The following is a 72,089-nucleotide window of genomic DNA, read 5'->3' on the forward strand; positions in this document are numbered from 1 at the left end:
ACATAGCAAGATTTTCTTGATATTAGCATTTTTCTTTTCTCTACAGCCTATATCTGTCTTATTTCACTGATTGTTTCTTCTGAAAAATGTGATCAGTGTTTATATATAGTATCTTCTAATTGTGTTTCATGTAGGCTGTCTCTCACTGAGATATTTCCTCAGTGTGCCGAATCCTTAATATCTGTAATTACTATAGAATTAATTGCTGAAATGCACCCACAGATAGTAGTATGAATGTGCAGCTGAAAGTTGAGCCATTAAGAAAACAGTACGGAAAAAGTAATAAAGTTGAATCGATTTGCATTATTCATGCATCATTCTTAATGTTCTTAAACAGTTCCATTTATTGAGTTTAGTAAACTCAGAGCAAGGTTGATACGTTGCCTGGATATTTTAGCGATTTTCCAACTTAAAACTAACTGTTCTCTAAATCTTCCTCTGCAGCTGCTAGTTGAAGCCAGTCTAATATATGCATTGATGGGTATCAGACTAAATCATTTTTCCTGTCTGCAGCACCCAAAAAGAGTCCTGTAGTAAAAAAAGAGATTTTCTTGTTTTTTGAGTGAGGCATTTGAGTGTTAGATACTATGTATGTATTCACACTGCATCCTCCCTCCCAATTTTGAAGAGCTAATATGGTACTTTTCCTTTTCTTCATTCAATACAAATCTGAGTGATTCTGTATGCTGGACAGCAAAAAAAAAAAAAGTGTACTTTAGCCATCGTTTGCACCTTCACAGTTGTTCTGAGAAAACCTATTGTGACAATGCAGATGACAGATCATACTACAAACTGTAACTTCTGGCTTCATGAAAAAGAATTGGCCTGTAATTGGGCTCTATAATTTTATTTTACCACTGAGTATTAAAATTCCTGTTAGAATGGGCTGGGGCATGAGACTAGTTCATGCAAGTAAATGTGGGACAGCATAAAATAATTGCTCAGCTCATGTACTTTGGAGCCAATATGACTAGAAAAACCCCGGCTCTTGCCATTACCTCTGCAGCCTCTGGCAAGTTATTTACCCTCTTTGGGCAGTTTCTACAACTACATCTGTAAATGAGTAAATGTAAAGCATACGCAGGAGTACCTGGCACATAGCGAGTGTTCAGTAGATGCATCTATTATTTCTCACGGGTAATATGGAGCTTTGTTGATGACAGAGAGTGTATATTGAGAACTTTCTGAGGAAGCTTCTGGCAAGCTCTTACTTCTCAGCAGGTGCTGAACTAGAATTTACCTAGAGGTACAGTCTGGTTGCACTATACCTATGCAATTGGAGAATCCAGTTTCTTAGTTGAATGTGGTGGTTAAGATGACTCTGAAGAGGATTAGTTCCCTCTGTCTAGAGTTGCCATATGCGGCATTGGAAACACACTGAAAATCTCACTGTAACTGTAAACATGAATGATAGCATAGTACAGTGGAAAGGGCATGGATCTGACCTTCATTCTAGAAATACCATATATTAGATAATCTGGAAACTCTCACCCCACTCCTAGATGCAATGCTGGATATGCTGGCTCAAAATAACTTACTCACTCACTCAAATATTATCGAACACCTTTCCTGTGTTCCAGGCAGTGTTCTAAGTGCTGCAGAAGTAAAACAAACAGACCCACATTCCTGACCTTGTGGAGTTTACATTTTGGCAAATAGAACAAGCATAGTTCTTAAGGCATAGTTGAGTCTTAAAGACAGAAAGATATTTCCAGGGGTTAAACACAAAGAGGAAACTATAAACTAGAGTGATACTCAAGAGTTAGCACTGATCTCCCTGGGGATGTTGGAAATTTGGATATTGGCAACCAAGGTCTGTGTTTTAATACCCATGCACAGTGTCAGAACTGAGATTGAGACCTCCACGTAAGACTAGGTCTCTTAAAGTGTTTTATGTGCAGTGAAAGTCTGTACTAGGAAAATTTTTCTCCTTAGGAGAAGATGGCAAGGGATGTTGTCTCAGGCAAAGAAAAAATGTTTTGGCAGGCAGAGGAAAATGTCTTTTCTGAGAATTTGTAATCATGGGCTTGCCCTAGGTGGCCTTGGAATTTGAATTTAAACCCTTTGCATAGTCCAGAAACGTACCAGTGAAAACCAATCATACAAAAGGGCTGGCATTTGCTAGGAGATGTTCCATGTGAGAAATCCTACCAACATACCCAGATTCCAGCCAGGAGGAATAAGGACAGAGATAAGGCTGTCAAGTCCTCTGTGATGGTAGAGCTGCCATAGGCATTTTGAAACATGAGGTGGAAGCCTAAAGTTGAGAATTGTGGAACAATAAGGTAGATTTGTTATCTGAGTTCTTGACAATCCTGGAGCCACCATCAGTTCAGTTCAGTTCAGTCGCTCAGTCGTGTCCGACTCTTTGCGACCCCATGAATCGCAGCACGCCAGGCCTCCCTGTCCATCACCAACTCCCGGAGTTCACTCAGATTCACGTCCATCGAGTCCATGATGCCATCCAGCCATCTCATCCTCTGTCGTCCCCTTCTCCTCCTGCCCCCAATCCCTCCCAGCATCAGTCTTTTCCAATGAGTCAACTCTTCGCATGAGGTGGCCAAAGTACTGGAGTTTCAGCTTTAGCATTATTCCTTCCAAAGAAATCCCAGGGTTGATCTCTTTCAGAATGGACTGGTTGGATCTGCTTGCAGTCCAAGGGACTCTCAAGAGTCTTCCATACTGGCCCTTAATTTCCTACATTGAGAGAGGAATACGCTTCTATTTTGCTTATATTTTTTGTTATTTGCAGTTAATTCTAATACTACTTGATACAAATAGTGTGAATAAAACACATTTTCAACTAAACACCAACTTAGGGGTTATTTTTATTTAGAGTGGATCCATCACTCAGAGGCAAATCCATACTGACATTCTCATAAGAGTAATGATAATACTAGGATGTCAATATATTAATGAATGATGAACAAAATGAGTGTTATAGATCAACATACTTGTTTTGGTATGACCAGAAATTCTCTGCCTTCAGGACAATTTACATGGGAAGTAAAATCATAATCAGAGTACCAATGTATTAAATCACAATGAGAAATTTCACAGGAACTGGACTCTATGAAGTCTTTATGGCCAACATATTTTCTCCTTCTAGGCAGATGAATATGGAAAGTCAAATCACAATTGTGGGACCTTTAGCAAGGCACCTAAACATGAAACCTGATGAGCTTTGAATCAGGTCAACGTGAGTTACATGAAATACGTATTTAATCACATACAACTAAGATAGACTAAAGTATCTCAAGTAAAGGTAAGTCTTGCAATGGGAATAATACACTTGTTTCAACTTTCTATATTCATTATGATAATAGAGATGGAGAGTCTTGCTAATGCAATTAGAATGCAAAATTCTTTGGCTAAGGTATTTTGTCCCCTGGACAGTGTTTGGATGGGCAGTGTCAAAGGTCAATATTTGTTCATCGATTATCATATTTCCCTTTCTGTCTGATCAGCTCCACTTCTTACAGACAAATCATGCCTGTAGCTATATTAATAAACTTAATCAGGTTAAGGTCTAACTCTGCTGCTAAGTCGCTTCAGTCGTGTCCGGCTCTGTGCGACCCCATAGATGGCAGCCCACCAGGCTCCCCCATCCCTGGGATTCTCCAGGCAAGAACACTGGAGTGGGTCTCCATTTCCTTCTCCAAGGTCTAACTCTACTGGCCTATAAAAATTCAGTTTCTTGAAAATGATTTTGCTGATTATTCTTCTAATTTATTATGTGTTTTCTTATGAATTCTGAAGACAACTTTTATTGCCCTCATTTCCACGTTCTTGTGTGTATTTGTGAGGGATGAAGTCCTCATTGTAGGTTCCTGTATGAAGTATAACATATTGCTGATCACCAGTGATTATTTGGGAGGAGGCAATGACATCCCACTCCAGTACTCTTGCCTGGAGAATCCCATGGATGGAGGAGCCTGGTAGGCTACAGTCCATGGGGTCGTGAAGAGTTGGACATGACTGAGCGACTTCCCTTTCCCTTTTCACTTTCATGCATTGGAGAAGGAAATGGCAACCCACTCCAGTGTTCTTGCCTGGAGAATCGCAGGGACGGGGGAGCCTGGTGGGCTGCCATCTATGGGGTCACACAGAATTGGACACGACTGAAGTGACTTAGCAGCAGCAGCAGTGATTATTCAATTAAGATGCATTTTGGCTTAGCCTCATAAACTATGGAAAATACAGGTGGCACATACATTGTTCTTCCAATAGTGGGGAATGGATTTTCACTGAATCATCTACACATTTGTTGACAGATTTCTAGTGGCTCAGTTGCTAGGTGTGCATGGTACTTCAGCAGCTCAGACTAGTGGGGAAAGAGAAGAAGCTTGGGATGTGGCGATGTCAAGGCCTAAGATGAAGTACCCATCTGTAGACCTGCACTCTGGGAGGGGACCCAAAATCCAAAGTTATCTCATGCAATGAAATTTGGCTCCGTTGGTGGTCAGCATAATGATGATCTCTTTGGTGGAACTTGGCAATAGTACAGGAGTTAATGACACCTATAGTCAGGAGACAAGGCTCTAGTTTGAGGCATCTTTCAGGGTTGAAGCAGGTCTTCAGGCTGTAGCTGAAAGTACTGAGACAAAATTCAGTACCTAAGTGAAAAAAAGGTTGGCAATTGTTCAATAAGGAATCAGGATCCCACTTACATAAGCCTGAAGTTCATGTGGTGTCTGGAAAGTATTTCTTAGCATCTACCTGCCCACCCTCAGGAGCAGGGATAGACTAGATGAACTGAAGGTTATACTTTAAACTTATATGCCATGATCTTCCTGAGAGTTTACAGAATAGAGTTAAGGAAGGAGTTTGAGAGTCCCAACATTATTCAGCTATTTCTGATAAGATGAACTCCCTGGTATGATTGGAATTACAGGGAGAACATTGCTACTTTCTGAGAGTATCTTAAAGAAGTTTTTTTTTTTTTAGATGAAACTAATTTATAATGGAATTCAAAAAGCATAGATGAGCTTCAGATGACAGTGAGAAAAACAAATTTTTATGTAATCTGGTAACTTCTGATTAGAGATGTTCGGCTTCTATGGTGAGAGGAAATAGAGGTTTGAGTGGCCTAAAAGGTCACATATGTCTGGAGTTGGTTTAGGGAACTATTATCTCCATGGCTACAAGAGTATTCAGCAGCAGAAGGCTAATAGTAAAGAGATAGTCTGAGATTTCTTTGCTCTTCAAATTTATTTCTTGAACTGAATCTAAATTGATCAAAAGCATTTTTTAACAAAATCCTTTTTCAGGTGTTGACTTTGATTACTATTTCTCTTTATTTAAAAATCATGAGTTCAACTGTCAGTTCTGTTTTTATGTCTACTAAATCAATATTTCTAACCTCCCTCTACTGGTTTTAAATCCCCCAAATATCTCTACTGTTCACTGAACATCTCTACTTGCATATCATATGGTACCCTCAAATTTCACAGATATAAAAGTGAACTGCCTTCCTCCTTTTCCTTGCTGTATTTCCCATTTCTGACTATTATGTCAATGATTCACAGGCTCAGATTATCAGGGTCGTTTGTTTTGGACCATGTTGTGTGACATGTAGGACCTTAGTTTCCCAATCAAGTATCAAATCTGCACCTCCTGAAGTGGGAACTTGGAGTCTTAACCACTGAACTACCAGGGAAGTCCTAGACCACCAGAGTTTCTAATAGTTTTCCTTAAGTTACATAGCTGACAAATGGCAAAACTAGACCCAGAATCCAGATCTTCTGATTTCAAATCTTGAATGTTGTAGTGGATTGGACTAGATGTCAGATGATCAAATCCCTGAGTCTGACAATCAAGGCCCTTTACACTTCAGTCCTTAAGCTACCTTTCCAATATTACCTCCCACCACTTCCTCTCATGTTCTCTGTGTTTAACCATGCTATTCTCTTTTTAGTTTAACAATTTTTAAATGGAAATTTTCCATTTCCATGCCTTTGTTTGCACTATTCACATGGGATGTCTTCCCTCATACCCACAACCAATCTTGTTTGATCTTCATAGACCAGCACAAAAATAATCCTCTACCAACCATTCTCTAACTTACCTTGATTAGAAGTGCCCACTCCATCCAGTGAATGTTCATAGCAACTTATCTACACATCACTCATGGCACTTAGTATTTTTCACCTTGTATTGTTTATTCATCATTTATTGAGCACCTATCATGTGCCATTTGTAATTAAAATGTGGACACACCTCAGTGAGCAGGGTGACTAATGCCACTGGTTTTATGGGATTCATTGTCTAGTCAGGGAAGAAAGATGAGTTAAAAGAAAAACTCAGGGAAGAAAGATAAGTTAAAAAACAATGGCCACAGACTCTAGAGTCATGGAGTCATAAACAGCAGGTGGATGGATGCTAGAGGAGGTTGTCTTACCAGGACTTGGAATGGTAGGGACGATCAGGAAAGGCCTCTTTGATGACATGACCCTGTAGCTTCTTTAGGACAGACTCCTCACTTGATTAGTGTTTTCCTACAGAAACTCCAGTTGTGTGCTGTGTACTGAGGAGGCTCTCTATGGCATTGTTGTAGTTTCTTTGGGGGGGGGCTACTTCCTTATTTTAACATAGTCAGTTATACTTTCCAGTAGTCATGTATGAATATGAGAGTTGGAACATAAAGAAGGCTGAGTGTCAAAGAATTGATACTTTCAAACTGTGGAGCTAGAGAGGACTCTTGAGAGTCTCTTGGACAGCAAGGAGATCAAACCAGTCAATCCTAAAGGAAATAAACCCTCTCCAATATTTGGTCACCTGATGAGAAGAGTCAACTCATTGGAAAAGACCCTGATGCTGAGAAAGATTTGAGGGCAGGAGGAGAAGGGGACGACAAAGGATGAGATGGTTGGATGGCATTACTGATTTAAAGGACATGAGTTTGAGCAAACTCTGGGAGATAGTGAAGGACAGGGAAGTCTGGTGTGCTGCAGCTCATGGGGTCACAAAAAGATGGACATGGCTTAATGAGTAAACAACAAAGTTATACTTCATTGTTTCCCTGCTATTGGAAGTGCAGTTATGATTAAAACTTGACAATCCATGTCTAATGATAGATTGAAAAATCTGAGTTAAGGTCTTTCCTAAACAGGTTTTCCCCTTTCACATGTGTCCTACACTTAAACGGCAATGCATATGACCACATCAGTTCAGTTTCAGTTGCTCAGTCGTGTCTGATTCTTTGTGACCTCATTGACTGCAGAACTCCAGGCTTCCCTGTCCATCACCATCCCCTGTAGCTTGCTCAAACTCATGTTCATCGGGTCGGTGATGCCATCCAACCATCTCATCCTCTGTCATCCCCTTCTCCTCCTGCCCTCAATCTTTCCCAGCACCAGGATCTTTTCCAATGAGTAAGCTCTTTGCATCGTGGGGTCAAAGTATTGGAGCTTCAGCTTCAGCATCAGTCCTTCCAATGAAGAGTCAGGACTGATTTCCTTTAGGATGGACTGGTTGGATCTCCTTGCAGTCCAAGGGACTCTCAGGAGTCTTCTCCAACACCACAGTTCAAAAGCATCAATTCTTCGGCACTCAGCTTTCTTTATAGTCCAACTCTCACATCCATACATGACTACTGGAAAAATCATAGCTTTGACTAGACAGACCTTTGTTGGCAAAATAATGTTCTGCTTTTAATATGCTGTCTAGGTTGGACATAACTTTTCTTCCAAGGAACAAGAATCTTAATTTCATGGCTTCAGTCACCATATGCAGTGATTTTGGAGCCCAAGAAAATAAAACCTCTCACTGTTTCCATTATTTCCCCATCTATTTGCCATGAAGTGATGGGACTAGATGTCATGATCTTAGTTTTTTGAATGTTGAGCTTTAAGGCAGCTTTATCACTCTCCTCTTTCACTTTCATCAAGAGGCTCTTTAGTTCCTCTTCACTTTCTGCCATAAAGGTGGTGTCATCTGCGTATCTGAGGTTACTGATATTTCTCCTGGCAATCTTGATTCCATCTTGTGCTTCATCCAACCTGGCATTTTGCATGATTTACTCTGCATATAATTTAAATAAACAGAGTTACAATATACAGCCTTGTTGTACTCCTTTCCCAATTTGAATGTCTGTATATAATCAGCTCATAGATATGAGTTGATGTCACACAAGATAAAAAAACTCCATGAGGGAAGTTATTATTGCTGTTTTGTTCAGATTTGTGTCTCCAGGGTGTAGCAGAGTGCATGGCACTTATTAGCCAATCAGTACATATTTGCTTAATGAACAAATAAATTTCCTAAATAGCCAAAATTTAATATAATCTCCTACCATTTACATTGAAGAATTTGTTTTATTTCTCTGCAATGGAATAAAAAGTGATGAGTGATGGGGAAATATTTTATAAGGAGAAATGTTTTTTCATAGGGGAGAAACATTGTTTTACCATAAAAGACAAAAGACTTACAGATATACATGTGTATTTATAGGCTCCTAACAGGTCTCCCTGCTTCTACTCCTGCTGCTCTGAAGTTTATTCTCAGCACAGCAGCCAGAGTGATCCTTTTAAAAATGTAAACTAAATCATGTTGCTTTCTTCTTAAAGCTCTTGATACACTCAGGGTGAAACCAACTTCCTTACCATGACCTATATATAGAACCTTCCATAAGCCTACCCCTTCTTACCTCTCTTCCTTTTGCTCATTCTGCTACAGCCACACTGGCTTTGTTCCTGACCCTTGAAACTGCCACACTATTTTCCTTCTGAGAACCTTGGAATGCTCTTTCTTCTACATGGAATTCTCTTCCCCTGGATATTTTGCACAATCTGCTCCCTCCTCAAAGAGCCCTTGGGCTTCCCTGGTGGCACAGTGGTGAAGAATCCACCTGTCAGTGCAGGAGACATGGGTTCAATCCCTGGGTCAAGAAATCCCCTGGAAAAGGAAATGGCAACCCACTCCAGGATTCTTGCCTGGAGAATTCCATAGACAGAGGAGCCTGGCAGGCTATAGTCCATGGAGTCACAAGAGTGGGACATGACTGAGCCACTTAACAACCAACCTACAACCAAAGAGCCCTTCTCCTGCCACCCCACCTAAAGTAAACCTCATCACCTCTGCCACTATATCCTGTTCTATTTTTAATAGCAATTATCATTATCTGAAATATTTGTTTACTTTGGAGGAGTCAGTCTCCTCTACTGAAATGTAAGCTCCATCAGGGTAGAGATTTTTATTTGTTTTTCTCATTGTATTTTCAGCACTTAGAATCTGTTATAGAGTACACACTCATTAAGTATATATTGAATTAATGAGTATTTTATTATTATTTACATCAAAAGACTATAAGATTTTAGTGGCAGGATCCAATTCTATGTTCCTTTACTATTTTATTCCAAGTGTCTTGAAGGGTACTTAGGACATAGTGGATGGTGCTCAATAAGCATGTGTTGAATTGAACATAGTTTGCGAAGAGTTGACTCATTGGAAAAGACTTTGATGCTGGGAGGGATTGGGGGCAGGAGGAGAAGAGGACGACAGAGGATGAGATGGCTGGATGGCATCACTGATTCAATGGACATGAGTCTGAGTGAACTCTGGGAGTTGGTGATGGACAGGGAGGCCTGGCGTGCTACGATTCATGGGGTTGCAAAGAGTCAGACATGACTGAGTGACTGAACTGATGTCCATAGATGATAAGGATTAAATGAACTCCTGATTTTTTTTAATGTTGCTGAGTCCTTTCTGAAATGATGAACTCTCCAGAGAACCCCCAGAATTTTAAACACATTTTGTTTACAAATCTTTAATCTCTAACTAATGTGCAAAATATAATTAATTCCTTTTTGTACCCCAGCTTTGCCATGCTGTTCAATTTCTCCAACCTAAAACTAGTCATTTACCAAGCCATTTACCTTTATATGCCCATTGACACTCTCCTAATAACTGACCTCATTGCTTTTTGTTTGGACTTAACAGAAACAACATTTCTCCCTGCCTCCTGACTTTCTCATCTCCTAGCAGGAGATCCAACATACAGGATGCCAGGTTAAGCTTCTGAGAGTTCATATTTGATCTCTCCTTTTCTTCATTCAAAAAACTCTCCAACCCTGTTATTATTATAAATACCATCTCTACATTTCATGCCTTTCCTAAAGGAGACACAAGACAAATGCTCAAGTAAATGGTCTTTCATATTAGGTACACTAAGATGAGCTGAGTCTCAAGTCAAAATAAATCACAAATGTCTGCTGAATACAAAGCTCCCTGAGGACAGGGAATGTCTGTCTAGTTCCCTATTAACTGCCCAATTCCTAGCAAAGCTTTTGGCATAGTAGATACAAAATTAAAATGTGATAAATATTGAATGACCTAGAGAAGAGGAAGATAATATTCCATCTCATATGCTTCTTGAAGACAGGAATTTCCTTTTTTTTCCTTTTTTTAAAAAAAATTTATTTATTTTCATTGGAGGTTAATTACTTTACAATATTGTACTGGTTTTGCCATACATCAACATGAATCCACCACAGGTATACACGTGTTCCCCATCCTGAACTGCCCTCCCTCCTCCCAATTTCTTTAAAAATTTATGCTTGTGTTCCTCATAGCCCTACATAGTAGATACTTAATTATTTGTTAAATTTAATAGAAAACTTAGTGTCCCATAAACAATGTCATTACTTGATACTGATTATCTTTGAATTCAGTTTGTACTGGACCAGTATCATTAACCAGATGTAGATCTGAGGCAAAACTACGTATTATTATTTTACTGACAGATTTAGGGAGAATGGAGTCAAAAAAGGCCAAACTGAGGGCTTCCTGGAGTCAATTAAAATATCCCCATTAAGAAGATTTTCTGGAAAGTACTCAAAGGCCAAATAAAATTCTCAGGAAGATGATCAGCTCAAAGAAACATTAGTTTTTACTATTGATAACAAGTGAATCATTTCAATCAGTTTTTTTGTGGAGGGAGTTGGAACAACTTCATCTGGTGGCTTCTGAACCCTGTAACTTGGTTCACTGTTTTGATACAATGAAGTAAGAAAGAGAGCCTCACTGTGGAAGGGGTCAAAACTTACATGTTATTGTTGTTGTTCAGTTGCTAAGTCATGTCCGACTCTCTGCGACCCCATGAACTGCAGCACACCAGGCTTCCCTGTCCTTCACTATCTCCCGAAGTTGGCTCAAACTCATGTCCATTGAGTCGGTGATGCTATCTAACCATCTCATCCTCTGTTGTCCCCTTCTCCTGCCTTCATTCTTTACCAGCATCAGGGTTTCTCCAATGAGTCGTCTTGTCACATCAGGTGGCAAAAGTATTGGAGCTTCAGCATCAGTCCTTTCCATGAATATTCAGGGTTGATTTCCTTTAGGACTGACTGGTTTGATCTCCTTGCTATCCAAGGGACTCTCAAGAGTCTTCTCCAACACCACAGTTCCAAAGCATCAATTCTTTGGCTCTCAGCCTTCTTTATGGTCAGCTCTCCCATCTGCACATGACTACTGGAAAATTGGTGTTATTTGATGTTCTTCCTCTATTGTCTCTTGTGTCCTGTACTTTTGCATTTATTCTTCTGTAGTACCCCATGCAAGGCAGCAGACCCTCCATGGTCAGGGCCTTTCCTCATATGCTCTTTCCAAATCCCAACTCACATAGGTCCAGGTCTTAGAATTTGATGCGGAAAAGACATAAGTCAAAGGTCTTAAGTGGTTGTTTTGGATTCAAGTATGAAATACTTGCATTTTAATGGGTTTCTAAAAGCAAAGATTTTACCCAATAGAAAACCATCATCAGAGGAGTTTTAAGTGCTAAGGCAGGTTAGGACATACCAGGACACTGCTGCTGCTGCTGCTGCTGCTAAGTCGTGTCAGTCGTGTCCGACTCTGTGCGACCCCATAGATGGCAGCCCACCAGGCTCCCCCGTCCCTGGGATTTTCCAGGCAAGAACACTGGAGTGGGTTGCCATTTCCTTCTCCAATGCATGAAAGTGAAAGTGAAAGGGAAGTCGCTCAGTCATGTCTGACTCAGTGACCCCATGGACTGCAGCCTACCAGGCTCCTCCATCCATGGGATTTTCCAGGCAAGAGTATTGGAGTGGGGTGCCATTGCCTTCTCCCCAGGACACTGCAGAGTGCCCCATCTGACCCTGAGGACCAAATGCAGTTATATGAGCCAAGAGTCTCAGGAGAAGAAGTGACATGCTCACTGGTTGTTGGGTTATTTGGGGATATCTTTAAAGCACTTGGAACTCATCAAGACAAGTACTATTACTTGGAGCTAGAGGAGGTAGCTTGAAAGCAATAAAGTACAAATACCACTTTATCCAGCAGGTGGTAAACATATGGAACCTATTACCTTAAGAAATGAGGCAGGCTGAAAATAGAAAAAGGGTCAAGAAGGGCTGAGAAAAAGATTTGATGTTTAGATCCATGGTGAAAGGTATAGATTTGGTGGGTCTAGTTCTCAGCTTTGTTAGGGGGTGTCATAGTTAACATCTTAGAAAATTCCTATTTGACTGGGTGATAGAACCAAGAATGGCATTTCTTATATTCTCATCTTAATTCTTTTGGAAGCTTTAGTCCTTTGCTTTGTCTCCCCTTTACAATCTACCCTATTTTTTTTTCTCTTTGTGCCTTCCCCTTCCAAATACAGAGGCATTTCAAATAGTATCTCTTTCTCAAAATTCTGAGCACCTAGAGCTGCACTGTCTATTATGGTAGCCAATAGATACACATAGCTACTTAAATTTAAATTTTAATCAACTTAAATGGGACTAATATTTTAGTTCCTCACTTGTACTAGAAAAATTTCAAGTGCTCAATGTTCCCATGTGGCCAGTGGCTAAGCTATTATAGTTCAGATCACAGATATTGCCATTATTACAGAAACTTCCATCAGATAATATTGAACTGCATTTCCCCATTGTCCTCTCTCCCAAAGGCCCAGACACTAATAAGTTTGACAACAGAAACATTTTTTCATATGTACTATACTAGGCACTACACTCAGCTCTTTACATATATAATCTAATTGAATACCTTCAACATTCTTATGAACTGGATACCATTATCATCTTCATTTTATAGATGATGAACCCAAGTCTTAGAGAGGTTAAATAACTTGTCCAAAGCAACATAGCTAGTAACTGGTAGAGCTGGGTGTGGAAACCAAGCCTGACTTCAAAGAGCATGCTTTTAACCACTCTACTAGACTGTCTCCCATCACTTTCCCATTATTCCTTCATCTTGTAACCATCCTTCAAATGACAAGGAAGAAATGACATTGCTTGTGCAAAGACCCTGACATCCATCATGTTGTGAGCTCCACACATTCAACTTGAATATCCCCTTTCTCTTACCTACTACTCAGCTGTCTCTTCTTACTTCTCCATTTCTCCTCTCCTATCCTGAAAGATGCATATTGTAGGAAATGATGGGCATTACTGATTTGTTTTTTAAAGCAAACCACACAAACATTGCTCTAGGTCCAACTGCTTTTCCTTCAGAATCCTCTATGAGCAAAATCCTCTGTGAGAAGACAGGTAAAATAGAAGTCTTCCTGATAACAAGTAGTTTCATTGTTTGAGAAAAGAAAATATGGATATTTTGTAAGAATAAAAGAACTCTAACTTCCTTCATCCCAACTCTATGATCTACTCAGTATCCTGCATAAAACTAGAGCAAAAATGTCTATTTCACATCATCTGTCTGTCTGTATTCATCCGTATGTCTCTATTCTCAGTACATCCTCAAACATTCAATTACTGCAAAATAGCTATTTTACTCACAGATTTATCTCAAGTGTTTCCTAAACTGGTATGCTATGGGGTAGTATTATGCAAGATGTTAAATGTGTTCTATAGGGATAAAGTCTTCAGTGATCAAATGTGCTTGGGAACTATTGGATTAAAAATTCTAAGCAGATTTCTTTAAGGTGGGACTTCTCAAAGTCTTGATGTAAACTGAGTTAAGCCACTTTCTTGCTCAAAATCATTTAATCCCTACCATAGTTCACAAAGCTGTACATGAGCTGGCCCTACCTTCCTTTGAGCATCATCTGGTACCCTTCTTGCCCTTAACACTCTGCTACAGCCACATCAGCTTCTTTGCTGTTTCTTGAGCACATCAAACTTTCTTCTTGTTGTTAAGTTGCTAAGTCATGTCTGACTCTTTTGCAACCCCATGGACTGTAGCTCACCAGGCTAACACTGAGTCACCATGAACTGTAGCCTGCCAGGCTCCTCTGTCCATGGGATTCTCCAGGCAAGAATACTGGAGTGGGGTTGCCATTTTCTTCTTCAGGGGATCTTCCCAACTGAGGAATTGAACCCGGGTCTCCTGCATTGCAGGCAGATTTTTTTTTTTTTTTTTTTTTACCGACTGAGCTATGAGGGAAGCCCACTGAACAAGCAGGGAAGCCCAAACATTTTCTAGTCTCAGGGAATTTCCAGTATTCACTCTTCTCTGTTGCTAACTCTTCCCCTCTTATCCCAATGGAAGAGCCATAAATTTCAGATCAAATATCACCTCCTTGGAGAGTCCTTCCCTCGTGGTTCTGTCTACGGTAGTTCCAATACATCTTCTTGCTATGTTCAACCTCACCCCAATGTCTTATTAAAAATATTTATTATTAAAGAATCGGCCTTCCAATGCAGGAGAAGCAGATTTGGTCCCTGAGTCAGGAAGCTCCCCTGGAGAAGGGAATGGCAACCCACTTCAGTATTCTTGGTTGAAAAATCCCATGGAGAGAGGAGCCTGGTGGATTACAGTCCATGGGGTTGCAAGAGAGTGGGACCCTACTTAGTGATTAAACAACAACAGCAGCAAGGTGATCTCATTTATTTATTCATTGAGTTGAATATTTTCTGTCTCCCCAGCTGAAATGTTAGCTTCATGAGGGCAGGGACCATATCTGCTTATTCATCATTCTATATGCAGATCCTGCAAGAGTACCTGAATAAACAGTGAAGCTCAATAAACAGTTGCCAAATTGTGAGTGTGAATAATGATGGAAATTGTAAATGTTGGAAATTACTTAAATTGATTGAAATCGTAAATAATAGTCACTTATGTAAAAAACGTTATAAAAATTTCCCCAAACTAGTTTGAGAGTTCAACTTCCTCCTCCCAAACACACTTTAGAAAATCAACTCTGATTTTCATGTTCTATAGTACACATGTTGAAAAATGAAGACCTAAAATTTTTTGAGGATTTACTCTTTCAGTTTTGGGAGTTAATATTTTCCCATAAAATTGATAGGAACTTGAACAATTTTTGCCAAAAAGCCGACACAGTGCATATCCACAAATAAAAGCCAGCAATTTATTTCCTTCCTTCCCAACTTTCCACCCCTCACCCCATCAAGTGCTCAAAGTTTCTCCACAGAAAGTTGGCAAAGAGATAAAAAGAAAAACAATAAAAGAGACAGCAATAAATAGCTTTTTCTGGGGGTGATCTGGTAACAGACCCTATTGCTGCTGCTGCTGCTAAGTCGCATTAGTCGTGTCTGACTCTGTGCGACCCCATAGACAGCAGCCCACCAGGCTCCACCGTCCCTGGGATTCTCCAGGCAAGAACACTGGAGTGGGTTGCCCTTTCCTTCTCCAATAACAGACCCTATTAGGGACAAAGAAATAAAAACAGAAGGGTCATTCTACTCTCTCAAAATGTCAGTGAAATGAAACAGCAATGCAGAGCATCCCTACCTGGAGACACATAAGAGGGGACTGTAACTAACAGGAATAGCAAGCCAGCACACCAACAGTTTTAATTTCATCTTGTGAACAGAAGGTGGCTAGACAGATGCGTGGTCCAATGTGATAATTACCAGTGTCTGCTTGGAATATAAACTTTCTTGTCTTCTGCTTCATTTTCTTTCTCACTGAATGGGTTTAAAGAGCCATTTTTGAGATTTTAGTTAGGCTTTCTGCTTTTCTGCCAAGGACACTCATTAAATATTTAATGAAATTCTGGAAGTTGACTTTTAATTAGGATTTGCAAGCAAGCTATGTAGTCATAGGTCAGAGAGACACCATACTAATCCAATGAGAGGGGTCTCTGACCAAATGCAATTACAAAAGTAATGGTAATCTGATTTGTTTTAAAAGGAGGACCTCCGATTCTAGAAATTTTAATCCTGTGATGTTGACATCAATCCTTAGTGGAAATCTCTAATAGATTCATAAAGAAATCAATTGCAAATGTTGAGAAAAGGCCGTGGTGATCATGGGGGCTCTCAGCATGCCTTAACTGAGGGTTAAGTTATGCTTAGTTAATCCCATTTCATTTGTTGAACAGTAAGAACAGGAATATCACAGTGATGGTATGTGGGCTCTAGCACTAGACTTCAGATTTAAAATCATAGCTCTACCATTTATTAGATGTGGGTTCTCAGGCATTTGACATTATCTCTCAGTTCTCCAGTTTTCTGATCTATAAAATCAAAATAGAAGTAGCACTTATTTGTGGGGCCCTACGTGGGAAACCTTAAAAAAGGGCTAGCTTTTGCGGTGGGAAACTAAGATGGCGTCTGGCGGAAGAGATAGGGGCGTGGTCTATGTTAAAGTTTTTGATTGGCTCTCTTGATTTCCGTGCACGTGGACAGTGTGTGATCACCATAGACTACTGTTAGAAGGAAGCACATGATGACTTGACCTTTAACGTGATTGGTGCAACTATGGCATATTAAGATTTGACCTTTAATGTGATTGGTGCAACTATGGCATACTACAATTTGACCTTTAACGTGATTGGTGCAACTATGGCATATTAAGATTTGACCTTTAACGTGATTGGTGCAACTATGGCATATTACAATTTGACCTTTAACGTGATTGGTGCAACTATAGAAAGTCCCTCTCAAAACCCCCTTGCTTGCCTATATAAACCAGGAGTTTGCAGCAATAAAGTAGAACTGCTCAGATGGAAACCCTGTTGCGTCTGATTGTCTCTCACTCGCCAAGGGGCTGGGTTGGTGGACAGCAGGCTCACCTCTCCTCGGGACCCGTCGGCTTTGCTGAGGGAAGTTCCACTGCCTCTCTCTTTCTGCGGAGTGCCCCTGTACTTATTCAATAGCATTGTTGAGAGGGTAGGGCGTGTTTATACATGTAAAACTTTTGGAACAGTGTCTAAGGACATTAGAGCAGTATCTAGTAATTGATTAATAAGTATTAGCTATTATTATTTGGGTGCCTGGAATGTGAGTTGTATGGAAATAGTATTAGCAGTTTCAATACATGGTTGAATTACTCTAATGCAAGCATGCTAGTGAACTTATGTCAATCTGAAGGGAAATTTCTAATGGTATTCTGTTCATTTTTATCAATGAAATGACTGACTGTATAGATGGCATGCCTATTAACTATGTAACTATTAACATTTTTATAGTTTTAAATAAAGGGATGGGGTGAAAATAATAGCTCATTTAATATGTACAAATTTCAAGTCTTAACTCTTGGGTTTACAATCAACCATATATATGTAGAGTGCTGAAGATGTGGTCCAACAGGACGTGTAAATCCTAGAGGGTTATTTGACTATATGCTCAATATGAATCAACACTGATCAGCCAGGCTAATAGAGCCTTAGTCTACATTGATAAATATGTACTACACACAATAGGAGTGGTTTGTTGGCCCAGTGAGTCCCTTGGTAACATTTCATTTTGATGTTTTACTTTAAGAAGCATTTTGACCACTGGACAATATTTTTTGAGGGTAGGAACTATGTTTCAGTCAGTGGTATAACTCCAGCATAGTACTTAGAATATAGTAGGTGTTGACAAAATACTTGATGAATAAAAAAAAATAATGAAATTTAGTGGATCCATAAAATTTGACCAAGGTGATAAAGAGGCCATAAAGCTATGTGATATAAGGAACTGTTGAAAACACTGAAGCTACAATGCCTGGGAGTTCAAGATGACGCATCTTCAGATAGTTATATTGAATAGATATTAGAGTTACCCTGTTGTAGTCTGAAGTTACTTTCAGAACAGATTCCAACTAAATCTGGTAACATTTATATGGCATTTATGGTTTATTAAGCTCTTTATCATATATTATTTCACATGATTTTTAATTTTATACCAGTCCAATGAGATAGTTATTGCAAGAATTTTATCCCAATTTAATAGAAAGTAGTAATAGCTAACAGTTACACTGTGCTTACTGTATGTGAACCTCTTTGCACATATAAACTTATTTACATTTCGCTACATAAGTTTGTTTTCTTATTACCAGGTATACCTTGCAAATGACATAGAGGGGTAACATGTCCAACATCACACATCTAGCAACTAGTTGAGCCAAGTTTTAATTCCCCTCAGTCTGGGCTCCAGTGCATAGTCTTAACTATTAACACTGCACCGAATTTCACATTAGCACTTTCTACAGAAAAGGCAACTGAGCTGCAGATAGATAAAGTAAGATTTGCTTAATATCACCCAACTAGAAAGTAGAGGTCAGGAGCTAAAATTCTAACTTAAGATCTAGTGATCTTTTCACTATCCCTGGATGATTCTCATGTTGAATGAAATTTGGACTTTTGTGGAGACTTTTGGCTTTCCCTGTGGCTCAGCAGGTAAAGAATCTGCCTGCAGTGTGGGAGACCTGGGTTCCATCCCTGGGTTGGGAAGATTCCCTGGAGAAGGGAAAGGCTACTCACTCCAGTATTCTGGCCTGGAGAATTCCATGAACTGTATAGTCCATGGGGTTGCAAAGGGTTGGACATGACTGAGCGACTTTCACTTTATGGGCTTTCACATTATGAGAGTACAAGGTGAGCTTTTTTGTTTTTTAAAGTGAGAGCCATTCAACAATGTGATCAGGTGCAGAGGCTGGAGACCTACCTGTGAGACAAGCTGTGGTGGGGATGCCTACATGTAGTGTGAAAGGCATTTCCGTGATCTTTAAGGTTTATTCCAACTCTAGATTTTATCAGCCTATGAACACAGTATTTCAGAAAGAGCAAAGGAAGTCAGCCAAGGGGGAGAACAAGATGAGGGAAAGTCACCATCATAAGAAAGTTTTTCTCATAGTGGGGTACTCACAATATCTGTATCAGAATAAGGCTTTCGTCGCATTGCAAATTTCTAGGCTTCTCTTCAGATTTACTGAATCTATTTCTATTGAGTTCCTCAAGAAGCACTTCATCTTTACACTGTGGAACAAAAACAATCTAGTAGCTCTGCTATATGACCTATTCCACCAGAGTTTGAGTCCCCTTTTTCTAACCAAATTCAACTACTGCAAGGAAATCAGGATGCAGGTCCAAGTCATTGGTCCCTCCATGACATTACAGAAAAAGTCTTCCTCTGTTCCCTTTCCTCTTTACCGTTCGTAGCTTAAGACATTTGTTCATGTTCCTTTTGTAAACTTGGCTGCAGTGGTTTGGAGCTGCATCCCAGTCCAAACCACAGTCCAAATTCCACCCACCAGAGTTCTTTCTCCAGAGAGTCTTCTCAGGCATGAGCCTGGGAATCATTGCTGCCTAGTCAGCTTGTCATTCCTTAGTGCTGTGTATTCTTGTCTCTGACAAGCATTCATTCTGAGGGGCATCCTGTAAAGCTCATGATGCCATGTTCATTGAACTCATGTTTATAAGAAGAAAATAAGGGGCTATAGAAAACTTATTTTTAAATTGAATTTAAGTAGTTTTGCCACATTTTAAATGTCAGACGGAACTGTTCCACAGTATGAATCTGCCAAGTTTATGCAGGCGGCTGTTTTCAATAGGACTGTTCGTGCCCTATTGTACTAATCCTTTTTTAAACGCACACCTTGCTGGAAAAGGCCAAGAACACCCACACAGGAAGTGGGCACTGTTACTTTTTTCTTGCTCCAACTGGATGAATAGACTCTTATTCCATGTGATGTGTTGTACTGTGAAGCGTTTCCCAATCGTTTTCTTTCCTTGATGGACATTGAGCCTCCCTGGGACACAGCAGGCACCAGCTCTGGTACTCTCCCACATGGCCATCCACTCCTCCAGCCATCTGCCCATCTGTCTGCTGCTCCTTGATCACCCTCCCCTCTTTTCTCACATAGACTGTCTCCTCAATCCAAGAATGATCAAGAGTTACAGCAGTGGATGAGTGTGGGAATGGTCTGGGGTACTAGAACTCCATGTTTTCAACCATGAATGCTGAAAATCTTCCTATTAGGTATATTTTTTCACATTAACAACGTACCATCTGGTTACCTTTGATAACTTGTAAAGTGCTTAGAATAGCATCTGCCCTTTAGTAAGGCAATATGCCTATTGGTTTAGAACTTAGAATCCAGAGTCAAATAATCTAGATTGTGCACCTTCCATTTATAAGCTATGTAATTCCTCCAAAGTTCCTTAACTTCTGGGAGACTCAGTTTCCTCATCTGTAAAATGGAGCTAATAATACCTGTATCACAGTGTTGTTGTAAGACTGAAAAAACATTTGTCAAGTGCCTGGAAGATTGTTTACCATATAGAAAATACTTGCTGTATATTATTTTTAGTAACTATAAGTGTTCAGAGAAATGTTACCTACAAGTGGTGTTGTTTTTATTATCTTTCAAACCCTAGGCCATCATTCTTCCAATTATGCTTACTGACTCTGCATCTATAAGACAAGCAACAAATATTTGGGGTATGGAGAAGGTGATGGCACCCCACTCCAGTAGTCTTGCCTGGAAAATCCCATGGATGAAGGAGCCTGGTAGGCTGCAGTCCATGGGGTCTCGAGTCGGACACGACTGAGCGACTTCACTTTCACTTTTCACTTTCCTGCATTGGAGAAGGAAATGGCAACCCACTTCAGTGTTCTTGCCTGGAGAATCCCAGGGACGGGGGAGCCTGGTGGGCTGCTGTCTATGCGGTCGCACAGATTCGGACATGACTGAAGCAACTTAGCAGTAGCAGTACTAGTGTTAGCTGCTCAGTTGTGTCTGACTCTTTGCAACCCCATGGACTGTAGCCTACCAGGCTCCGGTGTCCATGGGATTCTCCAGGCAAGAATATTGGAGTTGGTTGCCATTCCCTTCTCCAGGGGATCTTCTTGACCCAGGTATTGAACCTGGGTCTCCTATATTGCAGGCAGATTCTTTACCATATGAGCTACAGGGAAGTCTGTTTTTGGTGGCACTTTTCCTCTGTATAAAGGATTATCTGGGAGAAGAGAGAAGGGTGACACAATACCAGCCCTAAAAGAGCTTTCAGTGTACTTGAATAGATAAGATATCTGCACCCACGATAAAACTATTAAAATACTAGATAGGTGATACAGATGCAGTAAGATCTTAGAGCTCAGAAAGGAGATAACCCTGTGAGCTTGGCTGGTGGTTGAACTTTGACTTAAAAAATGAAAAAGGATAATCATGATGATGACATATCCTATTTATTGGAGCCCTACTATGGGCTAGGTGCCTTTCATGCATTATCTCATCATCCTCACTTTTCAGGTTAGGGAGCAGAGATTTAGAGAAATGAAGATACTTTGCCTAAAGGCACATGGCTGTTAAAGAGCACAGCCAGGATTTGAACCTTTGACCTGTCACATTCCAGAAGTCACTTTCCTTTCAATATACCTGACTTCCTCCTGTCATTAAAGACAAGTTGTTTCAGACAGGCAGGCAGGGGAGATGATGCAAGAAAAGTACATAGGAACTGATGTTCAGGGACTATGAAGGGGACACTTGGCTGGTATGGAAAGTTTATGTGTAGCAAGACACAGAGAAAATCCCAGAAAGCTACACTGGGGCCTGACTGCGAAGGGCCATGTAAGTCCTATTAAGGAGATCAGTCTCTGTCTTCCAGACATAAAGGAAAGGAAATGGGGATCAATTTTCCATTAAGACCCCTCCTATGAGTGATCTCTGACTACACTTTTTTGATCAGGACTTTGGTTTGTTTCTTCCAATGATATTAATGCCATTTGTTTAAAGTTTTCAGGTAGATTTTATTTATGGATTCTCTTGGAAACTGTATACATGTACGTGTGGGAGGCAAGAGAAATTGAGACAGTTCAATATGCCTTAACTTACCAAAGTATTTTTGTAATGGCCCAAGTATCCTTATATCCAGTCTGGGAGCTGGTGGTCTCTGCCTCTCACTGTGTGTTGGTGAGATGAAGAAAATATCACCATAGAAAACATTTTGATTTCTTCTGATTAGCCAAGAACCACAGGATCTTCTCTAGCATAGTGTTTAAAAACTGAGGAAAATGCCACATATATAACATAAGCAGCTCCTAACTTGCAAATGAGTTGACTTCCACAAGTTCATTTATCAAGAAATTTTCATAACTTGGAATACACTGTACCTTGGAAACAATGCTATATAAAAGTGGTGCTTAAAAAAATAAATCAAAGTGGTGCTTGATTTTTCTCTACAATGGAGATGTTTCTTTTGGATAATCTTATGTTCAATAGGAACTAGATAGCTGGTAATTATACTTTCAGAGGTTTAAAAGGGGAAGCAGTCAGAAGATGTTGGCCTGGAAAATTGGTAAAGTTGTACACATTTCCATGCAGTATACTATTGTCCATTTATTTTTCAAACAAATTAAGACTTTCAGAGAAACTCCTGATTTCCTAAGAATATGTCCAAATATTTAGAGGTATGGAGGTTAAAAACAGCTTCATCACATTGAGATAGATGTCTTTTTAAGGAATTTCTTTCTAGCTTATAAACATTCTAGAAGGACTTGCCCTTTCCATAAAGTAGAGCAGGAAGGCACCGATAATATAACTTGAAGGATACTATTATTTCATTATTGTTGTTCACTTGTGTCTGACTCTTTGCAAGCCCATGAACTGCAACATGCCAAAATTCCCTGTCCTCCACTATCTTCTGGAGTTTGCTCAAACTCATGTCCATTGAGTCAGTGATGCCATCCAACCATCTCTCTCTGTCACCTTCTCCTCCTGCCCTCCACCTTTTGTAGCAACAGGGTCTTTTCCAGTGAGTCAGCTCTTCACATGAGGTGGCCAAAGTATTGGAGCTTCAGTGTCAGTCCTTCTAATGAATATTCAGGGTTGATTTTCTTTAGAATTGACTGGTTTAATCTCTTGGCTGTTCAAGGGACTTTGAAAGCATCAATTCTCTGGCACGCAGCCTTCTTTGTGGTCCAGTTCTCACATCCATACATGACTACTGGGAAAGCCATAGCTTTGACTATATGGACGTTTGTTGGCAAAGTGATGTCTCTGCTTTATAATACGCTGTCTAGGTTTGTTGTAGCTTTTCTTCCAAGGAGTGTCTTTTAATTTCATGGCTACACTCACCATCTGCAGTGATTCTGGAGACCAAGAAAATAAATTCTCTTAGCTTCCACTTTTCCCCCATGTATTTGCCATGAAGTGATGGGACCAGATGCCATGATCTTAGTTTTTTGAATGTTGAGTTTTAAGCCACATTTTGCACTTTCCTCTTCACCTTCATCAAGAAGCTCTTTCATTCTTCTTCACTTTCTGCCATAAGGGTGGTGTCATCTACATATCTGAGGTTATTAATGTTTCTCTTGACACTCTTAATTCCAGCTTGTTCATCCAGTCTGGCATTTTGCATGATGTACCCTGCGTATAAGTTAAATAAGCATGGTGACAATATACAGCCTTGATATACTCCTTTCCCAATTTAGAACCAATCTGTTGTTCCATGTCTGGTTCTAACTGCTGCTTCTTGACTTGCATACAGATTTCTCAGGAGACAGGTAAGGTGGTCTGGTATTCTCATCTCCTTAAGAATATTCCACAGTTTGTTGTGATCCACACTGTCAAAGGCTTTCTTGTAGTCAATGAAGCAGAAGTAGATGTTTTTTTTCTGTAACTCTCTTGCTTTTTCCATGATCCAGTGGCTGTTGGCAATTTGATCTCTGGTTCCCTTGCCTTTTGTATATTTCATTATATCCAAAATAATAACTTTACTGTTCTGCGAGAGTGCCAGAAATTGTACTATAATTATTTACTTTGTGCTCTGGCATTATTGTTGTCTTCAGTAACTAAAGTAGGAATCCTTCTATATAGGGTAATTCATCAAGGTATTCCCAATAATCAATAATTCAGTATGTATTGTTTTATCAGATAGAGTGTGCTGAGGGCACTGGACAGGAAACAGGTAAATTTGATGGTAGATATAGGGACTTGACAGCTTCCCTGGTGGCTCAGATGGCAAAGAACCTGCCTGCAATGCGGGAGATGTGAGTGCAATCCCTGGGTCAGGAAGATCCCCTGAAGGAGGGCATGGCAACCCACTCTAGTGTTCTTGCCTGAAAAATCCCCATGGACAGAGGAGCCTGATGGGCTACACATGGGGTCACAAAGAGTTGGTCATGACTGGGCAACTAAGCACACCACATAGCGACTTGAAAGCAATATTTTAAAGTTTGATATAAAACCTAGATTAGAACAGGCTTGGGTGAGGAGGTTTCAACAAGAAGTATGTGCCTAAAGGCTCAGTTCAGTTCAGTCACTCAGTCGTGTCCGACTCTTTGCGGCCCCATGAATTGCAGCACACCAGGCCTCCCTGTCCATCACCATCTCCGGGAGTTCACTCAGACTCATGTCCATCGAGTCCGTGATGCCATCCAGCCATCTCATCCTCAGTCGTCCTCTTCTCCTCCTGCCCCCAATCCCTCCCAGAATCAGTCTTTTCCAATGAGTCAACTCTTATGAGGTGGCCAAAGTACTGGAGCTTCAGCATTAGCATCATTCATTCCAAAGAAATCCCAGGGTTGATCTCCTTCAGAATGGATCTCCTTCAGAATGGACTGGTTTGGATCTCCCTGCAGTCCAAGGGAGTCTCAAAAGTCTTCTCCAACACCACAGTTCAAAAGCATCAATTCTTCAGTGCTCAGCTTTCTTCACAGTCCAACTCTCACATCCATACACGACCACGGGAAAAACCATAGCCTTGATTAGATGGACCAACAACGACCACGGGAAAAACCATAGCCTTGATTAGATGGACCAACAACGACCACGGGAAAAACCATAGCCTTGATTAGATGGACCTTTGTTGGCAAAGTAGTCTCTGCTTTTGAATATGCTATCTAGGTTGGTCATAACTTTTCTTCCAAGGAGTAAGCGTCTTAATTTCATGGCTGCAGTCACCATCTGCAGTGATTTTGGAGCCCCCCAAAATGAAGTCTGACACTGTTTCCACTGTTTCCCCATCTATTTCCCATGAAGTGATGGGACTAGATGCCATGATCTTCGTTTTCTGAATGTTGAGCTTTAAACCAGCTTTTTCACTCTCCTTTTTCACTTTCATCAAGAGTCTTTTTAGTTCCTCTTCACTTTCTGCCATAAGGGTGGTGTCATCTGCATATCTGAGGTTATTGATATTTCTCCCATAAGGGTGGTGTCATCTGCATATCTGAGGTTATTGATATTTCTCCCAGAAATCTTGATTCCAGCTTGTGCTTCTTCCAGACCAGCATTTCTCATGATGTACTCTGCATATAGGTTAATAAGCAGGGTGACAATATACAGCCTTGACGTACTCCTTTTCTTCTTTGGAACCAGTCTGTTGTTCCATTTCCAGTTGTAACTGTTGCTTCCTGACCTGCATACTGACCTGCATACAGATTTCTCAAGAGGCATACAGATTTCTCAAGAGGCAGCTTAGGTGGTCTGGTATTCCCCTCTCTCTCAGAATTTTCCACAGTTTATTGTGATCCACACAGTCAAAGGTTTTGGTTCCACAGTTTATTGTGATCCACACAGTCAGGGTTTTGGCATAGTCAATAAAGCAGAAAGAGATGTAGATGTTTTTCTGGAACTCTCTTGCTTTTTCGATGATCCAGCAGATGTTGGCAATTTGATCTCTGGTTCCTCTGCCTTTTCTAAAACCAGCTTGAACATCTGGAATTTCATGGTTCACGTATTGCTGAAGCCTGGCTTGGAGAATTTTGAGCATTACTGGAATTTCATGGTTCATGTATTGCTGAAGCCTGGCTTGGAGAATTTTGAGCATTACTTTAACTAGTGTGTGGGATGACTTTAATTAGTGTGTGGGATGAGTGCAATTGTGTGGTAGTTTGAGCATTCTTTGGCATTGCCTTTCATTGGGATTGGAATGAAAACTGACCTTTTCCAGTCCTGTGGCCACTGCTGAGTTTTCCAAATTTGCTGGCACATTGAGTGCAGCACTTTCACAGCATCATCTTTCAGGATTTGGAATAGCTCAGTTGGAATTCCATCACCTCCACTAGCTTTGTTCATAGTGATGCTTTCTAAGGCCCACTTGACTTCACATTCCAGGATGTCTGGCTCTAGGTGAGTGATTTCTGTACAGTTCTTCTGTATATTCTTGCCGCCTCTTCTTGCCGCCTCTTCTTAATATCTTCTGCTTCTATTAGGTCCATACCATTTCTGTCCTTTATTGAGCCCATCTTTGCATGAAATGTTCCCTTGGTCTTTCCCATTCTGTTGTTTTCCTCTATTTCCTTGCACTGATCATTGAGGAAGGCTTTCTTATCTCTCCTTGCTATTCTTTGGAACTCTGCATTCAGATGCTTGTATCTTTCCTTATCTCCTTTGCTTTTCACTTCTCTTCTTTTCACAGCTATTTGTAAGGCCTCCCTAGATAGCTGTTTTGCTTTTTTGCATTTCTTTTCCATGGGGATGGTCTTGATCCCTGTCTCCTGTACAATGTCATGAACCTCTGTCCATAGTTCATCAGGCACTCTATCAGATCTAGTCCCTTAAATCTATTTCTCACTTCCACTGTATAATCATAAGGTTTGAGTGGTTTTCCCTACTTTCTTCATGATTTGAGCCACAGTCAGCTCCTGGTTTTGTTTTTGTTGACTGTATAGCTTCTTCATCTTTGTGCCTCCCATAAGTGTTAATTACATATGATAAATGTGTAAAAGCTTGTGGGTATACCTGCTTCTATGATAGGCAGGGAAAAAGTGTCATCAACCTTGTCTAGTCAAAATTCCACACATAACCTGCTGCTATTTGCCTATATTCATATCTTAAAGGAACTGACTTCGGTCTCAGGCAAGAAAATCCCCTTATGCCAGGCAAGATTCATGCCAGGCAAGATTCATTAGGGAAGTTTCCCTGGAGCTGAGTCAAGAGGTGTCTTTTGAAGAATGAAACAGACATGGTGACAAGTCAAGGAAGGAACAGTCAAAAAAACCCTATCTGGCAAAGACTAGAAGTAAGGGTACAAATGAAACTAATGAAAACCGTAGAAGTGCAAGTAAAATCTTAATATAGGCTGTATGATTACAGGACAAGGATTTCTTCTGAAATGGTGCAGGATACTCTAGTACTTGAAGACAACACGCCAGATGAATGATCTGTTGGGAGAGCTGATGCCAAGTTTCCTGCCTTTGGATGATATTAAAGACTGTGCTAGATAGCTTCTAAGATGCCCCCTCCCCATTCCCCAACTCTTGATACTCACTTCTGTGTAATCTTCTCCCTCTTAGTATAAGCTGAAATTATTTACTGCCTTCTAACAAACAGGACATGCCAGAGGTAAAGGGATGCCACTTCCTAGACTGGGTTATAAAAAAATGGTAATTAATTCTGTCTTGGGAGCTTCCTCTCTTTTTTCTTTGTTTACTTACCCTGAAGGAAGACCACTGCAATGTTGTGAGTTTCCCTATAGGAGAGGCCCAGGATGGAACTGAGGTAGACATCCAGTGAAGACTTAAGCTCTCTGACCTGAACCCTTGAGCCCTGTGACTTGAGCCCTTGAGATTGTGAGGAACTGAGTCCTGGAAGCAACCATATGAGTGAGCTCTGAAGTAAATCCTCCCCTCCTTTGAGCCTTCAGATGAGGTTGCAACCCTGGCTGACAGTTTGTGACCTCATAAAATACCTCAAACCAGAGGCATCTAGCTAAGCTAGGCACAAACTCCTGACCTACAGAAACTGAGAGACAATTAAGTGTTTATTTTAAGCTCCTGAGTTTGGGGGAAATTATATAGTAAAATATAACTAATAAAGAGAACCTCTCATATTTTTGCTGTTCTATGTGTAGGTACAGTAAAATTCATTGTTTGATGTTCTGGTTATTCTCTGTTTTGTTATTAGGGAATTTGCCACTTTTTAGAGGATATTAACATTCACCAGTCCTCTAGAGTTTCTGGAGCCTTGCAAGGCTCTTCCAGTCATCTCCAGGAGGTATCCTGATAAGTAACAAGGAAGTTTTGAGTACAGTAGTATACTGAGGTCTATTCCAAGCCTGGCTCTGTCATTCATTAGCAATGTAATCTTGGATGAGTACTGTATGTTGCTATGTCTCAGTTGCCTCATCTGTTAAATAGGAATAATAATTACAGCTACCTCACTATGTTGATATAAGACTTTAAAAGAGTACCTGGCATAAAGTGTCACATAAGCATTGGCTGCATTGGCTACGTAAAATACTCTTGTCTGTTTTCACTCTTCCACTCCCATGAACCCATTAGACTTGGAACTGATTGAGAACAAGATGATACCTTATTCTTCCTATACCCCAATGCCTAGCACAGGCTCTGACACAAAGTAGGAGCTCACAAAATGAGAGCTAATTGAACTAATGGTGAAATGGTATCTCTTCCTACACAATGCTAATACCTACACAATGCTAAAGGTATAGGAATGTTGGTCAGAACACATTTTTCTTTTCTCTAACTCTGATTTGAGCCTATTTGGTTTTAAGATACTGCTTACTGAGCATAAGGTCTACTCAGTGAATTATACAGACCTGGCTGTGTTTGTTCCAGTTTGGAGCCCAGTCAGAAATCCCAGGGGCCTGCTTAGGTGCTCAGCTCATCTTCAGGTCCCAACAGCCAGGTCTGATGGTTCTACAATTGTATATAGCTCACATTTGGTGAGCCTATTATTCCAGCCTAATGTTTTCCTCATGTTACCTTTCTAATTCTCAAAACAACTCCATAACAATTATTTTCATTTTACAAATGAATGAACTAAGGTTCAGAAAAGTTAGCTGATATACTCAAGCTCACTTCCCTCATAGCTCAGTTGGTAAAGAGGTCTGCCTGCAATGCAGGATACCTGGGTTCGATTCCTGGGTTCGATTCCTGGGTCAGGAAGATCCCCTGGAGAAGGAAATGGCAACCCACTCCAGTATTCTTGCCTGGAGAATTCCATGGACAAAGGAGCCTGGCAGGCCACAGTCCATGGGGTTACAAGAGTCAGACACAACTTAGCGACTAAACCACCATACTCAAGGTCAGAGACCTGAACCTAAGTATTCTGACATCTATTCCTTAATGCCTCTTTTATAAGATCTATTGACCTCATAAATTGTGCCTACCTAGGGATGTAATCTAGTAATGCAGTGTATAAATGATAGATCCCGTACCTTTAGAGACTGTTCTAGAAGTTTAATTGATTCTTGAAGTGGGTCATGAGCCAAGGACCCCTAAGCCAGCAGACTGATTCAGTGGGTTAACGATGGCTCCTAAGAATCTAGGACTGGGCAATCTTACTGGTTCTACTCACACTAGTTCAAAAGTCAGGCCAGAGCCATGATACTGAATTGCAACTCTGCCTTTTACTAGCTGTGTGACTTTGGACAAGTTTATAAAATCTCAAGTTTATAAAATCTCTGATCTTCACATTTACCATCTATAAAATTACGATAATATTAACTACCTTGTATAGTTATCAGGATCTCATAAGATAATGCATAGAAAATGCTTATCACAATGCTTGACATTAAGCAATGACTTGGTAAATGATAGCAATAATAAGTATAACAAGTATAACAAGCATCTAATAATAAGCTATTAATATTATAATAAGTACACAGACCCTTGTGAGATTTCTTAGCCTCAATAAAAAAAAAAAGGATTTAAGACATTTTAGAGGAAGCAGGAGATGGGATATGTGGTTTGGAGTCAGTTTCCTTGCATCTGCTCCTTTGCACTTAGTAGCTGTTGTGACCTTGAACAACTTAACTACTTAAATCTCATTATTCATCTGTCAAAATGGTCTATCAGTCAGTGTTCTCCAGAGAAACAGAACCGGTAGGATATATATATTTCAAGGAATCGGTTCTACTTGATTGTGGGGGCTGGCACGCCGGAAATCTGTAGAACAGGCTGGCAGGCTAGAAACTCAGGCAGGAGTTGATGCTGCAGTTTTTGGGGCAGAATTTTTTCTTCTCTGGAAAAGCTCAGTTTTGCTTTAAAGGGCAGAATTTTTTCTTCTCTGGAAAAGCTCAGTTTTGCTTTTAAGGCCTTCCAACTGGTTGGATAAGGCACAGACCTCCTTAAATCCTTAAACTGTTTATGTTAACCACATCTAGAAAACACCTTTACAGTAACACCTAGATTAGCATCTGATTGACTAACTGGGTACTTGATTGACTAACTGGGTACTGTAACTGGGTACTGTAACCTAGTCAGGTTAACACATAAATACTAAGCATGAGGATGATCCAGAGAGATGATATGAGGTGGGAGGGGTTCATGTTTGGGAACTCATGTACACTCATGGCGGATTCATGTCAGTGTATGGCAAAAGCGATACAGTATTGTAAAGTAAAATAAAGTAAAAATAAAAATTAAAAAAAATAAAATTAACCCCCCCCAAATATAAAAACTAAGAATCACAAGTGAGTAATGAGAGAAGCTGTCTCATAGGTTTGTTGAAAGGAATGAGAGAAGCTGTCTCATAGGTTTGTTGAAAGGTTTCAATGAAATAATCCATGTAGAGAAATCTGCACAATGTTTTGTGGCATAACCAGCACTCAAAACAGTATTACAGCAGTATAGCTTCTTTAGTCAAAGCTGTTGAAGGCAAGGACACTCAGCTGTGCTGCTGTTGAAGGCAAGGACACTCAGCTGTGCTGCTGGGAGTGAGGGTAGAGTCTTGAGTTTCTGTGGGCCAATCTAATGTCTCATGGGGTAGTGTCTTTGGTTATGAGGGCAAGTTCACTTGTAAATTCCTGGCTGAAAAAGCATATACAGACACTATCAGTCTCCAGGCACAGAACAGGTGCCAATCCTGAAGTGTCTAGAAATGGCCTGAGTCACATGGCCTCAGCTAATCCAGCCTCAGCTAATGATCCAGCTAATTGGCTGGGCTGGGAGAGAGCAGCAATGGAGGATGGGGTCTTCACTATGCAGCAGTAACGCCGGCAAAGGCAGGCTCAGGGATTCTGGTGTGCTAACCAGCAGAGATGATGACCTCTGACAACCTTCCTGAAGCTTTCTCCTTGGTCTGAGCCACTGTTCCCTCTCACCTGGACTAGACCAATAATCATCTTACTGGCCTCCTGGCTCCCTCATGCCCTGCTCAATCTACTTTCCGTATTATATCCAGAATGGTGGTGTTAAATCCAGAATGGTGGTGTTAAAATATGTCTCCTCCTATCACTTCTCAGCTCAAAAGTTGTGACTTCCCATCTCATTTTAGCAAAATCCAAAGTCCGGACTGGAATTGGGCCTCTAGTCCTTATTTCATCCTTTTGCTGCTCTCCCTTAGTTCACACCATTTTGGCCACAACAACCAGCTTGCTGTTCCTCAAATATTAGGTGGGCCAAAAAGTTCATTCAGATTATTCCAGGTTGGCTTTCAGTTCAGTCACTCAGTCATAGGGTAAGATGACTCTTTGTGACCCCATGGTCACTCAGTCATAGGGTAAGATGACTCTTTGTGACCCCATGGACTGCAGCACCCCAGGCTTCCCTGTCCATCACCAACTCCTGGAGCTTCACCAATTCCCAGAGGCTAGTTTTGGCCAACTCCAATACATTAAGCACACATTCATATATAAAAAGGGTAAAAAGGGGGCCAGTTATTGGAGCAAAAAATAAGACAGAACTTGATGATTGTAAAGAATAAACGAAAAGTTTTATGTTGGAGGAAGATCTGCAGCCAGGCATACCGACTGCATACCGATTGAGTTTCTTACATTCTCTCTGACTAGAGTACTGATTGACTCCAGAGGTTGGAAAAGCATTGCAGCCGAAGCATGGGACTAAATGATCCCAGGAGAGAAGATTGGAGGGCTCTGTGTACAAGGAGTTGGATAAGTGGTTATGTTGGTTAATTCACATCTTAGTCTGAGAACTGAGGCATCTTCCACAAGGTATCCATTTCCTATTTCAGATTATGACCTGTACTCTGGGTACTCTGGGTCCTTAGAATGCATAAGGGATCTAGTGTATGAGAAGGTCTGTACCTGACCCTTCTCTCTCTCTCCACACCCCCCCCCCAACCCCGATTCCATTAGATTTTTACATGTACATTACAACCAATAGAACCTTAAGTACCAGAGGGTTTGGTGTTTGTAACTATGGCAATGGTGACTCAAACAGAAGTGAGAGAAAAATAGTCCATCCATTTTGGTAATACAGATATGGTGAGTTTGTGCTGACATTGCAGGTAGTCAGCAACTTTATGGCTTCCTGGCTTCCTGGAAATGTAGCCTCATTTGGTGATGGGAAATTCCTTTTTTCAAATAAAGGACAGTGTGCTATGAAGGTAGTTTCTGTCACCACCCATCAAAGCATGGCTCTCCAACCTAACCATGTCATTCAGAGGTGTGATATATTTGGGTGTGGGTCCTAACCTCTAAAAACACTATTATAAAAGGATACTTGTATGCTTTGGGGGGAAATGGGCTTCCCTGTTATTTATGGGCTTTCAGTAGCAGAGGCGAATATGTTGTCATGATGTTTTATGAGACTGGTTAGCTTTTATAGTGTGAAACTTGAGCTATGCTTTGGGGACCAAAATAATACCTTCGCTTCCTCCTGCCAACCCACACCAGAGAAAAAAGGAAGAAAGAAAGGAAAAAAAAAAAAAGGAAAAATTACAACCCGAAACCAAACAAATTCGTGCTTGTGGTTTGGCCAGAAAGAGGATTTTTTTCAACAGAAATGATGATCCCAGTCAGAAGGCAGATGGGAAACTGGCAGCAAAGATCCAGATAGCAAAGCAATCATACAATTGAGACCAAGTAGAATAAGGACCCAAATATGAAGGAGAGAAAAAGATGTCTTTCCAGACAGCTAGGATATGCCTACTAACCACTGACCATGTTAATTTGGTCTTTGGAGTTTAATGCTAAGTTGCTTTAGTCATGTCCGACTCTTTGCAACCTCATGGACTGTAGCCTGCCAGCCTCCTCTGTCCGTGGGATTTTCTAGGCAAGAATACTTTAGTAGGTTGGTATTTCCTATTCCAGGGGATCTTCCTGACCCAAGGATTGAACCTGTGTTTCTTTATGACTGCTGAATTGGCAGGCGGGCTCTTTGCCAGTAGCACCACCCTGTAAGGGGCTATACAAAAGGTATGTGGCTCTGCCAGGTGCTAAGGTTGAACAAACCTTGTCCATCTCCTTGTCCAGATGGAAAGACTCAGGACAAGGAAAGACTCAGGATTTTATCTTACTTTGGGGATTTAGAATTGGGATAACAACCTTTATACCATTTTCTTTGGCATTCATGGAACTCAGTTATCCTGAAAGTCAAGGGTTTCCTGACAGGTCCTCTGAGACTAAGAGCTGCATTGTAACAGACTGTTTTCTCTGGTTCCCTTGACTTGTGATTGGGTAGCTCACTGGCCTAGCTCACTGGCCCAGCACTGGCTGGGATGAAAGCTGTAGTCCTTTGGGGCTGAATTTAATACTAAGCAAATTCTCAGATTCCTCACATATAATTAGAGCCCTGAGAAGTCCAGAACTCATACTACAAATGGTCCTACTGAGTTCAATGAAAAATTAGAGTTATAATTCCAAAAGCTTGTTCAGTTTAGTTCCATTATTTTATAGATATGAAAACTAAGGTTCAGAGAGAAAAAATGATTTATCTAAGATCAACTTACTGGATATCTCCTGATTTCCAAGTTCAGTGTTACTATTATAGTATATCTCAGAAAATGTTCTAAGGTCTATACTTGGAAGGTACATTTGGAGACAATTGTATAGGGTAGAGGAATCTGCTGAGCTCTTTTGGTTGAGAATGAAAGGATTGCTATAGCTCAACCACCAGAATACTTTGCCTGGTGATTTGGCCTCTTGGGTATTTGTCCAACCAAATTTAGAGAGTCATGCACTCTATGCACTCTAGAAAATTCTGGAAGCTTCCCTGTGAATGTTGCTGTCTAGAAAATTCTGGAAGCTTCCCTGTGAATGTTGCTGTTTATAGTTGGTAAATTATGAATCAGTGTTTAAATTCTGGTACTGACGCCATGCAGTATGGTAGATTAAGGTGAAGAAATGGGATGTTTCTCGAATGGTTTCTAGTGGCTGAGGTAAGACTGAATTAAGAACTAGGAAGGTTGATTTGCTTGAACAGAAGCAAAGGTAATACATTCCTTATATTGATTGCAGACTATAAGCATAAATGAATAGGATTTAATAAACCATTTTTTACCTCGATCTTCTCTATCAACATGGTACTGTGTTCCTCAGAAGTATTCCAACCAAATGTAGTTGCTCGATATGGCTCTGTTGTCCTGACTACTAACCTTTGGTTGGAATTTGGATTAGACCAGTGTTTCCAAAATGGGTCTTCCCTGTTTCCAAAATGGGTCTTCCCTGGTGTCTCATTGGTAAAGAATCTGACTGCCAATGCAGGAGACTTGGGTTTGATCCATGGGTCAGGAAGATCCCTTGGAGGAAGAAATGTCAACCCAATCCAGTATTCTTGCCTGGGAAATCCCATGGACAGAGAAGCCTGGAGGGCTACAGTCCATGGGGTTGCAAAGTAAATGTGTTTTCAAAGCTGGTTAATCATTGGAATCACTGGGTGGAGGTGGGACGTGTCTTTATTTAATTAAAGCTAGAATTAAAATGCTTTTAGCATTCTCATCCTTATGCCTTACCTTGAAGGATTCTGTATATTAACTAGCTTTCCTTGTGATTCTGATGATGATATAGATCTGGATATAGATCTGGAAACTGTTGGAGCAAGCTGTTTCTCTTTGTCCAGCTCAGCCTGTAAACCATTACTCTGTGAAAAACCCATGGAACAACAGACATGCTCTGCTTCAGAAAACCAAGGCCTGCAGATGCATAAAGGAAGGATAATTGACATAGGCAGAAGAATTCTTAGTTTAAGGAGAAGGACTCCTGGTGGAGAAGGACTCCTGGTGGCAAACCATTAAAGAAGAGGTTTTCCTACTGTTTTTAATTTATTTACAGAATTACATATAACTTGTTGACAGATAAACTAGAGGAGGAGGCAGAGAGCTTATGTTAGTGGATCATATAGCACATTGAAGATCTAGGAGAGATGAATTTAAAACATTCCTGAAGTGATAGCAAATCCAAGGAGCAAATAGTGTTTGCTTGATAAAAATTTGATTTTCTCACATTCATCCCCTGGATATTTTCACAGGCATGTTGAGTTTGGCTACGTGAGATTTCACCTCTGCTAAGCTGAACCCAGACACCAGCTGAAACATGTCTGGGAGGCAAAACCACTGAGTTTGTATTCCTCTCCATAATTCAGTTCAGTTCAGTTGCTCAGTCGTGTCCAACTCTGCGACCCCATGAACCACAGCACTGCGACCCCATGAACCACAGCACGCTAGGCCTCCCTGTCCATCACCAACTCCCAGAATTCACCCAAACCCATGTCCTCGAGTAGGTGATGCCATCCAACCATCTCATCCTCTGTTGTCCCGTTCTCCTCCTGCCTCATCCTCTGTTGTCCCCTTCTCCTCCTGCCCTCCTGCCCTCAGTCTTTCCTAGCATCAGGGTTTTTTCAAATGAGTCAGCTCTTTGCATGAGGTGGCCAGAGTGTTAGAGTTTCAGCCTCAGCATCAGTCCTTCTAATGAACACACAGGACTGGTCTCCTTTAGGATGGACTGGTTGGATCTCCTTGCAGTCCAAGTGACTTTCAAGAGTCTTCCCCAAAACCACATAATTAGCCACTCCTTTAACCATTTCTTATCCTTTTGTGTGGAGTTTGTGGAGTTCTAAAGTAATAAATCACCAGCAAGGGTCGGCTTTTAATTTGAGGTGTTGTGAACTGCTTTGAGAGAGTGCCACTAGAAGAAGCACTGTTATACCAAGCTAAGGCCCTTGAGGTAAAAGTCAGCAGGAGCCAGAAGGTCCTCCTCAGGAGCCAGAAGGTCCTCCTCAGGAGCCAGAAGGTCCTCCTCTTCACATGCAGGTTTGAACTACTTCAATATGCCTGCTTACCTTGTTGATTCCATAGGTTTCACAAACACAGGTCCTGGGCCCTCAGGATTGGTAACCCCTGCTGGGGCATCCAACTCCTCTCTGCCTTCCTGGCCATGCCAGCTCCATTGTAACCTTCCCTTCTCAGTGAAAAGCCTAGTTCTTTCAGTCCTCTCCTTAGTTAAAAAACTGGTGAGAGAAAAACACCAGTCAAGACCAGTCAAGTGTTGATCAAGATAACCATAAGGCTTAATATGATACCCTGATGCGTTTACAAAATAAGAATTAGAAGTGATGGGTCTTTATGGTGGCACTTCAAATTCTATGGTAGTGGGGCTGGGAAGATAAATTTTGGAATGAAGTTTACATTTTTAAATTAATATTAAATAATAAACTTTAATTTTAGAGTAGTTTTAGGTATAAAGAAAAGCTACAAGAGTATTTACAGAGCTTCCCTCCACTCCGTACCATATTGTTAGCTGGTATATTTAAAGCATTCAAAAGTAAATTAAGGATTTGTGTAGTTAGATTATAGCTACTATCTTTGCAACTGTTTTCTATTAGGTTTATATTTTCTATTTCTATTTTAATCTCTTTTTATGCTTTTCCTGGTCTTCATTGAATATTTTATGTGGTTTCATTTCATCTCCTTTCCTACCATATCACTTTAAAAGTCAATTTTAGCAAGATTAAAAAAAACATTTAAAATTATATTAATGATTTATTAGTAATTATCAGCTATGGCCGTGAGGAGATCGTTTTCATATCCTCACTGTGAGAACCTGGTGACTTCCTGGAGTGATATCCCGCATACATGTGAGGAGCCCCCAGGAGTTTCTCATTTTCAAGGTATTTGCATTTAGCCTTCAGAAATTTGTCAAAATGATCATTTAAATGTCCCTGTAAGCTTGTGGATTTCGGTGGCTTTTGTTCCAGGTAGGTAAATTCAAGGACTATGTCACTCTGAATGTTACTGTCTGTCTAGACCTGGGTCCAAGAAAGGTTAATGACTTTTTTTTTGGTCCAGGTTTTATTGTTTCAAGGACAGGAGTGACAATTTCCAAGCTCTTTGCATGATCTAAAACCAGAACCCAAAGATTGCCTTTTTATGCCCCTTTTTATGCCCCCAAATCATAGCCTCAACCTACCAGTGCACCAGAACCCAAAGATTGCCTTTTTATGCCCCCAAATCATAGCCTCAACCTACCAGTGCACTCCATTACTTCTGTTCAGTTTGAGTAAGGCTGATTCTGATGATTGTATCTCTGCGTATAGAATCGATTTATGCCCTAAATAAAAGAATGAAAGATAAGCACAGTGTCTGGTAGAGCATTAAATGGCTCATTAACTGTAAGTACATCATTTTATTTTCATTAGCCAGGATCAGGTTAAGAATAGGTAGAATCCTAGACTCAACCTTTTAGTGATGAATATTTGCTTTTTTTGTTTTTGCAATTAATGTAAGTAAACAGCTACCAAAAGGAGGTGGTAGTGAAACATATGTTTCTCTAGGATGATTGCTGAAAATATATGTGAGTGGACATAATAGTGGTCACTAAACTTCACTGGTAGATGTAGGTGGGTCTGGGGAAGGTAGGTTTTTCAGGACAAGATTCCCCTTTATGCTATGGGATTCTATCCTATATGGTGTCATCAGTGTTTCTGAAAATCTGATAAAAGATCATCAGTGTTTCTGAAAATCTGAAAATCTGATAAAAGACAAGGACCATTTTTTCCCCCAGACAAGGACCATTTTTTCCCCCAGAAAATGTACATTCTTGTATCCTTTTGTATGCCAATCCACATTGTCTAGATAGAATCTTCCTTTAGATTCTAATTATTTGAAGAACTCATAATGGCTGATTCTAATTATTTGAATATTTGAAGAACTCATAATGGCTGATGTCATCTTTAACCCACTTAGTTGCCCTGTAGAGCAATCTCTCACATTTCTCCTGCCTCCACTGATGAGGGATCTTAGCCTTCTTGCTCAGAGAACTTCTGTCTAGGTCAGAGATTGGCCGAATTTGGCTAGCCAGTTCTTTTCTTTTTAATGGTCAAGTTTTATTGGAATACTGCTACACTTTTTTAAAGAATTAATTTATTTTACACTATTGTGGTGGTTTTTGCCATATATCGACATGAATCAACCTAGAATACTGCCACACTTGAATACTGCCACACTTGTTTAGTATCTAGGGCTGTTTTTTTTCTTTTCCTCCTATGCAGGAAAAGTTTGCTGAGCCTGTTCTAGATGAAAAAGTCCAGAAAAGTACAGCTGATAACAGTTAACACATAAAAAGTTACCCTGCCCAAAGATGTTTACATTTTAACAGGGATCAAAAATACTTTTCAATAGCATGGATTGAATCTTGGGGATGGAATTCTATGTTTCTATGAGCAAATTCCTAGAATCAGGTCACTTACATGTGTGGTCAGCCATGCTAGTAAACCGAAAAGACTTTATCTGGCCAATTCCTGTAATTCAAGAATTCCCAACCCACACCAAAACTTCAGGTTCACACAACCAACCCATACCAAAACTTCAGGTTCACACAAAACTTCATGGTAAGTTTTATCTTTATCTTTTAGTATTATCTTGGGCTACCCTTCTTTGCCTCCTCAGCAACTGCTCTCAAAAGCACACCAGATTTCTGGAAAAAAGAAGCTCTGAGGCTCTTCTCCTTAGGGTCTCAATATGATGCCTTCCTAGTACAAATACTAGTCTTCTAGTGTTCTTTGCTTAGAAGAGCAGAGTAAGCAGCTGTAAACAGCTTTTTCTGCAAACATTAATGTTCAGTGGGCCAGCAGAGGAACAAACACAGAGTTCACACAGTGGCATTTCTCTGCAGTTTAAAATTTACACAAGCCTAGTACAGAAGTGTTTGTGGACTAAGGTGAGTATATGCCGTGGCTTCAGTCTTCTGATTTACTGGTTCCTCTTTAACAACTAGACATAAGTCACCTCACTGCTCCGAGTACGAAATCCATTTGAAGAAGACCCAACTAGAAAAAGTCTGCTTTGTGGAAATAACAGTTGAATTTCTCTCTGCAGCTCCGTTCGACAGAGTTCTGCAGCTCCGTTCGACAGAGTACTAGACTTTCTAGTTACATTGAGAGACCTCAGTTGATTCGAGCAAAAGTGCCAATTGTGAAGTTCAGGGATAAAGTGAGTTGTGTGGAGTTTGACTTGAATGTAAACAATATTGTTGGAATAAGAAACACATTCCTTCTTAGAACTTATGCATACCTTGAAAATCGAGTTCGTCCGTTAGTACTGGTGATTAAGAAGTGGGCCAGTCACCATGATATAAATGATGCCAGTCATGGTACTTTAAGCAGCTATAGTCTTGTACTGATGGTTTTGCACTATTTACAAACCTTACCTGAAACCATCCTTCCACCATCCAAAAAATTTACCCAGAATCTTTCAGTCCTTCTATACAGTTGCACCTTGTCAGTCCTTCAGTCCTTCTATACAGTTGCACCTTGTACATCAAGCACCATGTAATGTTCCTCCTTACCTCTCAAAGAACGACTCAAACCTTGGGGACCTCTTACTGGGCTTTCTTAAGTATTATGCTACAGAATTTGACTGGAATAGTCAAATGATTTCAGTTCGTGAAGCCAAAGCCATTCCCAGGCCTGATGGTATTGAATGGAGAAATACGTATCTGTGTAGAACCTTTTGATGGAACAAATACAGCAAGAGCTGTGCATGAAAAGCAGAAGTGGTTTGATATGATGAAGGATCAGTTTTTAAAGTCATGGCACAGATTGAAAAACAGAAAAGATTTGAACAGTATACTACCTTTAAGAGCTGCTATACTGAAAAGATAACTGGCCTCTATTTCTTAATAAAGAACAGTAGTAACATATAGTACGTTTTGTCTACCTTCATCGTGGTTTCTTTTTAATTGTTCTTGTTTTCATGTTTTATTCTTAAGAAGACATACTTATATAAAGAGTATATATAAAGAGTACATATGTATTATTATGATGTTTCCTAATGAAACCCTTTGATTTAAAGATGTATTTTTGAAAATGTTTACATTGATGCTTAGTAATATTATGGCATGGATTTTCAGGAGGTTAGATAAAATATTTTTGGGGAAATTATCTGAACAAATAAAAGGTTTTTGCTATAACTGTAATTAATTGTACCACATGCTAACACTGAAGAGACATGTGGACTTTTTTGGAAAGGGTCTGATTCCTACATCTGATTCCTACATACTTAAAGTAGGACCTTCATCCTTGAAGTAGGAACCTTCAATAGATGGTTTGTTGCCTAAGTCTGTTCTAGTGAGTGGAGGTTTGAGTCAATTATTCAGTTACTTGAAGCAAAATGACATCTCTGCTTTCATTGAAAGAACTACAGAGGCAGGAAATACTGGACAGTTGCCCTAAGCCCTCACTTGACTGATCAGGAAAGACTGAGGCTCTGGTTGTGTACATAATAGTATTTCATTAGTACCTCACATGCCTTGGTCATTAGTACCTCACATGCCTTTGGTGGACTCAAGATTGCTTTATTTTTGTGTTGAGCAACAGTACATTGTTACCTCTAATGTATTTGGATTTTTTGCAGACCAATTCAAATGCTAAGACTTGCTTTTTGACTTGTAAAAGGTGCATATTTTCATTTTAAGACTTGCTTTTTGACTTGTAAAAGGTGCATATTTTCATTTTTTTCTTTAAGTTTAAAATTTTGTATGATCAAATGGAATAAAGTTTATATATGAAAAAAAATAAAAATGGAATAAAGTTTATATATGAAAAAAAATAAAAATAAAATTTACACAAGCTACTCACTAGTTTGAAAGGCTGAAGAAAGCCAGTTGTGCTAATATCCACATGAAGGGTCTATCAGGGAAGAGTCTCTGAGAAAGCTTTGAATGCAGGGTCCAGTTGGCCAGCCAGTGGTGCTAAGCACTCAGGCTTACTTGTTCTGTCATTTTCAAGGTTCCAGGCCAGTCTCATTCAGATTGGTTCTTACCTGAGGTGAAAGATATAAAGACAATTTATGGTTGTTCTTTTGTTGTTTGTGCTACTTTTTCCCCTAGATGCTCCTATTTTTTTTCCCTTGTGCCTTACCTTACTTTACTCCAGCCTTTACTTATGAACCTGTGAACTTACTGTATACTGTTTGCCTGGCCATTTCCCCAAATATTTTTATCCTCTTTGTGTGGAGATAATATGCTGTGGTAGGACTTTGGATTTAGAGAGAACTAATTTATTAGCTAGTATCACCAAGGCAAGCCTTGATGAGTCAGTTTCTTCATCTGTAACATGAGGCTGCAATACTGGTTACTAAGAAGATTCCTTGAGGTAATTTGTATAAAACTCTTAGCATAGCACCTGATACATTGTAGACACTCAGTAACACCAGTCCTCTTCACTAGTGTCTAATTCTTCTCAACAGGAGATTCTTTTTGTGCCTTACCTGGCCTTTGATTCATTTTTGTCCAGGCCCTTGTGATTTGTAGATGCTCTGCCTCCCTGGGCTCACAGTCTTGCTATCCTTTCTTTGTCTGATGGAGCACACCAACTGACCTTTATTGGATGGCTCACCATAATTCCAAGGGACCTGGAAAGCCAGTACCCAATAATACCCCCGCCAGTACCCAATAATACCCCCTCCAGTCATTTAGAAGTCTGGTAGAATCATTATGTGGTGATTTGCACGTAAATGGTGCTGTGTTTTATTTAGCCATGACAGAAAAAACTGTGTAAACAACAGCATCTGCATGAATATGCATGTTGCTTAATGACAAAATTATTTAATTTGCTCCTTTGCCAAGACTCACCTCACAGATGGTTGTAGGAAGGCCCTAGGAATTACACTCAAATCACCAAATACTCATTCTTTTTTTGCCAACTCATTCAGTCTTTCAAGATTTGTTAGACTTGAAAGACTTAGGGGCATATATAAGCAAATAGAGCTACCTCATACTGATTCATCTTTTAAATAAACAATTGAAGAGCAAACTATTCCAAATACCATGTGCTGGAAATCAGAAACATCCATAGCATAGCCTTGTGTTGTTACGTCTTATGTGATTCCCTCTCCCTACAATGATTGTCCCTCTTTCTACCCCCATGCCCCACCTATATACTATTGACCTAGGCTCCAGTTTTCACTTCCCTTTCTCACTTTGTCCCATGTTAGATAGAATTGTTGGTCATAAGTCTTTACTCTCTTATAGTGGTAACATATAGTTGTGTCTTTGCAAGGACTTAGAACTCTGATCCTGACACATCACCTGGGGATGATTAGTATTTCTTTTGATGGCCAAAGGAAAGTGGAAAGGCCCTTTGCTTTCTCAGCCATCCACTAAAAATCTTTTTCATTGCTCTCTCTCTTTCCTGAAATATTCATTAGTAATTAGCAAATCTTCTAACTGGAGACAGTGGAAGACTTAAAATGCATGCGTACTACATGAAGGGGAAAACACATCAACACAGTGTTGATTATCATTTCAAGTGACAAAAGTCAATCAGATGGACTTTGACCTAGGAATGTAAGCATATTTTATGTGTCAGGCACTGAACTAGATATTCTCCAGTTGCTGTATTCCTTCTTTGAATCCTTGTAAGGACTCTGTAAGATAAATTTTATTTCCCCACCCCTCACCTTACATATGAAGCAACTGAAACACAGAGAGGTTCAAGTTATGTGCTCAAAGTTACAACTATTTACTAGTGCATCCATGACTGACTTGCCAAGATAAGCAAAGAGGCAAGTCCTTGAGAAGAGATTTAGTGTGGAAATGGAAGACACCCTGAAAATACACTTCCTATGTTGCCACACAGTGTCAGGGCTTTCTATACCTCCTCTCTCTCAACTTTCAGATTTTATGAGAATTTATATCTTATTTTGTTCCCCTATTGCTTAGCCCCAGGATAGAGGGAATTCAGATGGTGGTCAGATTTTCCAAGCAGTTGTTGAGAAAATGCCATTCTAGTATGCAGACCTGCCTTCTCTTTTACCTTTACTGTATGTCTGCGTAGTTCTGTGAAGAGTGGAACAACCCCCAAGTGGGTCTGTGAAGAGTGGAACAACCCCCAAGTGGGAAGCTATTTAGAACTACACCATTTTCCAGGAACCTGAAATGGTACTTGGCATTCTTCTGTATCAGATATTTCCAAAGAAAAGCTACCCCTCAGGCTGAGTGTAATGGCCTAGCTTTCAAACTGCTCAGAGGAGAAAGTGAAGTCACTCAGTCATGTGTGACTCTTTGCGACCCCATGGACTATAGGCCACCAGGCTCCTCCATCCATGGGATTTTCCAGGCAAGAGTACTGGAATGGGTTGCCATTTCCTTCTCCAGGGGATCTTCCTGACCCAGGGATCGAACCCAGGTCTCCTGCATTGCAGGCGGACGCTTTACTCTCTGAGCCACCAGGGAAGCCCATGTGGCTCAATCCACCTCAGACTTCGGCAGCAGTCCACCATCTCCCACCCTTTGTAGACTTTGAACAGTGAGTAGAGACTGTTTTAGTGAAAAATTTAATCTGAGCCCTAGCCCCCAAATAGCAATTTGAGGGGAATTTAAGTTTTGAAAGTACTCTCAAGATAAAAATTTTGAGGGCTTCATTGTCTTCCACAATTTAGAATCTGTGGCATCAGGCCCAAGCCAAAACATTTTTCCTTCCCCCAAACTAGAAACTTCAACCAAACTGTGAACTTGTTAAGTAAAAAACATGCTCTTCTTTTAAAGACTAAGTTTATAAGTAATTTTTAAAAATCTAAGTGCTTATCAGGACACACTTTATCAACCATTTTTAAAAGTACCAGGTTGGTTCTACTCTAGTGTTCTCCCAACTAACTCTGGGCTGAATGTGGGTTGTATATGCCTAAGAGATCTGCTTCAGCAGAGTCAGATTCCCCTCTTCAACAAGTGGAAAGGTAACTTACGTTTGTTGAAAATCTATGACATATTGAGAGCTGTGTTACTTTGTAAACATTATTTCTAATGCTATATACATGATGTATATAATGTCTAACTCTCAAGCTTCTTGAAGTGGAAACTATTATTCTCATCTAACAAGGAAACTGAAGCTCATAGAAATTAAATATGTTCACCATGATAACCTAATTACTGAGTGACAGAACTGGGAATTTTTAAAAAGCAACTTTCCATATTATAAAATGTATGATATACCCATTTTAAGTCTACAATTCAATAATTAGTAAGTGTGCAGAATTGTGCATATATTACCATAATCCAAATTTAGAATATTTTTATTACTCTAAAAAGATCCCTCATACCCATCTGAAGTCATTCCCCATTCCCACCCACTATTCAGCAATCACTGATCTACTTTCTGTCCTTACAGAGAAAAGAAAATAAAGATTAGATCAAATTTAAATGAAATTTATAATAAAAACAATAGAGAAACCAACAAGCCTCAAAGTTGGTTCTTTAAAAAGATAAACAAAATTGAAAAAACAACTTTGGCTAGATTCACTAAGAAAACGTAGAATGCTCACATTAATATCAGGAAGGAGTGTGGGGTCATTTCTACTGCTCTTGCAGAAATAAAATGACTATAAGACAATACTAGGAATAATTGTATGCCAACAAATTGGATAACCTCAATGAAAAGGAAAATTTTCTAAACTACCAAAACTGACATAAGTAGAAATCTGAATAGCATGATAACAAGTAAAGAGATTGAGTTAGTAATAAAAAAAACCTAACAATAATAACAAAACCCAGGACCAGATGGCTTTACTGCTGAATTCCACCGAATGTTTAAAGAATTAACATCAATCATTCACAGACTTCAAAAACACAGAAAAAGGAACATTTTTAAACTAATTCTATGAGGCCAATATTATTCTGATACCAAATCCAGACAAAGATATTATGAGAAAAGAAAATATAGAGCAATCTCTCTCCTGGATATGAATGCACAAATTTTCAACAAAATACTAGAAAACCAAATCTTAAGAATTACCTACCATGACCAAATAAACTTTATGCTAAATCTCTATTCTAAGAGTGCGAGGCTGGTTCAATATATAAAGTTCAATCAATATAATGCACTGTATTGACAGAATAAAGGAAAAACACAACATGAGTATCTCATTAGATGCAGAAAAACCACTTGACAAAATCCAGTATCTCTTGATAATAAAACACCCAATAAACTAGGAATAGAAGGGAACTTCCTCAAAATGATAAAGAGCATCTATGAAATATCCACAATTAACATCATACATAGTGGAAAAAGACGGAAAGCCTTCCTGTTAATATCTGATTGTACCACATGTATTCAACATTGCACTAGAAGTTCTAACCAGGGCAGTTAGGCAAGAGAAAAAAATAAAAGGCATCCAGATCAGAAATGAAGTAAAACGATGTCTATTTGCAGTTGTTATGAACTTTTATATAGAAAATCTTAATGAAACCACAACAAACTTTTAGCTAATAAGTGCAGCATGGTTGCATCTAAAAGAATAAAATACTTAGGAATATCTTCAATGAAATATGTGGAAGATTGAAATATTGAAAACTACAAAACAACCATGTTCATGGATAGGAAGATGGCAACACTCTTCAAATTTATCTATAGGTTCAGTGCAATCCCTGTGAAATTTCCTATTGCCTTTATTTGTACATAAATTGAGAACTTTATCCTAAAATCCATACAAATCTTGGGATACAAAACTGTAAAAGCAATCATAAGAGAAAAGAACAAACTGAGAGGATTTACATTTCTCAACTTCAATAATTAATATAGTAATCACAACTCTGTGGTCCTGGCATAAGATAAATATAATGGAATAGAATTGAGAAGTCAGAAATAAACTGATACATGGATAGTCAACTGACCTTTGACAAGACCTTCAAGCCATACTGGGGAGTAAGAATAGGCTTTTCAGTAAATGGTCCTGGGAGAACTGGGTGGTTTAGTCACTAAGTCGTGTCCGACTCTTGCAACCCCATGGACTGTAGCCTGCCAGGCTCCTCTGTCCATGGGATTCTCCAGGCAAGAATATTGGAGTGGGTTGCCGTTTCCTTCTCCAGGGACAACTGGATATCCGTATACAAAAGAATGAACTTAGAATCCTGTATTATACCATATAAAAATTAACTCAAACTGGGACAAAAATCTAAATGTAAAAGCTAAATTTAAAAAACTCTTGGGAAGAAGTATTATTAGTCAATGTTTTCTTAAACATGACACCAAAAGCACAAGCAGCTAAAGAGAAATACATAAATATGACTTCACCAAAATTTAAAAAAGAATTGTACATCAAAGGACAGTATCAGGATAATAAAAAGGCAACTGGCAGAATGAAAATCATGTATCTGGTAAGGATCTAGTATCCACAATATAGAAAGAACTCAACAAAAAGACAAATCCAGTTTTAATGGAGAAAACAAACAATTGAATAGCTGCATCTCCAAAGGTGTAGAAGTTGCCACCAAGCCCATAAAAAGACAATATCATTAGTCATCAGGGTAATGTAAGTTAAAAAAAAGCCTCAATGAGATATAAATTCACACTAAGATGGCCAGATTTTTTTTAAAAAGGAAAATAACAGTTTTTGGTGAAGATGTGGAGAGATTGGAACCCTCACACTGCTGGTGGAAATGTAAATTAATGAGGGCATTATGGAAAACAGTGTAGTAGTTCTTCAAAATGTTAAATATAGAATTGCCATGTGGCTCAGAAATTCTGCTCCTAGGCATATACCTAGAGAATTGAAAACAACCTAGAGAATTGAAAACATGTTCAAACAAAAACCTGTATATGAATGGTCATAGCAGAATTATTCATAATAACCCAAAGTATAAATGATCCAATTGTTTATACATGTAATCCATTTGATGGACTATTTATTCAGCCATAAAATAATGAAGTCCTAATACATGCCACAACATTAATGAACCTTTGAACACATGCTGAATAAAAGAAGTCAGACACAAAAATCACATATGTGCTATGGTCTAAATATTTATAAACGAAGATCATGGCATCTGGTCCCATCACTTCATGGGAAATAGATGAGGAAGCAGTGGAAACAGTGTCAGACTTTTTTTGGGCTCCAAAATCACTGCAGATGGTGACTGCAGCCATGAAATTAAAAGACACTTACTCCTTGGAAGAAAAGTTATGATCAACCTAGATAGCATATTCAAAAGCAGAGACATTACTTTGCCAACTTTGCCAACAAAGATCCATCTAGTCAAGGCTATGGTTTTTCCAGTAGTCGTGTATGGATGTGAGTTGGACTGTGAAGAAAGCTGAGCACTGAAGAATTGATGCTTTTGAACTGTGGTGTTGGAGAAGACTCTTGAGAGTCCCTTGGACTGCAAGGAGATCCAACCAGTCCATTCTAAGGGAGATCAGCCCTGGGTGTTCTTTGGAAGGAATGATGCTAAAGCTGAAACTCCAATACTTTGGCCACCTCATGCGAAGAGTTGAGTCATTGGAAAGCACTCTGATGCTGGGAGGGATTGGGGGCAGGAGGAAAAGGGGATGACAGAGGATGAAATGGCTGGATGGCACCACCGACTCGATGGACGTGAGTTTGAATGAACTCCTGGAGTTGGTGATGGACAGGGAGGCCTGGTGTGCTGTGATTCATGGGGTCACAAAGAGTTGGACACGACTGAGCAACTGAACTGAACTGAAAATTCATATGCTGAAATCCTAACCTCCAAAATGATGCCATTAGGACGTGGGGCCTTTGGGAGGTGCTTACATCATGAGGATGGAACTCTGCTGAATGGGATTAATGCTTTGTAAGAGGTTCCAGAGGGACACCTGGTCCCTTTCCTCATGTGAGGACACAGCTAAAGGTGCTGCCTATGAGCCAGGAAGAGGGATCTCACCAGAATGTGACCATGGTTGCACCTTGATCTTGGATTTCCTAGTCCCCAGACCATTTAGAGGTAAATATTTGTTGTTTATAAGCTACCCAGTCTGTGGTACTTTGGTATAGCAGCTTGAATGGACTAAGGCAGCATGATTCCATTTACATATAATATTCAGAATGGGTAAATCCATAGAGATGGAAAGCAAGTTAGTGGTTACCAGGGTTTGAGGGGGTGGGAAATTAGTTTGAGGGGGTGGGAAATTAAAAGCAGGAGCTTAATGGGTACAAAGTTTCTTTATAGGGTAATGAAAATGGTCTGAAATTGGATCTTGGTTGTGGTTGCACAATATTTTGAATATCCTAAAATCACTGTGTTGTACACTTTAAAGTGATGAATTTTATGTTAATTTTATCTCAAGGTTAAAAATGTTTAGAAAACCCTTTAATTTTGGAAACTCCAACCCATTACCTCAAGGACAAGTTCAAGCCTGTAGCAGGGAGGGCTTCCGTGAGCAGAGGGTGAAAATCAGATGATGTTGGCCCATCCAGCTAATGGGGGCTACGTGGAGGGACTTTTTAAGTTTACATCACAAATGCTAGTGGTCCATAAACAGAGTGAGATACAGGCGTATTGGAATGGTCATACTGTGGCAATCTCTGATTAACTGGTTGTGAAGCCCTGTAGGTTGCCCTGACTGAATAGATACCATAGTTGTCACCCACTGTGTGTGGGCTGCTATAACTAAGTATTGTAGACTGGGTGGCTTATAAACAACAGAAATTTATTTTTCACAGTTCTGGAGGCTGGAAATCCAAAATCAGGGTGCTAGCATCGAGTTTGGTGAGAACTTCTGACTTACTGTTTCAGACAGCAGAGGGAAGAAGCAAGCTTTACTGAGACTCTTAAAAGGACATTAATCCCATTCACAAAGGCTCCACTTTCATGAGTTCATCTAATTTTAATCACCTCCCCAAATGTGAAAGTGAAAGTTACTTGCTCAACAGTGTTTGACTCTTTGCGAGACATGGACTGCAGCCCGCCAGGCTCCTCTGTCCATGGGATTCTCCAGGCAAGAATACTGGAGTGGGGTGCCATGCCCTCTGCCAGGGGATCTTCCCAACCCAGGGATTGAACCCAGGTCTTCCACATCACAGGTAGGCTCTTTACCGCCTGAGCCACCAGGGAAGTCCCACCTCTCAAAGGCCCCACCTTCTAATGCCATCACATTGTGAGGTATGGTTTTAATATATAAATTTGAGGGTACACATTCAGTCCTTAACACTCACATATAAATTACTCCAATCTAAAGGAAATACTTGTTGTTTAGTTGCTCAGATGTGTCTGACTCTTCTGCAACCCCATGGGCTGTAGCCCTCCAGGCTCCTCTGTCCATGGGATTTCCCAGGTAAGAATACTGGAGTGGGTTGCCATTTCCTTCCCCAGGGGATTTTCTTGATCCAGGGATTGAACCTGTGTTTCCTGCATTGCAGGCAGATTCTTTACCCCTGGGAAGCCAAAGGAAATACTTACACCTGAATTATTTTATGAGCTAAGATATCTCTATGGGCAGTTAGATTTATTCAATCTAGTCACCAAATATTTCTTAGATGACTCATGTATTTGTTGAGGATTAACTGTGCGCTTGACTACTGTACACAAACATTTTATTCTTAGTATATATTAACTCAATCCATTTAACCCATTAAGTAAATTTTAACATTCCCATTTTACAGATGGGGAGACTACCATGGAGAGAGGTTAAATAACTTGCCTAAGACTACACAGTGACTATGTGGCAGATCTGGGATATTAACTTGGATCTGTATGACCCCATATCTCCCACTCTTTAACACTGTACTATAATGGAAGGTAGCTCATACTAGGGGAGTGGAGGGTGTGAACGTCGGAGAGAAAGAAGTCTAGCATGAATTCTGACTGTCATTACAGACAAATTGGTTAAATTTCTCACAATTCAGATAATTGTTTAGATTTAATGAAAACAGGGACAGAGCTAACCTATTTTCTCTCTTTCACTGTTACAAAAATAAAATCTTTTATCTTTTATCATTTTCACAAATTCACTGTGCAATAAATTGGGCCTGTTGAAATCTCATATTGTTGGGATGGGCCTGTTGAAATCTCATATTGTTGGGATGGTGTTAGGCAATTACAGTATGTGTTCCAGTTTGTTTACTTGTTAGCTGTGAAAACCTGTTGATCATGCATTAAATTGAGGTGGATCTATAGTTTATGACTTTAAAAAAGGGACATATTGTAAATGTGGTTGTTGACAGGATGACAGAATTTTAAGCTTTCACAATTAAAAAATGTCTACACATTCTGTGTAACATCCAATAATTAAATGTCTGGCAAGTGTCATTAAACAAAATTAACATACTAAAGGTGTTGGTTTGTAAATAATCAGGACAGGAAGACTGGATGATAGTATACACAACTGTGTTTACTTGAACAACTGCTAGTGGCTTAATGATGCAACCATCATTTCATTTACTGTCTTTTCAAAATTATAAAATATATCTAACTTACTATTCTATAATAAAGCATTGTATTTATTTGCTGTTCTGCAAGTAAATATGAATGCAGAGAGATAAGTTAGGATTAGGTTATTTAACTGTCAGTATATTTAACAATATAAACTTTAATACATGTCACCTTTTTCAGGATCCATACCAGAACATGCTTTCTCTTAGATAACTTCCCTTGCTACACTGCCATGCTCAGAACATACTTTTCACACCTATCATGCTATTTATAGAGTAGTACATTCCTTAAACTTAATATTGTTTTTCAACAATTTTTCTTGCTGTTTCAGGAATATTCATTTTCTCTCTCACTGACTCACAAGATCCCCATCTCTTTGACTTTTTTATAATCACAGAATGTTTAATGATAATTCCTTAAAAATTTTTTTACTTATTATTATTTTAACTAATGATAATTCTTTATGCATGGTAGGTGGTCAGTAAATATTCCTGGAATTGCATGGTAGGTGGTCAGTAAATATTCCTGGAATTGCAATCTTCATTTCCAAGTTGCTAAGCTCATTTAATGTTAAACTATTAAAGGCCGTGGGGTCTGGAAATTTTGAGCATAAATCCAGTGGTGCCTGAGAAGTCTGGGAATTGTTTTTGTTACCGGGAAAGAAATAGCAGTTCTTTATTTTTCCCCAAGTGATTAAGCAAGTACTTTAAGCACAGCCTTTCCAGCCTAAAAAGAGTCAGATCTCCTCTCCCCAACTACCAGGGTGTTTCTCACATCTTTGTTGTAGAAGGCTTTAATTCTTCTTTGTAGCTTTTTTTAGACTTATGCAAAAAGGAATATATCTCAGGAGAGAAATCTCAGAAAGTAATACCCAGTTTATCTGGCATCTTTCACCCTGAGACCACTCCAGGTAGAGTTAGGTCCTCATTATCTGCACAGAGGGAAGAGGGGTTCTACTTCTGGCACAACGAGTTCTTTTGACCTGCTCCTCAGAGAAACTGGTGGATTTTACTTTTTAAAAATGTAAGGATTCTGGAAATCATCCTAAAGACATACTGCAAATGAAGAAACATGTTCTAAAATTGTGGTGATGGTGGCACAACTGTGAATATACTGAAAATTGTTGAATAGTACACATTTAGATGTGAATTGAATTGCTTGTGAATTATATGTCAACAAAGTCTTAAAAAAATTAAGAAAGAAGGAAGTGAAAGTCGCTCAGTTGTGTCTGACTCTTTGCAACCCCATGGACTATACAGTCCATGGAATTCTCTAGGCCAGAATACTGGAGTGGGTAGCCTTTCCCTTCTCCAGGGGATCTTCCCAACCCAGGGATCGAACCCAGGTCTCCTACATTGCAGGCATATACTTTACCAGCTGAGCCACCAGGGAAGCCCAAACTTCATATTTGGGCTTATGAATAAATGTACAGTGTTCATATTTGGCCATAAAGTAAGAAGGAAACAAAACTTCATATTCTGTCTCCCAGAGTGCACCCAGAATAGTGTGCATGAAACAAAGGAGAATGTAAAAGTGATCTATTTCTTTAGAATAAATTTCCCCAAACCTAGCTGCTTAAAACAGCAAAGATTTCTTAACTCTCAGATTCTGAGGGCAGGAAACCTGTGCACAGCCTACCTGGATACTTCTCAATCCAGGTCTCATGAGATTCTAGCCAAGTCATTGGTGAAAGCAGTAGCAGTCATAGCAAGTCTTAGCTTGGAGAATTTGCTTTGCTTAGCTGGAGAATTTGCTTCTAATTACACTCATGTAACTGTGTACTGGACTAAGAAGATCACCTTCCATCTCATTCATGTCATGGTTGACAGGCTTTGGTTCCTTGTTACATGGATCTGAGTGTTATTGAAACATAGCAACTGATGGTGATGAGAGAGGGAGACAGGGAGAGAAAAGGGGAAGGGGAAGGGAGGGAGAGGGAGAGACATGAGGGACAGAGAGTTTCCTAGAGAGTGTCTAAGACGGAAGCCATTGTCCTTTGGTAGCCTTCCCTTGTGGCTCAGCTGGTAAAGAATCTGCCTGCAATGTGGGAGACCTGGGTTCGATTCCTGGGTTGGGAAGATCCCATGGAGAAAGGAAAGGCAACCTACTCTAGTATTCTGGCCTAGAGAATTCCATGGACTGTATAGTCCATGGGGTGGCTAAGAGTTGGGCACGACTGAGCGACTTTCACTTCACTTTGAAAGTAGACTCTCATGACTTCGGCTATATTCTATTAGTTACAAAGAGACAATCATTTCCCCCCATACTCAAGGGCAGGGAATCCCACAAGGATGTGAAAACCAGGAGTTAGGGATTATTGGGGGCCATCTCAGAGGCTGCCTGCCACAGAGAGTATTTCCCAGACTACACATTCTATCTTCTCTTTTCTGACTGTGGAGGATAATACATTTGTAGGAAAAGTGAAGAGTCAATATGTGACTAGGCTTGTACAGGAAGCTATGGTAGCATTGAGGAGGTACTTTAATTCAGTGCTGGGCGAGACCTTCATGTGTAGTCAAAGAATTGGTCTTAGAATATGTGATATCTGTTGTTTGTTTTGAGGTGAAGAGATGCTCTGGCAGAGTCGGACACGACTGAGTGACTGAATTGAACTGAACTGAACTGATGCTCTGGCTAGAAGATACGGTACAGGAGGGAGAAAGGCATAGAGATACTACATCATTAAGAACTGCAGGCAGTTGAGTAAAATTGGAAAAGAGGGTATGCACACACACGTTTGTGTGTGTGTGGGTGTTTGGGAAGATAATATGCAAAAGGGCTAGATTGTGAAGGTCTATGTATAAAGTTGGATTTTTTTAATTGAAGATACTTGAGAGTCATGGTATAAAAAGGGAAGTCATTAGTTCTTATGAGAGCAGAGCAGAGTCAAAATCTGTTGATCATGCATTAAATTAAAGGGAAATTATAAATTCTGACATTGAAAAAGTAAGAAATATAGACAATAATTTCTAATAACCATTCTTTAAACATAGCCCATATAGTCCTACATTTGTATCAATGCTTGCTTACTCTTTCTATGGCCTTCCTTGCTTCCCACCACCACTTTCCTCTTCTAAATACCTTGTTTTCAGAGACCAATTTAAGGAATACTTGCCTACAGGAGAGGGCTTCCTTGGTGGCTCAGACAGTAAAGAATCTGCCTGCAGTGCAGGAGACTTGGGTTCAATCCCTGGTTTGGGAAGATCTCCTGGGGAAGGGAATGTCTACCCACTCCAGTATTCTTGCCTGGAGAATTCCATTAACAGAGGAGCCTGGTGGGCTACAGTCCATGAGGTCACAAAGAATCAGATACGACTGAGAGACTCACAGTTTGACTTTTCACCTCTAGGAGTTCTTTAGTCATTTTAGCCCATAAGATTACCTTTCCCTGAACTTCACTGCACTTGAACATTATACTTCTTTTATCCTTTAAATAGATAACCTGATGCATTTAGTTACTTCATGTACGTTCATTGATTTTATGAATACTTATTGGGATATTTATTATGTGCATGCTGCTGCTGCTGCTAAGTCACTTCAGTCGTGTCCGACTCTGTGAGACCCCATAGCTGCAATGAAATCCAGATGTATATAATGTGAAATGAGGTCCTTGTCCTCAAATAAGTCACAGTCTGGGCATGAACTACACACACTGGATTACCAGAAGTGCATACTAAAAATGCCAATTCCAGGGACCACTCAAGACTCACTGAATAAAGGTCTCTGAGAATAAGGTCCCCAAGTCTAGATTTTAATGCCTACTGTGATTCTAAGAACAGTAAATTTGGGAACCAGTGGTCTGGTGAAAGAGACAGGAATGTGCATAAATATTTCCAAAACAACGTAGAATGCACTAAGTGCACACCACATGAATCCTGTGCAAAACCCTTTTGGGAGTTGAGATCACTTGTAGCTGGAGCAGTGGAGGAATATTTCATGGACAAGGTAATATTTTAATTGTCAGTTATGAGGGATAGTCACTGATATATTCATTCTTTTGTTCTTTTACTGTTATTTCCTTGTCTTTGACATATAAGTCTTGACTTTAATTGAAAATACTCCCCCTTTAACAGGATAGCAAACACAAATTTTAAAATATGTGTTTCTGTGAGAAGCTTTTCCAAATTGGTCTTATGATCTTGATTCTCCATTTGCTAGTCTCTTCTGCCACAGCTTTTTAAATCCAGACTTGAAAAACCTAAACTGCATTTACTTCTTCATCCACTTATATATGCTGTTCACATTCACATTGTGCTTGTGGGAGGATGAGAGCTATATAAATCCAAGGTATTATTATTATTACGTTCTCTCACTGCTGTTCCCTTTTGGCCCTTTATTCTAGGCATTCAAGTTAGTTTGAATTCTGCTTAATCTTATCTTCAATTTAATTCTATTTTAATAAGACTGTCTATAAATAATAACAGTAAAAATTTTTTATAAGAAAAAAGTCAGATATGTTTACTGCAGACCTTAGTAGGCAAAGACCAGTGTTCCCCAAGGAGGGTCCTAAAGATACTCAAATTCAACATCTCTAGTTAGGTACAGGTCTGCTGAGTGAATTTTGCAAAGTTCATAGGGTTGATTAGTGCTAGTAATTTTTTCCTGTACAGATGTTCATGCAGAGCTCTTTTATGGAAGCACAGAGGTACTGCTAATGAAGAGCTTAAAGAAAAACTGAATGTTAGCACACACAACACTGTACAGTTCCTTTCAAGAGATTGTATTGCCTTTGGCATCTTTTAGCAGGCATGCATCACCATCTCCTAATACTAAATCCTGTATCAATCATTGTCCTTTCAAAAAAGCAGAAGCCTTTTGGGGTATTTTATGTATACAGAAAGGTACATGTAAAGAGCGATTCAGGGCATTAAAAGCTTTCATAATCCTTGGAAGGACCATGGTAAAGAATGTCAGTAGACTGCTTCAAGAACCATGGCTATGCAGGGATCCCAGGAAAGCCCCCACCAATATGATCAGCTGCTGCTCACAATAGATATTACCTCAACTGCCTGCATTCTATTAGAAGCACAAGCCTGCTGTATTGAGAAAGGTGGACAGAGCAAGCTTACTTTTTGTCTCTGCCTTTTTCATTATCCTCTGCTGGCACAGACATAGACAATTTTTTATTCTTATACCCTTAGTATAGTATACATTTTAAAATATGTGAACACGTGCTATAAAATGTAAATCATTTTTTCACTTAGTAAATTATGAGCATATTCCTGTCACTAAATATGAAGCACTATGATTTTAATGTCTGTATGGCATTCTTTCGTATGGATATATCATAATTTATTAACCACTATATTATTTTCAACAACAAGGAGACAGTGCAAGAGCTCAGGCTGTAGAGGTACAATGAATCTGAATCCTGGATTTGATGCTCACTGGCTTTGTGATCTTGGCAAGTCACTTAACTTCTCTAACCACATATTCTTCAGTTGTAAAACAGAACTGAAAATATTAACAACCACTTGAGTTGTCAAGGAAATTAAAAGAGATCATGTATACAAAGTGCTTTACACAGTGCTTGCCATATTAAAAACTCTCAATAAATGTTGTGTATTTATTACTCTTATTATAAAATAGGAATTAAGAATATCTCATTTCCATAAATTCGAATGGTTCCAGTGCTGGGTCAAAGGTATGTGCATTATTTATTTTTTGTAAGGAGCAAATAACCCTATGACAGATTTTTTTTAACAGTATTAAAAGATTTTGCCTCTTGCTTTTCTATTTGTTCCACATCTTCTTTAGGTACAGCAACTATCCCTATGTTTTCCATCCTTTATAGAGAGAAACTTTAATTTATTCTTGTTTTTCCATTTCCATTTACCTTGCATTATAGAGAAACTCTGCTTATCATGGTAGTTATCCACCCTACTGAATGCCACCTACTGAACTGCTGAAATGTACGTGCATTTTTATTTGTATGCTTTCCTCACTCAGCTCTGCTCTGGGTATCTTAGGGGCCATTTATCTTGACTGCTGCTGAATCTCCAGTACTCAGAACATAACCATCATCTTCTAAAACTTTTCAGTGCACCAAGCTAAAATAATATATCATGATTTTACTCTCATATTTTCAATTCAAATTTATGAGTTTTACTTAATTTCTTTTAATTCTGTGCTTCTTTTTATTCTGTATGAAAATCTTGGGTCCTTATTTTGTTGTTGTTATTCAGTCACTAAGTCGTGTCCAAATCTTTGCGAGCCCATGAACTGCAGCACGCTGGGCTTCTCTGTCCTTTACAATCTCCCTGAGTTTGTTCCATTGAATCAGTGATGCCATCCATCATCTGTCGCCCCCTTCTGCTCTTGCCTTCAATCTTTCCCAGCATCAGGGTCTTTTCCAGTGAGCCATCTCTTCACATCAGGTTGCCAAAGTGTTGGAGCTTCAGCTTCAGCATCAGTCCTTCCAATGAGTATTCAGGGTCAATTTCCTTTAGGATTGACTTGTTTGATCTCCTTGCTGTCCAAGGGAATCTCAGGTGTCTTCTCCAGTACCACAGTTCAATTCCTTGGCACTCAGCCTTCTTTATGGTCCAACTCTCACATCCATATTGATTACTGGAAAATCCATAGCTTTGAACATGTGTACCTTTGTCAGCAAGATGATGTCTCTGCTTTTTAATACATGCTCTAGGTTTGTCATAGCTATTCTTCCAAAGAGCAAGCATGTTTTAAATTCGTGGCTGTGATCACCATCCACATTGATTTTGAAGCCCAAGAAAATGAAATCTGATACTGTTTCCACATTTTCCCCATCTATTTGCCATGAAGTGATAGGACCAGATGCCATGATCTTTGTTTTTTGAATATTGATCTTTAAGCCAGCATTTTCACTCTCCTCTTTCACCTTCATCAAGAGGCTCTTCAGTTCTTCTTCACTTTCTGCCATTAGAGTGGTATCATCTGCCTATCTGAGGTTGTTGATGTTTCTTTCAGCAATCTTGATTCCAGCTTGTGCTTTATCTAGCCTAGCATCTTACATGATGTACTCTGCATATAAGTTAAATAGGCAGGGTGATAGTATACAGCCTTGATGTACTCCTTTCCTGATTTGGAACCAGTCTGATGTTCCTTGTTCAGTTCTAACTGTTGCTTCTTGTCCTGCCTACAGATTTTTTCAGAAGACAGGCAATGTGGTCTGTTATTTCCATCTTATTAAGAATATTCCACAGTTTGTTGTGATCCACACAGTCAAAGGTTTTAGCATAGTCAGTGAAGCAGAAGTAGATATTTTTTGGAATTCTCTTGCTTTTTCTATAATCTATAAAAGTGGATATTGGGAATTTGATCCCTGGTTCTGCTGCCTTTTCTAAAACCAGCTTGTACATCTGGAAGCTCTTGGTTCACATACTATTGAAGCCTAGCTTGAAGAATTTTGAACATAACCTTGCTGGCATGTGAAATGAGTGCAATTGCACAGTAAGTTGAACATTCTTTGGCATTGCCTTTCTTTAGGATTAGAATGAAAACTGACCTTTTCCAGTCTTGTAGCTATTTTTGAGTTTTCCAAATTTGCTGGCACAATGAGTGTAGCACTTTAGCAGCATCATCTTTTAAGATTTGAAAAGCTCAGCTGGAATTCCACCACCTTAATTAGGTCCTTATTACACTAATATAATTGCTGCTTTGGTGTGTATACCTTCAAAACAATATATTACTAATAAAATGATTGCTGGAGCTGATTGATATTGTTACTGACAAAGTAATGACTAAGAGCAATGTGAGAATCCTCTACAGACTAAAAAAAATATTTGTCCTTAGAGCATATCCCATTAGGAATGTACAATGAAACTACAGATCTTGCTTAACTTATAATAGGGGTTACGTTTTGATAAGCCCATTGCAAGTTGAAAATATCATAAACTGAATATGTATTTAGCCTACTTTAATGTTCTCAGAACACTTCAATTAGCCTATAGTTGGGCAAAATCATTTAACATAAAACCTATTTTATAATAAGGTGTTGAACTATCTCATGTAATTTATTGAATACTGTGCTGAAAGTGAAAACCAGAATGGTTATATGGGTACAGAATTATTCTAAGTGTATCAGTTTTTTAACCTCGTGATCACATGGCTGACTGGGAGCTGCAGCTTGCCCAGCATCATGAGAGAGTATCATATTGCATATTGCTAGCCTGGGAAAAGATCCAAATTCAAACTTTGAAGTACAGTTTCTACTGAATACATTTTGCTTTTGCACAACTGAAAAGTTGAAAAATTATAAGCTGAACCATTGTAAGTTGGGGACCATCTGTATTGTTTTAAAGTCCCTTGAAATAATGATTTTTGTAGTTATGCCAACAATTTGATAAATAATTAAGTTTGTTTCACTTTCTTAACAATTGCTTTTTACATTTAATTTTGTTTTATAGTTACATAAAATATTTACAGTGTTCCAAAGTAAAAACAAAATAAGGTACAGTAAAAAATATGTCTAGGTTCTCTCCCTTTCCTTTTCTTGCTAGCCAGGAAAGTATCTCTATCTAGTTTTCTTTTGTTTTTTCTTTGCATAGGTCTATGGAAGTAACATGAAATAATGTTTAAGAGTAGATAATTTGCATGCTACATGCTAAGTTGCTTCAGTCATGTCTGGCTCTATGTGCCCCTATGGACTGTAGCCTGCCAGACTCTTCTGTCTATGGGATTCTCCAGACGTGAATGCTGGAGTGGGTTGCCATTTCCTTCTCTAGGGGATCTTCCCGACCCAGGGATCAAACCTGGGTCCCCTGCATTGTAGGTAGATTCTTTACCATCTGAGCCACCAGGGAAGTCCATAGATACTTTATGAAATGCCAAAGCAAAATCTTATAATACCATTAAAAATCTGTTATAGGATTATTTGCTTCCTTATGATCTTTGAACCAATTTCCGTTGAAAATCTAATTGATCTGTCATTTAATCAATCAGCAATAAGAGTCCAGTTTAAATTTCTTTGCATTTTATTCTACACAAAGCAGATACTATTTTAAATTAACTTCTGTTTTGTACAGTAAATCTTTTTTCAAAAGTATACTGTTCTTCCACCACTTGCTTCACTTTTCCCCCTTTCTTTTTGTTCTGGAGCAGAATTTCTTTGATCTTGTAATGGTTTTAAGTCCACTTCTTTCATTTTTGAATGAGAAGAATTTATCTCATCTTACCATATGTCAGTCATGTGGGTAAATTCCCTTTGCACTCTATTTAGCTATGTGCTGTTATGATCTTATCCTACCTTAACTTGAATGGCTAACATTTATAAGTTTAAATTAGCACTGTGATACAATCAGCAGAAATCCATGATAAGGGAACTGAAATTATTGATAATCTCATTAGGCAGACCTGTTTGATCATTTCACTTGGAATTTGTGATGGGGCATTTTAGTGCCTTTGTTCAAGTCATGTCCTTACTTTAAAGGCAGTCTGTAAACTTTTTGCCGACAAATCAATAAGTGAAGCTAACTATCAATGTTTGAGTAATCACCCAAGCTCTCTGAGACTGACTTTTACTCTTTTTTCATAATTACCATCAGAACACTTTTATGAAGCATCTGATTGCTCACAATTCTATACCAGATGGTTGAAAATGAAATGACTTCTGCCATATATTTAAATGGCTAAACACTAAATTTTACTGAATTAATAAAACCATTAAACTCATTAGGCCTCAAAGTGATAATACAAGACTCTGATTGACCAAGTTCTACTTATATTTATGATTTCTACTTTAATAGTTATTTTCTCTGAAAAGCCCTTCCTGAACATATGCCATTCAAATCAAATTATTGCCCCTGTTATGTACTTACATATGGAGTAGGAAATGGCAACCCATTCCAGTATTCTTACCTGGAAAAGTCCATGGACAGAAGAGCCTGGTGGGCTACAGTCTATAGGGTTGAAAAGAGTCAGACACAACTGAGCATGCAATCATACATCCATATACTTAAATACTCTAGTACTCCTTAACTGCAGTCAGAGTTGGTGGTTATCTGTTTGATGATAATTTCTTTAATGTCTGTGTTGTTCACTAGACTATAAATGCCCGCAGAACTAAAATTCTGTTTTATCTATTTTATTCTCTATTCTAGGGCCCAGTGCCTAGAGCAGCCCTGACACTGAATATATACTATTTGAAAAAAATGGATAAGTACAAAATACAATATTAAATTACATTCCACAGACAAGTTGGAAATAAAAGTAAAGGGACAAATGTGAGGTAGAAGGTTTGGATTTGAGCTAGAGAGAAAGGGAGTTTGAAATCATCGTAGACCACCAGACTAAGAGTCAGAGGCATTCAGGTCTTGTCCCTGCTACTTAGCAGCTATGTGGCTTTATTAAAAACACCTTCCCTCTCTGATTCTACTTTGTACTTTTATAGAATGAATGGAGAAAATTAAGTAATATAACATTTTCTTATAATTCCAGTCACCCTTGATTTTCTTAACTTCAGTTCCCTCATCTCTAAAGTAATAATAGTACCTATCTTATAGGGTTATTATGAATTGTAAATGAGATAATGGTTTTTGTTTGTTTGTTTTACTTCTCCTTTACTAAGCAGTTTTCAAAACTCCTTGGATCCTCTTTGCCTTACTGTAGTAGTTTTATCTTTGGAAAGTTTCAACACATCATCAGATTTTCCCAGAAACTTTTAGAGCAGTGTCAGATAGGAGGCACCCTTTTGTGGCATTCCCCAGTTCTTTAGTAAGCTCTGATAGTATGTAGGAGAATCACACAGGGAAAAACTAATGTCCTTATTAAATAGTCCCCTTCTCTTAGTTTGACTATGAAATGGTATCCAGTACTGGTCTAATTTTAAATGGTGCTTTCTAATGTGTTTTTTCCCATTATCCCTTTAGTGTAGATGCACTTGTTTCCCTTCATAGCCCAAATGTATTTCATTGGCTACTAAGTTATTTTTCCATGTTAACTAAAAATTCCCCCTTTTCCCGTTAAAGCAATACATTTTCCTATTTTAATGTTATCAGGTGCTGGATATATTAGAATATTTAGCTGATGAAATTATGTCTTTTGCAGGCAGGAGAACAAGAAAACTCAATGGGACAGAGTGGCTATTTCTTTGGCTTTCTTGCTGAACCTCCATATTGGAAAGAGAACTATCTAGCTGTATTTTCCCAGTTCTGTGTAGCTTGGTAGAACAACATGGAGGGTGTTTCCTTGGGCTCAAAGCCACCAGATGGGAAGGAAGCAGCTACAGTGAGGATAGACTACAAGGAGGATGGAGCCATCCTTCCCTAAGCCCCACCCATTTCACAGATCAAACCTAAAAAGATCATGTGTTCATTCAACAGGATGTAAGAAACCCTTACTTGTCCAAGAACTATCCTAAGGCAATATGTTAGTACTGAAATTCTAAAGCAGAAGAAAAACAAGCACTGGAGGCTCAGTGGTAAAGAATGCCCCTTGCAGTGCAGGAGCCACAGATGATGTAGGTTTGATCCCCAGGCTGGGAAGATCCCCTGGAGAAGGAAATGACAACCCACTCCAGTATTCTTGCCTTGAAAATACCATGGACAGAGAAGCCTGGTGAGCTACCATCCATAGGACTGCAAAGAACTGGACACGACTGAAGTGACTTAGCAGGCACACAACCTGAGGAAACTTGACATTTCCAACAAACTATGCAATTGGAATCTGGGGCTTAGCTGTGGGCATTGTATAGCAAGCACCAGCAGAGGCCAAGAGAAGGGAAAGTAAGTGCAAATTGGTGTCAGCAAAGATATCTTCATTATGAATTCAGGTGAAGTGGGTATGGTTAGAAGCAACAACAAGGAAACGCTGCATATAGCTTTGTTCAAATCAACCGTTTTGTTTCAATATGATTTTAAACATTCTTAAGAAAATAAATGGAATTCTGGCTCCTTTTAAGACAAGTAAAACTATAATAGATTGTTGAAAACTGCAAAGTCTCTGGTAGGAAGGGCAGTGAACTCTTCACAAGAAAATACTTCATTGGTTAACAAAAGAAGGGCCCAAAAGAAGGGCCCTGGGGAGGGGCTGGAACAAAGTGGATGAGCTGGCATTTTATATAATTGTGGTTTGTCTAGTTACCTGTTTTTGTGGATTGGAATAACAACAAAGAAGAACCAGGAAGAAAGAAATGTGATGTATGAGTCAGTTTTGGATCTTTGAAGATGTACTGAAGAATGATTTGAGGGGTTAAGGCCACTCAATGTGCATATATCAAGCACTTATGTGCCAAGACGGTGCTGGATGCCTTGTATACAATAATCTCATTTGAAGCTCTTAACAGTCCTATGCAGATAGGCTGCCTCTTGGACCTCTGCTATCAGAATCATCATATTGCCATTCAGCTGAGTATTGCAGACTCAGTAGCTGGGGGAAATCATTCATTCTTAGTGTGCTTGGCATTGCATATCAGACTTAGAGGAGATAGCACATTTGCAATGTATGTTCAGGCTGAGGAACAGTGAGAGGGGAGGCTGTAAATGTAAAATGGCACACACTTGGGATTGCCAAGCATATGGGTTTCAGTTATTTCTCGTTCCTGATGCTAAATAATGGACTGTATATATTTTATCTGGGAGCCAGTAAACATAGTTGGCTTGTTAGGGTTCTTGTCATAGTTACTTTATTTTTTTCAGGGAAGAGAAAGCTTTATTACACCATATTTGATTCTGTACTTTTGGGAAAAGATTGGGAAATGGAGGATGAGCCTATGAAGCTCTTGGTGAAAGCATTTATAACTTGTTTCGCCAACACTCATTCATTTATGTTCTCACTCAACAAATATTAGCTGAGCACCTATCACAAACCAGGCATTATGTTAGTTGCTGGGTTTATGACAAACTTCAAGTCATAGTTCCTGACCCAAAGGATCTCAAAGGTTAATAACGATACAATAAGGTAAGTACTTAAATGAGATAAACAAAAGCAAGTCTAAGAGAGAGAAGAGGGGCTTAATTTGGTCTCAGGGTTTATTGGCATCTCAACCTTAAAGATAACAATCCCAATAATGAGGAAATATTGGCTCAATTTAATTTTCAGTCATACCCTATTTCCTTTCTCAGCACTTCAGCTCCCCTGGCAATATGATTTGGAAGTCTAAGGTATTTCAAGAGCAAAGGCATTTGTTGGCACTAAGGTGCCAGTGCATCAGTTAGTTAGTAGCAGTGGAGGGAAGACCTTTAAGAAAGCTAAGTGCTGCATGTGCAAAGATAGTGTAAAAGAATTCTGCTCGGATATCTCATCTTCAGAGCTCAATGCCCCAGAGCCTCCAAAAAGTATTTAAGTCCTAGAGGTAACTTCCTATGGATGACGGATGTGGTGGCAGATTGCATCCTGCTGAGAAAACCGGCATTGGCTTGTTGGCAGACAGAACTTTTAAGATTTGTGATATCATTTTGGCATACTGCAAAGGACACGAAGTTTTGACGTCAAGTGACTTCTCTATATTGTATGTCTTGTGCTAGTAATGGTGACAACTCATAATTCAAATATTTTAGTCAAGGAAAGGAAGGAAGTCCACATGTATTGATTGCCAACTGTGAACTAGGCACTGTGCTGTTTTCACATGTAAACACAATCATCCTGGGGGGTGGGGGTCAATGGTCAGATTTTTACATATAAGGGTATGACACTCAGAGAGGTTAAGTACCTCACTCAGGGTCACAAAGCTATTCGGTGGCAGAGCCAAGATTCAAATTCAGCTCCAGATTCCAATTGGCAATGATAAACTCATATTCAAAGACAAGCAAATGTGTTTGAAGGGTGGACATATTTACATGCAGAAAATGTTTGACTTCATTCTTCTGCTTTCCTTGGCTCTGAAGAAGGAGTTGTGTTCTGGGTAACAGCTTGTGGGTGCTTAGGGTTAATCACAGTATTACACAGCCATAAATTCCCTTTGCAGAGAGCTGTCTCAGTGGATTTGCCACTCTTGTCAATCCCTACTAGGCTCTAGCTAATCAGGTCATGAACACAGTAGCTAAGACCAGAGTCAAACAGAAACTTGTCAAACTGTTTTGACTGTCTTAACATGACTGAAGCACGTTCATGGTGAAAATATTTTGAGACTATTCACAACTGTCGGAGCACCACTTCAGTGTGGTTTCCAGCCCTCCTATTCCCATTCCCATACCTACACTTCCAACGTGTGTGGGGGCTGTTGTAGAGAGGCCGTGTTACTGGAGTGGAAAGGGTTTGAAAGAAAAGGCTGTGCATAAAAGTGACTGACAGCCAATTAGGAGGTTTCTGCTGGGAGTCTGCCCTGGATTGACAGCAGAGCTGCAAATCCAGAGTAAGTTGACCCATATGAAACATTCCCCAAATGGCCCTTGATATAAACATTTTGCAAAAAACAAAACAAAAGCCTAAACCATGACATGTAGAAAGGTCAATCAGTTGGTTTTTGCTTTAAGTAGAAGAGAAAGGGCAGTAAAAAGGGATTTCATGATTTCTTGCCTCTGTTTTCATCATTCTCTTCCTAGCCAGAGTATTTATTTGCTCTTGGGAAGCAGGAGACTACTGCTCCATGTTGCCTCCACATACATGCACAGACTTATTTAGAGCTTCTTCATATGGTGACAGGTTAATACCCACTTTAAATAAATGCTTATTTTCTGAAATTAGTTGCAGCCCACAATGACTTGTGACTAAGACGGATTTTCTTCTCTATCTTATGAATCGTAATCCCATGACATTCATTCTGATCATCACACTACCCTAGGAGCAGAGCAAGATGTTTGGGGGAAGCTAAATGGCTCTTTCAGAATAGAGAATGCATCAGTTTTAATAATAGAAATACCACTGATGACGACGATGATGATGCCCTTTGCTCTAGCACTAATATAGTTCAGGCTGGCATTGCTTTTGAGAAGTTCCTTTAGAGAAGGAACTCCATAGCAGAGTTTCTCCATTATTTTCTTGTCATGGCATAAAGAATGATACTATTTTCTCATGGAGAGAAAGGAAAGGACTTCTCACTGCCAGAGTTGAAAAGTCCAGGGCTCTGGCTGGCCCAAGCCCTCCTGGTCTGCTGAGTGTAGATGGTCAGTATCTCAGCACATCTGTAATCCCCTCACACAGGTTGAAAAAGCTCTTTGATGCAGATGACAGCTGGCAAAGGTCATTCTCCTGATTCAGACCCACAGAGTCATTTCCCCAGGCAGCCCAAATCTCCATGAATGCTAAAATCTCCTAGAGCTAATCTTTAGTAAGTTGAAAATGTCAATTTACTAAGCCCGGCTAACATGGCTTGTGTCTTTTTTCCCCATGAAGTTCTATGTTTATTGGCATCTAGAAGGAATTTGAGAACCCTATGTAAATAATTTGCTATCCTAGTTACACAGAGATTATGCCCATAAGCTCCTCCTCCTGTCAGAAGGGTGAAGGGTCTAAGCTATCCTCCCAGGAACAGGATGAGTTTCTCCTGATCCAGGTATTCTTTCTCTGTCTATGGGAATCACAAGTCACTGAGCAGGATTGGTAGTACTATTTGTTACAAGAGAAAAATCAGCTAATTTTTGCTCATGTGTCTCCTCTGGCAAAAACATCTTTTTCCTTTTTTTCATCATGGAGATAGGCACTCTAAACATAGGTCTCGTCTCCTACAAGAAACCTTCTCTAAGCACTCCTGTAGTATGTACACACATACATACATAGCATTTATCATACCGTGCATGCTTTAGCCATCTCTCACCAAGGCACTCTACACTATGAGTTCCAAAGTAGCAGGGACTTTTCAGATTGGCTCAGGGGAAGAAGTTTGTTGGATAAAACCAAGATTCTATGAACTGAGCCATATGGAGATCAGGATTCACATCTTTGGGCTTATTTATACTGCAGACCAACTTAAAATGATAATACTAACTATCGTACAGTGTGTGCTTCTCATATGTCAGAGAGCTTTATGCATATTACATCACAATCCCTTCCCCTTCCCCCAACAAGATGAGATGGGTGTACTAGTTCCATCTTCCAGGAAGCTTAAGACCAGGGATATTGAGTGACTTGCCAAACAGAAGTGGCCAAGCCAAGGTTTCAAACCCAGCTTTGGCAGACTCTAGATGTGTTGTTTTTATCCACCAAACCTCAGTACTTCTTGTGAATTGTCCATTCTTAAGTGGTTTATTGGTATAGAGCAGAGTCTTTTAATAGGTAAAGTTCTGTCATACATTTTTGTTTGGTATTTTGGGGGCCAGTGACATTTCTGAGGCTCTATGATTTTTAGAAGCTGCTTGGACTGTAGCCACTCTATGACTACAGCATTATCAAGTGAGATCAGCTTAGTCCAGTACTTTTGAAAAATGAGATTCCATAAATGGTGTTAACCAGAGACTCAAAAAGAAAAGACGTACACAGCTCATTTCAAGCTAGAGCTCTAAACTATTACTATAAACTATTATTATCCAACTATTTCCATTTCCATCTCTACTCAGGAGACTGCTTTAAGTGCAACATTCAGGATGTGTTATTGAAACATGGGTAATAGTTTTGAAAAACTACCTGCTGTTATCGCTGTTATTATGCTGAGAATTATTAATGCTTAGTATAATGGTATCACTGTAAATTTGATGGGTGAATTAATGATGGTAAGCCCATGATGACAGGCTGCCCTCTGTGCTTTATATATAGACATTGTTAATACATTTGTCTAAGGCTGCAATGAGTTAGGCCCCTTGGAATCCTAAGATTATCTCAACTAATGGCTTCTCCAAATTGTCAAATTATGTGACTGAATTACTTGATATTTATAGGCTGCTAATAGTGAGGTAGAGGATTACGGGTTCAGTCCCTTGCCCACACCTTTCACTGGGTGGGTTCTGGAGCTCAGGTAGGTTTCTGAAGTCTACTCATTTATAGAGCACATGAGGTTCCATGGGTTTCCTTGATGAGAAGGATTGCAGAATTCATGGAGGTTCAGATTATATAAGATTCAATTCTACTAAAACCTACAAACAAACACACAAACACAATTCTTACTGAGTTCATACTATATGTAAAACCCTATGTTGGATTCTATGGACAATTTATAGGTAAAAAAAAAGCATCGTGTTTATCCTCAAATAACTTATAATCCAGTCCATGAGAAAGATCTAGATCTAAATAATTATAAGTTGGATTATGGAAAGCTCCATAACAATGGTGAAAAATAGGTACTATTGGATTATAAGGAAAAGACAGGAATTTTCACTGAGGGCTTTTAAGATGGTCATGTGGTTGAGGTAGAATATTAGAGGAGCTCAAAGGATGAGCTTGCTCAGTTGTGTCTGACTCTTTGGGACCCTATGGACTGTAGCCCACCAGGCTCCTTTGTCCATGGGATTCTCCAGGCAAGAATACTGGAGTGGGTTGCCATTTCCTCCGGGGATCTTCCTGACCTAGGGATTGAACCTGCATCTCCTGTGTCTCCTGCATTAGCAGGCAAATTCTTTAGCACTAGCACCACTTGGGAAGCCCACAATGTATGAGAGTGCTTTTGAAACATGGATGTCTTTGAAAGAAGGGGAACTTGTGCAGGACAGTCCAAGCAGAGAGCATGACTTAAACATAAAATTCTGTGGTAAAGTTATATCAGCTTTGGGAAATGCCAAGGGGAATAATATTAAGTTTAGAATGGGGTTGAATTGGTAAAGGACTTTGAAGGCAAGATTGCTGAGTTAAGATATTTGAAATGTTAATTTTGTCACTGTTAAGTCTACGTATTCTCTGAGACATAGGAGTGACTTTATTATTAGGTCTATGAAACTGGGGTCAGCTGAAGGATGGAGTAGAGCAGTTTGAGGATGGAATCAGTGAGGCTTATATGATAATTATTATTCTAGTTTGAACAAGAAATAATAAGGGCTACAAAAGAAAGAGATTACTAGGGTTTTAAGCTCTGATGGCCTAGGAGAGTGGTAAGACAATGAATTGAAAATAAACAAAAACATAGGAGGAAGTATTGGTTTAGGGAGGAGAAAAGAAGAGATTGCCAGACTTGACATCCAGCAAGAAATAGAGATGAAGGACTCTAGCTCAATTTAGGTTAAGGTCAGAGTCATAAATTTGGGGCTCATCCACACAGAATGAGCTGTTGTAGTTACAGGAGTAGATGTGATTGCCCAGCAAGAGTGGGCTCAGTGGGAAGTGGCGCGTGCCAGGACTAGAACATTGGCAAGTGCCTGCTGAAGGGGTTGGCAGAGAGGAGCTTCTAGTATAAGAGATATCTCTCTATGAAGCAGCAGCCACTGAATACAATTTTACAGTGAACTAGAGGGGAGAAATATAAGACAGAGGAGCGGTCAATAATGAAAAAATGTAGCAGACAGGGCAAGTAGGATGAAACTTGAGAAAAGAACATTAGAATTGACATTTTGGAAGTTATAGGTGACCTTTTAAAAAGTAGTTTTAGTTTAGAGGTAAGTCTCCAGCTGAAATCCCAGTGAAGGAAGAGAAAATGAGATCAAGAGGGACAGAATAGCATGAGATAACCAATTGCCAGGAATACTCTCCCTATCTCCTTTAGTGCTCACAACAATCCTGGGAGATGTGTAATAGGAATCCCCCTTTTCTGAGGAAGAAAATGAATAGATAACACTGATAACACTGACATTTGTTGAACATCCCCTCTGTGCCAGGCACTGCACTAAGCATTTTACATGGTTTATCACATTCGGCACTCAGAACATTTTTTAAGATTGATACTATTAGTAGCTCTTTGCAGATAAGAAACTGATATTTAGAGGGTTTGAATATTTGTGTAACATATTTTTGTTAGTAAATGTTAGAGCTGGTATTCAAACCTAGTTTTTTCTAGCACCAGAGCCTAATCTAAGATAATTTACCCAAGAAACAATGATAGTCTGATTCAACTATGGGTCTTCTTGTCAACTTAGCATGGCACATTTTCAGAACAGCCAAAACATCCTAGGGATAGGAGTATAGATCCATGAGACAAGGTTAAGTTTTTCAAGGAATACACAATCTGGTCTCATAAAGATTTTGGTGCCTACACGGAAGAAAAGACAGTAGTTCTTGAGTTATCAGCACTTTATCTGGGGGCAAAAAATCAAGAAAGACCTTTATACTTTCATGGTTTACCCAGGTTATGATGAAGAGAGCATACGTGAAGTCTATATTGTTTGGGTACAAATCTCAGTTCCAGTACTTCCTAGCTGAGTGCCCTTGGGTTGGATATTCGACCTCTCTTGTCTCAATTTCCTTAAATAGGGATAATAATAGCAGTCAACTCATAGGATTTTTGTAAGGGTTAAATGAATCAATAAATATAAGATCACTTAGAACAGCACGTGGCACAGGGCAAATGCTGATTAAGTGTTAGGGATGTTTTGTGGGTCTGAGGGGTCCTGCCTTCCCGTGTCTTGTAATGCTTCTGTCAGACCACTTCTGAGTCTCTTCCTCTAAGAAAGGAGAATGAATTTTTTAGGCCTAATTCATGTATATATTCATTAATTTATTGATCAAACACCCACTGAGTACCTATTTTGTACCAGCCACTATGTTAGTCAGGGCTTCCCAGGTACACTAGTGGTAAAGAATCCACTGACCAATGCAAGAGACATAAGAGACGGGTTTGATCCCTGAGTCAGGAAGATCCCCTGGAGGAGGAAATGGCAACCCACTCCAGTATTCTTGCCTGGAGAATTCCATGGACAGAGGAGCCTGGTGGGCTCCAGTCTATGGTGTAACAGAGTCAGACATGACAGAGCATCTGAGCACTATGTTAGTCACTGCAAATGTAAAAGTGAAATGATAAATATGGTTCCTTATCTTATGGATCTCACCATTCTGATGGAAGAGACAAGAGGGTAACTAAACAACATACAGTGACAGTCAGTGTTGTGGTCTGAGAAGCACAGTGTTCTGTAAAGCTGTATAAGATGGTCAACAAGCCTGAGCCTGGGTGGTGAGGGAAGACTTCTCTGAAGAGGTGACTTCTAAACTGAGATCTGACCTCCAGATTCTCAGTGGTAACTGTGTTGCTGCCAGATGCTATTCTTTGATCTTCTGGGATTGACTCCATAATGTCATTATTTCTCTCATCCAGTTTTCCTTGGGGTTGCTGAATCCAGAGAAGTCCCATACATTGAAAAGAGGATTCAGACACTGCCTATGGCCTCACAGCTAGTTCCACCTTGGCCTTTACCCTTCATTAGAAGACATTAGGGAAATTTCTTGTGGAAGGAACCTGAACTCAGAGATAATAGTGTTTAACTCGTATGACATGAAATGAGACTAGGCAGTGAATCAGACTTGCATGCCACAACCTTGTCCTGAGGGAGGCACCATCTATAACAGACAATGGGACCTTAGCTCACTCACAGTGATTAAAGATTCCTTTGATGTTTTCTTGGCAAAAATCACAGCAAATTGCATCCTGTCTGTCTAGCCTGCATATAGTGGCTTGGAATGGGAAACTGTTTTTCTTGTCTGGTTCATGATATTTAAAATTCCTGCCATCAGCCATAAGAGGCCTTGGACTAGTGGGGTAAGATCAGGATTTGAATCTTAGATCAGCCTCTTGGGCAGATCACTGATTTTCTCTGTGGTTCAGTTTCCCTGTTGCAAATTGCAAATAATAACACTATTTACATCAGAGTACTGTTGTAGAATTAAAAAGATATAACATCTTTGTGCCTGGAACACATTGATGCTCAATAAATGACAGCTCAATTTCTACTCGCTTTCTTTTCGGTAATTCATAACAGCCATTGTTACTGTACAAGTATACTATATACTACAGTGAACAAGTCATTTTCAGCCACAGACACACTAGCTCATAGCAGGTGTTCAATTAATACTTGTTCTTTTCTTATCTCGCTTTAATTTTCAGATTTTCTGACAAAAAGAAGTGGGTTAGAACATAAGGCAGAGGAGGTCCCAGTCTTGTCCACTCTAACCCTTCCCTTCTATTTTACATCCCGTTATATAGTGTCTAACAAACATTAAGCACTCAGTATATATTTATTGAATGAATAAATGAATGAGTCAGAGATTGACAGGCAAGATGTAATGAGAATGGGAACTGGCTAGAGCATAAAGTGGTGGCTGGTAGTGCTATGGCTATACTCAATGAAAGACATCAAATCACTGGGAGCTGCAAGTGCAGAAAGGGCTGTAGAACTTACCAAAGATGCATGTCATGTGCTTCACCATTTTGTCCTGAGACTGGCTGAAATGAGAAGTAGGAACTTGAAATGATCCATTTGTGTCCCCAAGTGAACAAAGGCTAATCCAGCTGACTGGCCTGGGACCATGTTGTAAATTCTTTTTTCAAAGGAATAACTTTCTGAGGAAAAAAGGAACTTTTGAAAAATAGGCAGTTGAAAGCCTCTTACATTGCTGATGGGCAGTGCTAGTGACGGTACATTAACTCTGGAAAACAATTTGGCATTATTTGGTAAAGCTGGACATGTGCATATACCCTACAATCAAAATTCCATGCCTAAATGTATACCTTGGAGAAACTCTTGAACATGGATGTTAGTAAAGAAGCTCACAGCAACTTTGTTTGTAATAACAAAAAGGTAGAAATAACCAGAATGTGTATCTATGGAGAAAAGATGATAAACTTGGGGTATATGAATACAATGGAATACAAACAGAAGTGCAAATGTTTCAGTTAGAGCTATGCACATCAGTGTGGATGAATCTTACAAGCCACAATGTTGAGTGAATAAAAGAATAGAATTTATGGAGAAATACAGTGTGATACCATCAA

General features: G+C 39.5%; 1 long non-coding RNA gene across 1 annotated transcript; it reads left to right on the forward strand.

Annotated features, from left to right (window-relative positions):
- The first annotated feature begins 40,611 nt into the window (after positions 1 to 40,611).
- Positions 40,612 to 40,787, forward strand: LOC120881503. The gene is made up of 2 exons (XR_005725320.1): positions 40,612 to 40,685; positions 40,729 to 40,787. It is a non-coding gene; the product is annotated as an uncharacterized LOC120881503 (long non-coding RNA).
- Positions 40,788 to 72,089: the final 31,302 nt, after the last annotated feature.

The sequence above is a fragment of the Oryx dammah genome, unplaced genomic scaffold (assembly GCF_014754425.2).
Source record: "Oryx dammah isolate SB20612 unplaced genomic scaffold, SCBI_Odam_1.1 HiC_scaffold_23, whole genome shotgun sequence".
NCBI lineage: Eukaryota > Metazoa > Chordata > Mammalia > Artiodactyla > Bovidae > Oryx > Oryx dammah.